Genomic DNA, 72,089 nt, shown 5'->3' on the forward strand with positions numbered 1-72,089 from the left:
ATTGGTTTTAGCATGTCGTGTACTAGAAAACGGGAAAAAAATTCCAAGTGTGGTGAAATTGCAAAAAAAAAAAGTGCAATCCCACACTTGTTTTTTGTTTGGCTTTTTTGCTACGTTCACTAAATGCTGAAATTGACCATATAATATGATTCTCCAGGTCATTACGAGTTCATAGACACCTAACATGTCTAGGTTCTCTTTTATCTAAAAGGTAAAAAAAAAATTCCAAAATTTGCTAAAAAAAAAAACAATTGCGCCATTTTCCGATACCCGTAACATCTTCATTTTTAGTGATCTGGGGTCGGGTGGGGCTTTGTTTTTTGCGTGCCAAGCTGAAATTTTTATTGATATCACTTTTGTGCAGATACATTCTTTTCATCGCCCGTTATTGCATTTTAATGCAATGTCGCTGCGACTGACGTTTCGAAGTTTTTCCTCGCTATGCTGTTTAGCAATCAGGTTAATGCTTTTTTTATTGACAGATCAGGCGATTCTGAATGCAGTGATACCAAATATGTGTAGGTTTTATTTTTTATCGTTTTATTTTGAATGGGGCGAAAGGGGGTGATTTAAACTTTATTTTATTTTATTTTTTTCAAAATTGTTGTACTTTTTTTTACTTTTGCCATGCTTCAATAGCCTGCATAGGAGGCTAGAAGCTGGCACCACTCGATCGGCTCTGCTACATAGCAGCAATCAAAACAGCTGACATGTCCCAGCAGGCTCACTGCCGACGTACTATCCCGTCTGAGGTCAGAAAGGGGGCTAAAGTTAGGGCTAGGGTTAGGGTTGGGGCTAAGGTTATGGTTGGGCTAGGGTTAGCATTAGGGTTGGGCTAGGGTTGGGATTAGGTTTAGGGTTGGGATTAGTTTTGGGATTAGGGTTTGGGTTGGGATTAGGGTTAGGGTTGTGGTTAGGGTTATGGTTAGGGTTGGGATTAGGGTAAGTGCTGGGATTAGGGTTAGGGTTGGGATTAGGGTAAGGTTTGTGGTTAGTGTTATGGTTAGGGTTGAGATTAGGGTTAAGGGTGTGTTGGTGTTAGGGTTGTGGTTATAGTTAGAGTTGGGATTAGGGTTAGGGGTGTGTTGGGGTTAGGGTTGTGGTTTGGGTTATGGTTATGGTTAATGTTGAGATTAGGGTTATGGGTGTGTTAGGGTTAGGTTTGAAGTTAGTGTTATGGTTAGGGTTGAGATTAGGGTGAAGGGTGTGTTGGGGTTAGAGTTGTGGTTATGGTTATGGTTAGGGTTGGGATTAGGGTTAGGGGTATGTTTTGGTTAGGTTTGTGGTTAGGGTTCAGATTAGGGTTTAGGGTTAGCGGTAGGGTTGAGCGACCTTCACTTTTATAGGATCGGGTCGGGTTTCACGAAACCCGACTTTTGGAAAAGTCGGGTCGAGTGAAATCGGCCGATCCTATAAAAAAGTCGGGGTCGGGGTCGGCCGAAACTCGAAACCCAATGCAGTGCATTGGGTTTCCATGGTTCCCAGGGTCTGAAGGAGCGGAAACTCTCCTTCAGGCCCTGGGATCCATATTTAAGTGTAAAATATAGAATTAAAATAAAAAATATCCTTATACTTACCCTCTGACGCGCCCTGGTACTAACCGGGAACCTTCCTTCCTTAGAATCAGCCTTCCAGGACCTTCGGTGACGTCGCGGGTGACGTCGCGGCTTGTAATTGGCCGCATGGCCGCCCATGTGACCGCTCGCGCGGCCAATCACAAGCCGCGACGTCACCCGCGACGTCACCGAAGGTCCTGGAAGGGCTGATTCTTAGGAAGGAAGGCTGTCGGAAGGAAGCAGGGCGCTTCCGAGGGTGAGTATATTCCTATTAGGTATATTAGGTAACCGGGAACCTTCCTTCCTAAGAATCAGCCCTTCCAGGACCTTCGGTCACGTCGCGGGTGACGTCGCGGCTTGTGATTGGCCGCGCGAGCGGTCACATGGGCGGCCGCGCGGCCAATCACAAGCCGCGACGTCACCGCGACGTCACGGCAAGGTCCTAAAAGCACGGATTTGAAGGAGGAAGGCTGCCGGTTAGTACCAGGGCGCGTCAGAGGGTAAGTATTGCAATATTTTTTATTTTAATTCTATATTTTACACTTTAATCTGAATTCCGATACCAATTCCTGATATCTTAAACATATCGGGAATCGGGATCGGAATTCCGATTCCAGATTCAAAAGATCGCCGACTTCATGGCCGACCCCCCACTGGGGTCGGGTCGGGTTTCATGAAACCCGACCTTGCCAAAAGTCGGCGACTTTTGAACAATTTCGACCCGTTTCGCTCAACCCTAGTTAGCGGTATGTTTAGGGTTATGGTTTGGGTGGGGGTTGGGATTAGGGTTAGGGGTGTGTTAGGGTTAGGTTTGTGGCTAGGGTTATGGTTAGGCTTGAGATTAGGGATAGGGATGTGTTTTTGGGTTAGGATTGTGGTTAGTGTTATGGTTAGGGTTGGGATTAGGGTTAGGGGTGTGTTGGGGTCAGGGTTATGGTTAGGGTTGGGATTAGGGATAGGGATGTGTTGGGGTTAGGATTGTGGTTAGTGTTATGGTTAGGGTTGGGATTAGGGTTAGGATTGTTGTTAGGGCTATGGTTAGGGTTGGGATTAGGGTTAGGGGTGTATTAGGGTGAAGTTTGAGGTTAGTGCTACGGTTAGGGTTGGGATTAGGGTTAGGGGTGTGTTGGGGTTAGGTTTGTGGTTATGGTTATTGTTAAGGTTGGGATTAGGGTTAGGGGTGTGTAGGGGTTAGGGTTATGGTAAGGGTTGGGATTAGGGTTAAGGGTGTGTTAGGTTTAGGTTCCTGGTTAGAGTTCAGATTAGGGTTAGGGGTTAGCGTTATGTTTAGGGTTGTGGTTAGGGTGGGGGTTGGAATTAGGGTTAGGTGTGTGTAAGGGTTAGGTTTGTGGTTAGGGTTATAATTAGGGTTGTAATTAGGGTTAGGGGTGTGTTGGGGTTAGGGTTGTGGATAGGGTTATGGTTAAGTTTGGGATTAGGGTTAGGGGTGTGCTGGGGTTATGGTTAGGGTTGGAATTAGGGTTGGGGTTGGGATCAGGGTTAAGGATTTGTTGGGGTTTGGGTTGTGGTTATGGTTAGGGTTGGGATTAGGGTAAGTGTTGGGATTAGGGTTAGGGATGTGTTAGGGTTAGGTTTGTGGTTAGAGTTATGGTTAGGGTTGGGACTGGGGTTAGGGGTGTGTAGAGGTTAGGGTTATGGTTAGTGTTGGGATTAGGGTTAGGGGTTTGTTAGGGTTAGCTTTGTGGTTAGCGTTATGGTTACGATTGAGATTAGGGTTAGGGGTGTGTTGGGGTTAGAGTTGTGGTTAGGATTATGGTTCGGGTTGGGATTAGGGTTAGGGGTGTGTTGGGGTTAGAGTTGGAATTATGGTTCGGGTTGGGATTAGGGTTAGGGGTGTGTTGGGGTTAGGGTTGTGGTTGGGGTTATGGTTAAGGTTAGGATTAGGTGTAATTTTGGGATTAGGGTTAGGGGTGTGTTACGGTTAGGTTTGTGGTTAGGGTTATGGTTAGGGTTGGGATTAGGTTTAGGGGTGTGTAGGGATTAGGGTTATGGTTAGGGTTGGGATTAGTGTTAGTGTTGGGATTAGCATTAGGGGTGTGTTAGGTTTAAGGTTCAGCTTAGGTTAGGGGTTAGCTTTATGATTAGGGTTATGGTTAGGGTTGGGGTTGAAATTAGGGTTAGGGGTGTGTTAGGTTTGTGGTTAGGGTTATGGGTTGAAATTAGGGTTAGGGGTGTGTTGGGGTAAGGGTTAGGGATATGGTTCATGTTGGAATTATGGTTAGGGTTGGGATTAGGGTTGGCGCTTGGATTAAGGTTAGGGGTGTGTTATTTTTAGGTTTGTAGTTAGGGTTATGGTTAGGGTTGGGATTAGGGTTAGGGGTGTGTTGGGGTTAGGGTTGTGGTTAAGGTTATGGTTAGGGTTTGGATTAGGTTTAGGAGTATGTTGGGGTTAGGATTATGATTAGCATTGGGATTAAGGTTTGTGTTGGGATTAGGGTTAGGGGTGTGTTGCGGTTAGGATTAGGGTTATGGTTAAGGTTGGAATTAGGGTTAGGGTTTGAATTAGGGTTAGGGGTGTGTTATTTTTAGGTTTGTAGTTAGGGTTATGGTTAGGGTTGGGATTGGGGTTAGGGGTGTGTTGGGGTTAGGGTTGTGGTTAGGGTTATGGTTAGGGTTGGGACTAGGATTAGAAGTATGTTGGGGTTAGGGTAACGATTAGGGTTGGGATTAGGGTTTGTGTTGGGATTAGGGTTAGGGGTGTGTTAGGGTTAGGTTTGTGGTTAGGGTTATGGTTAGGGTTCAGATTAGGGTTACGGGTAAGCGTTATGATTAGGGTTTTGGTTAGGGTTGGGATTAGGGTAGATGTTTGGAATAGGGTTAGGGGTGTGTTATTTTTAGGTTTGTAATTAGGGTTATGTTTAGGGTTGGGATTAGGGTTAGGGGTATGTTAGGGTTAGGGTTGTGGTTAGGGTTGAGATTAGGTTTAGGGGTATGTTGGGGTTAGTGTTAGGGTTATCGTTAAGGTTGGGATTAGGGTTTGTGTTGGGATTAGGGTTAGGGGTGTGTTAGGATTAGGTTTGTTGTTAGGGTTATGGTTAGGGTTCAGATTGGGGTTAGGCATGTGTTGGGGTTAGCGATTTGATTAGGGTTATGGTTAGGGTTGGGATTAGGGTTAGAGATGGGATTATGGTTGGGGTTGGCATTAGGGTTAGGGGTGTGTTATTTTTAGGTTTATAGTTAGGGTTATGGTTAAAGTTGGGATTAGGGTTAGGGGTGTGTTGGGGTTCGGGTTATGGTTATAGTTAGGGTTGGGATTAGCATTCGGGGTGTGTTGGCATTAGTGTTGGAGTTAGAATTGAGGGGTTTCCACTGTTTAGGCACATCAGGGGCACTCCAAACGCGACATGGCGTCCGATCTCAATTCCAGCCAATTCTGCATTGAAAAAGTCAAACGGCGCTTATTCCCTTCCGAGCTTTGCCGTGCACCCAAACAATGGTTTTTTATCCCCACATATGGGGTATCGACGTATTTAGGAGAAATTGCACAACAAACTTTGTGGTTAGGGTTAAGCGAAACGGGTCGAAAATTTTCAAAAGTCGCCGACTTTTGGCAAGGTCGAGTTTCATAAAACCCGACCCGACCCCTGTGTGGGGTCGGCCATGAAGTCGGCGATCTTTTGAATCTAGAATCGGAATTCCGATACCGATTCCCGATATGTTTATATCGGGAATTGGTATTGGAATTCAGATTTAAGTGTAAAATAAAGAATTAAAATAAAAAATATCGCAATACTTACCCTCTGACGCGCCCTGGTACTAACCGGGAACCTTCCTTCCTTAGAATCAGCCTTCCAGGACCTTGCGGTGACGTCGCGGCTTGTGATTGGCCGCGCGGCCGCCCATGTGACCGCTCGCGCGACCAATCACAAGCCGCGACGTCACCGCGACGTCACCGAAGGTCCTGGAAGGGCTGATTCTTAGGAAGGAAGGCTGCCGGAAAGAAGCAGTGCGCGTCCGAGGGTGAGTATATACCTAATAGGAATATACTCACCCTCGGACGCGCCCTGCTTCTTTCCGGCAGACTTCCTTCCTAAGAATCAGCCCTTCCAGGACCTTCGGTGACGTCGCGGTGACGTCGCGGCTTGTGATTGGTCGCGCGAGCGGTCACATGGGCGGCCGCGCGGCCAATCACAAGCCGCGACGTCACCGCGACGTCACCGCAAGGTCCTGGAAGGCTGATTCTAAGGAAGGAAGGTTCCCGGTTAGTACCAGGGCGCGTCAGAGGGTAAGTATTGCGATATTTTTTATTTTAATTTTTTATTTTACACTAAAATATGGATCGCAGGGCCTGAAGGAGAGTTTCCGCTCCTTCAGACTCTGGGAACCATGGAAACCCAATGCACTGCATTGGGTTTCAGGTTTCGGCCGACCCCGACCCCGACTTTTTTATAGGATCGGCCGATTTCACTCGACCCGACTTTTGAAAAAGTTGGGTTTCGTGAAACCCGACCCGATCCTATAAAAGTAAAGGTCGCTCAACCCTATTTGTGGTTCATATTCTCTTTTAACACTTGTGAAAATAAAAAAAAATTGCTCTGAAGTAAAATGTTTGTGAAAAAAGTTAAAAGTTATCCTTTCTATTTTTTCCTTCCACATTGCTTCAGTTCCTTTGAAGCACATAAAAGGTTAATAATCTTCTTGAATGTGGTTTTGAGCACCTTGAGGGGTGCAGTTTATATAATGGTGTCACTTTTGGGTATTTTCTGTCATGTACACCCCTCAAAGTGACTTGAAATATGTGGTGGTCCCTTAAAAAATTGTTTTGTAAATTTTGTTGCAAAAATTAGAAATCGCTGGTCAACTTTTAACCCTTATAACGTCCTAACAAAAAGTAATTTAGCTTCCAAAATTGGGCTGATGTAAAGTAGACATGTGGGAAATGTTATATGTTAACTATTTTGTGCGACACTACTCTCTGACTTAGGCTGGAGTCACACTAGAGCGAGATACAGCCGAGTCTCGCAGGTTAAAAGCAAGCTCTGGCACCGGCACTCCGGAGCAGAGCATGCGGCTCCATGTATTGCTATGCAGCTGCACGCTTCGCTCTGGAGTGCCGGTGCCAGAGCTTGGTTTTAACCTGCGAGACTCGACCATATCTCACTGTGTGTGATCCCGGCCTCAAGGGCACAAAAATTAAAAGTTTGAAAATTGGAAAATTTTCAAATTTTTGGCCATATTTCCAATTTTTTTCATAAATAAACGCAAGTCATATCAAAGAAATGTTACCACTACCATGAAGTACAATATGTCACAAAAGAAAAAAATCTCAGAATCAGTGGGATTCGTTAAAGCGTTCCAGAGTAGTAACCTCATAAATTGACAGTGGTCAGAATTGTAAAAATTGGCCCAGTCATTAAGTAGCAAATTGGCATTGTCACTAAGGGGGTTAAAGACAGCTGTCTTACATAGTCACCTTTATAAAATACTCCTGTCCATAGACTTAATTAATCGGTCAGACTCTAATTTCTGCAACATAGGTGAAACCAAAGAAATTTATAAGGATGTCAGGGACAAGATCACAGACCTGCACAAAGCTATAATGGGATGCAAAGCTGTAAGTAAGATGCTGGGTGGGGAGGAGACAACTGTTGGAACAATAGTAAGAAAATGGAAGAAATACAAAATGAATGTCAATCGACATAGATTTTGGGCACCATGCAAATCTCACCTCTTAGGGTATCCTTAATCATGAGGAAGGTGAGAGATCAGCGTAAAACTACATGGGGGAATTTGCTAATGATCTCAAGGCAGCTGGGACCACAGTCACCAGAAAACCATTGGTAACACATTAGGCCATAAATCCTGAAGTGCCCGTAAGGTCCCCCGGCTCAAGAAGACACATGTCCAGGCCCATCTGAAGTTTGCCAATGAACACCTGGATGATTCTGTAGATGATTGGGAGAAAGTGTTGTGGTCAGATGAAACCAAAATGGAGGTCTTTGGCATTAACTTAACTAGCCGTGTTTGGATGAAGAGAAATGCTGCCTATGACCCAAAAAACACCATCCCCAATGTCAAGCATGGAGGTGGAAACATTATCTTTTGGGAGTGTTTCTCTGCTAAGGGTGAGAAACACCCCCAAAGAATGGATGGAGCCATGCACTGAAAAATCCAGTGACAACCTGCTTTCCTCTGCAAGGACATTAAAAATGGGTTGTGGCTGAATCTTCCAACAAGACAATGACCCAAAACATACATCCAAGGTAACAAAGGAGAGGCCCAAAATTAAGCACATTAAGATCATGGAGTGGCCTAGCCAGTCTCCAGACCTTAATCCCATAGAAAACTTATGCAGGAAGTTGAAGCTCCGAGTTGCCAAGCGACAGCCTCAAAATCTTAATAATTTAGAAATGATCTGCAAAATGGAGTGGACCAAAATTCCTCCTGACGTGTGCACAAACCTCATCATCCACTGTAATAAATATCTGACTGCTGTGCTTGCCAACAAGGGTTTTTAATCAAGTATTAAGTCGTGTTTGCAAGAGGAATCAAATACTTATTTCTCACTGCAAAATTCAAATACATTTATATAAGTTACTCCACTGTATACGTCTGAAGACGAGGATTGTGACGCCAGTGCAAATTGGGCACAGGCCAACCTCACGTGAGCCTCGGGAATGTGAGTGCTGATGCCACTGGAATGGTGCAGGCCCTGGAGGTGAGTTTAAGTGTTTTAATTTTGGGGGCAAACATTCAGGATGAGAAGGAGTTTCCCTAGTAGTAGACAGACCCTGTACTTAGAAATGTAGACATTGTATGCCAATGTAAACTATAAAAGTAACTAATATTATATTGAATGCAATGAATACATATGCAATCAGAATAGATTGACATCATGAAATTATCCCAGTGATATAAACTATTTTGATACAATACAACATCTGCAGAATTATTTTCCTGAATCCGCCATAAATGTTTTACTGAAGTATTATATTTTATTTGCAGAAAATATTGTATCTATTATGACAGCATTTATTATTATGCATCTTTTATTTCCTCAAATCAATGGAAAGAATGATACTCCCATAATCCAGACAATTCACTTAACTGCATTCATTTCAGATAATATTGAATGTGAAATTGACAGACTGGTAAAAATGTTGCAAAATGAATCAATGCAATTAATCAACACGCAATTTGTTAATTTTCCCTCATCACAAGTTTTACAATCAGTCATAGCTCATTAGGACTACCTCATTTCAATAGTTGAATGAATGAATGAATTTCATTAGCGCAGCCACTCAATAAACATTTATTCAGTAGATCCAATACAGAAACAATGTTGCTATCTGCCATCATAAAGTCTACATCTCAGACTAGGCATGTAAGCATGTGAGATATTGCAATCATTTAGTTGTTAAACATATGTAGTTAAACACATGTCAAAGCAAGAAACACTAGTGGCGACATGACTATGTAAATACCCTAATTGATTGCTGAATCGCTACAGTGTAAGGTCAGTTTCCATTCTCTGAATTATCATTCCGATTATTTTGTGATGTGATATTTATAAACTGTACATTTATATTTAACTAGATGGTGGCCCTGTTCTAATGCATCGGGTATTCTAGAATATATATGTATGTATGTATGTACGTCATGCTTAGCACAGCCATGTAGTATATAGTACAGTCACATAGTATATAACACAGACAGCCACGTAGTATATAGCACAGCCACATAGTATATAGCACTGCCACATAGTATATAGCAGCCACATAGTATATAGCAGCCACATAGTATATAGCAGCCACATAGTATATAGCACAGCCATGTAGTATATAGCAGCCACGTAGTATATAGAAGCCATGTAGTATATAGCAGCCACGTAGTATATAGAAGCCATGTAGTATATAGCAGCCACGTAGTATATAACACAGCCCATGTAATATATAGCACAGCCTACGTAATATATAGCACAGCCCAAGCAGTATATAACACAGGCCACATAGTATATAACACAGCCCTCGCAGTATATAACTAATACCCTAGTCCATGCCCTCATTATCTCTCGCCTCGACTACTGTAACCTCCTGCTCTGTGGCCTCCCCTCTAACACTCTCGCACCCCTCCAATCTATTCTAAACTCAGCTGCCCGAATAATCCCCCTATCCCCCTGCTATTCCCCGGCCTCTCCCCTCTGTCAATCCTTTCACTGGCTCCCCATTACCCAGATACTCTAGTACAAAAGCCTAATCATGACATACAAAGCCATCCACAACCTGTCTCCCCCATACATCTGTGACCTCTTCTCCCAGTACTTTCCTGCACGCAACCTCCGTTCCTCACAAGATCTCCTTCTCTATTCCCCTCTTATCTCCTCTTCCCACAATCGCATACAAGATTTCTCTCGCGCATCACCCCTACTCTGGAACTCTCTACCACAACATATCAGACTCTCACCTACCATCGAAACTTTCAAAAAGAACCTGAAGACCCACCTCTTCCGACAAGCCTACAACCTGCAGTAATCACCAATCGACCAAACCGCTGCATGACCAGCTCTATCCTCACCTACTGTATCCTCACCCATCCCTTGTAGATTGTGATCCCTCGCGGGCAGGGTCCTCTCTCCTCCTGTACCAGTTGTATTGTTCAAGAATATTGTACCTGTTTTTATTATGTATATCCCTCCTCACATGCAAAGCTCCATGGAAAAATGGCGCTATAATAATAAATAATAATAATATATAGCAGCCAGGCAGTATATAACACAGGCCACGCAGTATACTGTATAACACAGCCCACGCCGTATATAACACAGCCCACGCAGTATATAGCAGTGTGGGCACCATATCCCTGTTAAAAAAAAATTTAAATAAAAAATACTTACTGTATATACTCACCCTCCGGCAACCACTGAAGCTGTCCCGATGCGCGCGATGCTGCCGCCAGCTTCCATTCCCAGTGATGCATTGCGAAATTACCCAGATGACTTAGCAGTCTCGCGAGACCGCTAAGTCATCTGGGTAATTTCGCAATGCATCACTGGGAACGGAAGCTGGCGGCAGCATCACGCACATCAGAGGATGGCAGAAGGTGAGAATAGCATCAATAGTAAAAAGTTTGTCCGGGATGAGGCGACACACTGGCCCTGACTGGAGGGGAGTAGGGAGGGGCACTGACTTGAGGAGAGAAAGGAGAGGCCAATTCGCGGCCGGACTAAGCCTGTTGCTGATTGGTTGCAGCCAGCCGCGACCAATCAGCGATGCGGGATTTCTGTTACAGACAACAGACAAACAGACAGACAGACAGCCAAACAGACGGAAGTACCCCTTAGACGATTATATAGATAGATTTTCTTATGGTGACGGACATATTTTCCAATGTCCATGATTTACGAAGAAAAATCTGGTTGGTAATGGAGAGGCATCTATCAAACACCCCCATTGCTAACCAACTAAGTGAAAATTAATAAAGGCACTATCACAGCAAAGTTCTTTAATTGAAATAAACACACAGAGAAAAGTATTTTAGTTGAAATAGACACTCCCTGACCCTGTTTTACCCATTTATTATGATCAAAATAAAAATAAAGTTATTCTCACCTGTCCATCAATAATCCATTAATGCCCATGTCCCATGATGAGCTTCAACACAGCTACATCCGATTGTATTGCAGAATAGAGACAAACGTTACCACTCAGCCTGGAAACCATTTCACATTGAGCTGAGCATCAGAACTCGGCTGCGTGTGACTGGTGGTTACCTTAATGACGTCACCGCCAGACATACACAGCCACATTCTCATGCTCAGCTCAATGTGAATTGGTTGCTGTGCTGAGCGACAATGTTTGTCACTGCTCAGCAATGTAACCAGATGTAGCAGAGTTGGAGTTCATCATGGGACATATGGATTATAAATGTAGAGGTTAGCATAACTTTGATTTTTTTTCATCTTAATAAATGTGTCTTTATTAAATTTGACAACTGGGTTAGTAATGGGGGGTGTCCAATAGACACCTTTTCATTACCAACCCCTGGGCTTGATGTCAGCTGACATTACAAAGCTGACATCAACCACAAAAATATTACTCCACTTGCCACCGCACCAGAGCAAGTGGCAAGGATAAAGGGTAAAGCACCAGAATTGGAACATTTAAAGATTGCGTTTTTTCTGGGGCTGCTGAAGGCTGCTATTTTTAGGCAGGGGAGGGCCAATATCATTAGTTCCTGCCCAGTCTGAGAATACCTTCCCCCAGCTGTCTGCTTTAGCTTGGCTTGTTATCAAAAATTGGGGAGACCCCATGTTGTTTTTTTATAAATTAATAAGATAAAGCTGATAGCTGAGGGTTGCAGCCTGCAACCGTCAGCTTTACCTGTGCTGGATATAAAAAATAGGAGAGACACCACTCCATTTGTTTCTTTTATTTATTAGCTTTTTTAACAGGCGCTGGCTGGTGAATACTCATAGAATCATAAAATCACACAATGTTAGAGTTGGAAGTTAACTCAAGGGTCACCATCTCCAATCCACTGCTCAGCAAAGCTTCCTCTAAACGATTTCAGACAGAAGGATAAAACCATCTATCAACAAAACCAGGCTCAGGATGATGAGTAGTACTCTCATCAGCCGATGCCTATGACCAACGGTAACCTTTTTACTGCCGGTCACAGCGGCTGGCTCATGCACTGTTATCTGTGTGACAGCATGTGAACCGTGGTGCTGTGACAGCCAATCAGAGCAGGTGTTTTTCGTGCTGTAATACAGATGGTAGCATGGAAAATGCCAGACATTCAAGCCTCTCATTCATTTAAATGGGGTCTGGGTTCGAACTTTTTTTAAAGTTTGGCAGAGCCCGACAGTCCCAAGCATCCATGGGTCTGCCCATCACTACACAGAACAGCAGTAATAATAATAATAGCATCATGATACGAGAATAATCACAGATGTCACAGTCTGGAGTTAACAAGACAGTGACACAATTGGATACCAATACTTAATGCAGTGATGTAATTTGACCAATGATATGATGACATTATTCTTACGATTTTAGGACACTGTTTAGTAATAGTTAGATTTCAAAGCACTCAATTCAGTGCACTGAATATGCCTAAATACAAAATAATCTTTAACCCCTTAGCGACCGCCGATACGCCTTTTAACGGCGGCCGCTAAGGGTACTTAAACCACAGCGCCGTTAATTAACGGCGCTGTGGAAAAAGTGAATAGCGCCCCCCCAGAGTCGGATTTTCTCCGGGGTCTCGGCTGCCGAGGGTAGCCGAGACCCCAGAGAACATGATTCGGGGGGGTTTTAACCCACCCCGCATTTGCGATAGCCGGTAATTAACCGTTTACCGGCGATCGCAAAAAAAACAAAAAAACGCGATCTCTTTTTAATTTCTCTGTCCTCCGATGTGATCGCACATCGGAGGACAGAGAAAAGGGGTCCCAGGTGGCCCCCCAATACTTACCTATCTCCCCCGATGCTCCTCGTGTCTCCCGGTGGGCGCCGCCATCTTCAAAATAGCGGGCGCATGCGCAGTGCGCCCGCCGGCCGGCCCCGCGAGAATCTTTGGGGTCTCGGCTGCCGGGGGTAGCCGAGACCCCAAAGAGCATGATCGGGGTCGGTTTTACCGACCCCTGTTTTGCGATCGCCGGTAATTAACTGTTCACCGGCGACCGCAAAAAAAAAAAAAGTAAAGTGTAATTCTCTGTCCTCTGATGTGATACACATCAGAGGACAGAGAAATAGGGGGATTCGGGGACCCTAGCATACTCACCCGTGTCCCTGGATCCTCTTGCTGCTCCTCCTGGCCGCCGGCAGAAGAGAATGGCGGGCGCATGCGCAGTGCGCCCGCCATCTGTCTCCATCTGCCGGCCGGCAGGAGAACAGCAGTTGGGGCTAAAATTAGGGTTAGGGTTAGGGGTAGGGTTAGGGTTAGGGGTAGGGTTAGGGCTAGGGTTAGGGGTAGGGTTAGGGGTAGGGTTAGGGTTAGGGGTAGGGTTAGGGGTAGGGTTAGGGTTAGGGGTAGGGTTAGGGCTAGGGTTAGGGTTAGGGGTAGGGTTAGGGCTAGGGTTAGAGGTAGGGTTAGGGGTAGGGTTAGGGTTAGGGGTAGGGTTAGGGGTAGGGGTAAGGTTAGGGGTAGGGTTAGGGTTAGGGCTAGGGGTAGGGTTAGGGGTAGGGTTAGGGGTAGGGGTAGGGTTAGGGGTAGGGTTAGGGGTAGGGTTAGGGGTAGGGCTAGGGTTAGGGGTAGGGGTAGGGATAGGGGTAGGGTTAGGGCTAGGGCTAGGGTTGGGGCTATTTGCAGGATCCGTTTCTTGTCCAAAACGACGGATTGCGACGGAATGCCAAACGACGCAAGTGTGAAAGTAGCCTTAGGGCTAGGGTTAGGGTTGGGGCTAAAGTTAGGGCTAGGTTTGGGGCTAAAGTTAGGGTTAGAGTTGGGATTAGGGTTAGGGTTTGGATTAGGGTTGGTATTAGGGTTAGGGTTGGCATTAGGGTTATGCTTGGGATTAGGGTTAGGTTTGGGATTAGGGTTAAGGTTAGGGTTGTGATTAGGGGTGTATTGGGATTAGGGTTAGGTTTGAGGTTAGGGTTGAGATTAGGATTAGGGGTGTGTTGGATTTAGGGTTTTGATTAGGGTTAGGGTTGACATTAGGGTTGTTTTGGGGTAAGGGTTGTGATTATGGTTAGGGTTAGTGATTAGGATTATGGATCAGGTTGGGATTAGGGTTAGGGGTGTGTTGGGGTTAGGGTTGGAGCTAGAATTGGGGGGTTTCCACTGTTTAGGTACATCAGGGGGTCTCCAAACACGACAGCCAATTTTGTGCTCAAAAAGTCAAATGGTGCTTTCTCCCTTCTGAGCTCTGCCGTGCGCCCAAACAGTGGGTTACCCCCACATATGGGGCATCAGCATACTCGGGATAAATTGGACAACAACTTCTGGGGTCCAATTTCTCTTGTTACCCTTGTGAAAATAAAAACTTGGGGGCTACAAAATCTTTTTTGTGGAAAAATATATATATATATATTTTTTATGCCTCTGCATTATAAACTTCTGTGAAGCACTTGGGCATTCAAAGTTCTCACCACACATCTATATAAGTTCCTTGGGGGGTCTAGTTTCCAAAACGGGGTCACTTGTGGGGGGTTACTACTGTTTAGGTACATCAGGGGCTCTGCAAACGCAACATAACGCCCACAGACCATTCTATCTAAGTCTGCATTCCAAAATGGCGCTCCTTCCCTTCTGAGCTCTGCCATGCGCCCAAACAGTGGTTTACCCCCACATATGGGGCATCAGCATACTCAGGATAAATTGGACAACAACTTTAGTGGTCCAATTTCTCCTGTTACCCTTGTGAAAATAAAAACTTGGGGGCTACAATATCTTTTCTGTGAAAAAAAAAAATATTTTTTATTTTCACGACTCTGCATTCTAAACTTCTGTGAAGCACTTGGGCATTCAAAGTTCTCACCACACATCTAGATAAGTTCCTTGGGGGTCTAGTTTCCAAAATGGGGTCACTTGTGGGGGGTTACTACAGTTTAGGTACATCAGGGGCTCTGCAATCGCAACATAATGCCCACAGACCATTCTATCAAAGTCTGCATTCCAAAACGGCGCTCCTTCCTCCCGAGCTCTGCCGTGCGCCCAAACAGTGGTTTACCCCCACATATGGGGTACCAGCATACTCAGGACAAATTGGACAACAACTTTTGGGGTCCAATTTCTCTTGTTACCCTTGTGAAAATAAAAACTTGGGGGCTAAAAATCTTTTTTGTGGAAAAAAAAATATTTTTTATTTTCACGACTCTGCATTATAAACTTCTGTGAAGCACTTGGGCATTCAAGGATCTCACCACACATCTAGATAAGTTCCATGGGGGTCTAGTTTCCAAAATGGGCTCTCCAAACGCGACATGGCGTCCGATCTCAATTCCAGCCAATTCTACATTGAAAAAGTAAAACGGCACTCTTTCTCTTCCAAGCTCTGCGGTGCGCCCAAACAGTGGTTTACCCCCACATATTGGGTATCGACGTACTCAGGAGAAATTGCACAACAACTTTAGTGGTCTAATTTCTCCTGTTACCCTTGTGAAAATAAAAATTTGTGGGCAAAAATATCATTTTTGTAGAAAAAATGCGATTTTTTTTTTCACGGCTCTACATTATAAACTTCTGTGAAGCACATGGGGGTTCAAAGTGCTCACCACACATCTAGATATGTTCCTTAAGGGGTCTAGTTTCCAAAATGAGGTCACTTGTGGGGGGTTTCCACTGTTTAGGCACATCAGAGGCTCTCCAAACGCGACATGGCGTCCAATCTCAATTCCAGCCAATTCTACATTGAAAAAGTAAAATGGCGCTCCTTCACTTCCAAGCTCTGCGGTGCGCCCAAACAGTGGTTTACCCCCACATATGGGGTATTGTCGTATTCAGGAGAAATCGCACAACAACTTTTGTGGTCTAATTTCTCCTGTTACCCTTGTGAAAATAAGAATTTGTGGGTGAAAAGATCATTTTTGTGTAAACAAAAGCGATTTTTTATTTTCACGGCTCTACGTTATAAACTTCTGTGAAGCACTTGGGGGTTCAAAGTGCTCACCACACATCTAGATAAGTTCCTTAAGGGGTCTAGTTTCCAAAATGGCATCACTTGTGGGGAGTTTCTACTGTTTAGGCACATCAGGGGCTCTCTAAACGTGACATGGCGTCCGATCTCAATTCCAGCCAATTCTGCATTGAAAAAGTCAAACGGCGCTCCTTCATTTCTAAGTTCTGCGGTGTGCCCAAAAAGTAGTTTACCCCCACATATGGGGTATTGGCGTATTCAGGAGAAATTGCATAACAAAATTTATGGTTACATTTCTGTTTTTACACTTGTGAAAATAAAAAAAATGGTTCTGAATTAAGATGTTTGCAAAAAAAAGTTAAATGTTCATTTTTTCCTTCCACATTGTTTCAGTTCCTGTGAAGCACGTAAAGGGTTAATAAACTTCTTGAATGTGGTTTTGAGAATCTTGAGGGGTGTCGTTTTTAGAATGGTGTCACACTTCATTATTTTCTATCATATAGACCCCTCAAAATGACTTCAAATGTGATGTGGTCCCTAAAAAAAAATGGTGTTGTAAAAATGAGAAATTGCTGGTCAACTTTTAACCCTTATAACTCCCTAACAAAAAAAAAATTTGTTTCCAAAATTGTGCTGATGTAAAGTAGACATGTGGGAAATGTTATTTATTAACTATTTTTCATGACATATCTCTCTGATTTAAGGGCATAAAAATACAAAGTTTGAAAATTGCAAAATTTTAAAATTTTTTGCCATATTTCTGTTTTTTTCATAAATAATCGCAAGTAATATCGAAGAAACGTTACCACTAACATGAAGTACAATATGTCACGAAAAAACCAGTCTCAGAATCAGCGTGATCCGTTGAAGCGTTCCAGAGTTATAACCTCATAAAGTGACAGTGGTCAGAATTGCAAAAATTGGCCTGGTCATTAAGTACCAAATTGGCTCTGTCACTAAGGGGTTAATAGTACTAGTTTTGCATCTGCATGTGATCAGTGAACAATAATATCTCACTTTCATTTGTCATTAAAGAAGTAATGTAAAGAATGTCTGATTGAAAATGTACTAATTGACTCAAGTACTATGGGAAAACTATGAGATGCAAATAAAAGATTACAGCTGAAGAAAATCATCCTACTTGAGGAGGGCTCACAGAGTCTTTTCTTATGTTCTGTGTGAAGTTTTTTTGAACTGAAACCCTTGCTCCTGAAGGATTAAGAGATTGAAAAGAAAAGGAAGAACCTGCTGTAATTTAAACCTGGTGATTCCTCAGCACAAAGGTGCAAAGAAAAAACACTGGTCTACGTAAATCTGCTTCTTTACCAGTTCAGTTAAGAAATAATTTTACCTTTTGAAAGTTTTATGTTATTAACATTCCAAAGGTGTCATTATCTTTACGGCAATTTCTCTCTCTCTGTTGGCTTTTAGCATGAGATCAGAGCATAGAGAGCAGCAAGACATTGAATAGGTGGACATGGTATTAAATTGCAGTTTACCACATCTCAGAAATATTTCAGCAATGCGATGAGCAGATAAATCAAAGATACTTTTTTTATGGCCGGTGTCACAAGGGCGAATGTTCTTGTTTACCAACAGATCATTTTCATAGGTTCACTTGTGGCTTTGATTTAGTTTTTTATTCTTCTTAAAGACATGTAGTTAAGTTAAGGTTTTTTTGTTGGGCCATTTCCATACTTTGGAAAAACAATATGTGCTTACTAAAATGCAAGCTTTACATAAATTTAGATTTTTTTTAATTAAGAAAATGTAGCATTTAAATAAATGAAGTGAAAAAGATGAATGGTATAAGTAGAACCCAAAATCAAAACTCTATCATTTCTCTTGTTCTTCGCCCTTTTTGTTAGGCCTTAATCTGGCCATATGTCTATGATGAAAAATGTTCAAGTACTCTTCCATGGGAGATCAACCATTTCAAGTCAATATATTTAGAATTTCACGTAATTAGGAATTTTCAACAGCTGATTGCTGCAAAAAATGATCTGTCAACTGAAACTATCCACGTGTGGCATGATCAGCCAATTCCAAGTACTCATTTTCCATTTTCCATCTGCATGAAAACAATCTGTTTACTATGTTTGGGCTACATCAGTTTAGTTTGGGAAGTTTATGATCAGATCATTTGTACACAATTAGGGAAAATTGGGGAGGCAGAGCGAACAAAATGTTACAGAGGTTTCCATATTAAAGTTTTGAAATCTGAATACCTGGCATTCAGTCTTGAGTTAATCACAACAATAGTACTATGGGCTGTAATGGAAGCTCAACAAGGACAGGGGTTATCTTTATTAGACAACTCACTGAAGTTTTGTTTTCATTAAATGTGTGTATATTTGCATGTAATAGAATGAGTGTACTAATAAACTCACCTACCGCTGTTCTCTCAGGTATCCATTGTTCTTCTCCTCTTCTACATGACATCACAACAATTCTGACTAGCAGCACCCTATGCTCCATGTGCGAACCCGAATTCTCTTTTACAATGCAAGTCTATGAAACCTTGTTCTGCTGTTTCATAGGCTTACATCGTTAAAGCCACTTCCGGGTCACAGCTTGACCCTGACAATCTGCACAGCAGTGACTTCACTGAGTAGAGGAGAACGAGGAGACTGGACACCGGAGAAAGTGGTAGTAGGTGAGTATATTAATACAGTACACTCACACTACATTACATACATGTATACACATTTAAAGGGAACCTGTCACCCCGAAAATCGCGGGTGAAGTAATCCCACCGGCATCAGGGGCTTATCTGCAGCATTCTGTAATGCTGTAGATAAGCCCCCGATGTTACCTGAAAAAGGAGAAAAAGACGTTATATTATACTCACCCAGGGGCGGTCCCGCTGCTGGTCAGGTCGGATGGGCGTCTCCGGTCCGCTGCGGCGCCTCCCATCTTCTTTCCATGACGTCCTCTTCTGATCTTCAGCCACGGCTCCGGCGCAGGCGTACTTTGCTCTGCCCTGTTGAGGGCAGACAAAGTACTGCAGTGCGCAGGCGCCGGGCCTCTGACCTTTCCGGCGCCTGCGCACTGCAGTACTATCCTCTGCCCTTAAGAGGGCAGAGCAAAGTACGCCTTGCGCCGGAGCCGTGGCTGAAGATCAGAAGAGGACGTCATGGAAAGAAGATAGGAGGCGCCGGAGCGGACCGGAGACGCCCATCCGACCTGACCAGCAGCGGGACCGCCCCTGGGTGAGTATAATATAACGTCTTTTTCTCCTTTTTCAGGTAACATCGGGGGCTTATCTACAGCATTACAGAATGCTGCAGATAAGCCCCTGATGCCGGTGGGATTACCTCACCCGCGATTTTTTTTACTTCAGAGCACTGGTCATGAGAGATTGCAGTAAATGTTCAAATAGTGCAGCCACAGGTGTTCTTCAGGTCACGAACAGATGTCCATCAGAATTCCAGTCAATGATAACCCCAATAAAAGCCTAGGCCATACTTAGAAAATAATGGCATGATTAAGTTTTGTATCTGTGCTTCTAAAATCTTGTAGGATGACCAAGATTATTATTTCATTGGTTATTTTATAATTATTCACTGGGATGACAGTCCAGTATAATATTTATTATAGTGTTTATAGCCTCAAACAAGAACATTAAAAATCTGAAAAAATGCCTTCGTATTTTCAACTATTTTTAACCCATTTGATATAAGCACTCTAATGTAGTTCAACAGTATTAAAGAAGCACTCCCGTCCAAATGTTTATCTTCTTAATATATTCAATCATCATATTATATACAACCCCTGGCAAAAATTATGGAATCACCGACCTTGGAGGATGTTCATTCAGTTGTTTAATTTTGTAGAAAAAAAGTAGATCACGGACATTGCACACAACTTTCAAATGGCAACTTTCTGTCTTTAAGAAACATTAAAAGAAATCAAGAACAAAAAATGTGGTAGTCAGTAATGGTTACTTTTTTAACTAAGCATAGGGAAAAATTATGGAATCAGTCAATTCTGAGGAAAAAATTATGGAATCACCCTGTAAATTTTCATACTCAAAAATAACACCTGCATCAATTTAGATCTGCTCGTTAGTCTGCATCTAAAAGTGAGTGATCACACCTTCGAGAGCTGTTGCACCAAGTGGACTGACATGAATCATGGCTCCAAAACGAGAGATGTCAATTGACACAAAGGAGAAGATTATCAAACTCTTGAAAGAGGGTAAATCATCACGCAATGTTACAAAAGATGTTGGTTGTTCACAGTCAGCTGTGTCTAAAATCTGGACCAAATACAAACAACATGGGAAGGTTGTTTAAGGCAAACATACTGGTAGACCAAGGCAGACATCAAAGCGTCAACACTGGAAACTTAAAGCAACATGTCACCAAAACAGGAAATGCACAACAAAACAAATGAGGAATGAATGGGTGGAAACTGGAGTCAACGTCTGTGACCAAACTGAAAGACACCGCCTAAAGGAAATGGGATTTACATACAGAAAAGCTAAATGAAAGCCATCATTAACACCTAAACAGAAAAAAACAAGGTTACAATGGGCTAAGGAAAAGTGGACTGTGGATGACTGGATGAAAGTCATATTCAGCGATGAATCACAAATCTGCATTGGGCAAGGTGATGATGCTGGAACTTTTGTTTGATGCCATTCCAATGAGATTTATAAATATGACTGCCTGAAGAGAACATGCAAGTTTCCACAGTCATTGATGATATGGGGCTGCATGTCAGGTAAAGGCATTGGGGAGATGGCTGCCATTACATCTTCAATACATGCACAAGTTTATGTTGTTATTTTGGGCATTTTTCTTATCCTATGAATTGAAAGGACGTTTGGGGATGATGAAATAATTTTTCAAGATGATAATGCATCCTGCCATAGAGCAAAAACTGTGAAAACATTCCTTGAAATAAGACACATGAGGTCAATGTCATGGCCTGCAAATAGTCCGGATCTCAATCCAATTGAAAATCTTTGGTGGAAGTTGAAGAAAATGGTCCATGACAAGGCTCCAACCTGCAAAGCTGATCTGGCAACAGCAATCACAGAAAGTTGGAGCCAGATTGATGAAGAGTCCTGTGTGACACTCATTAAGTCCATGCCTCAGAGACTGCAAGCTGTTAAAAAAGCCCGAGGTGGTGCAACAAAATACTAGTGATGTTTTGGAGTGTTTTTTGTTTGTTTGTTTTTCATGATTCCATTTTTTTCTTACTCAGAATTGAGTGATTCCATATTTTTCCCCCTATGCTGGGTTAAAAAAAGTTACCATTACTGACTACCACATTTTTTGTTCTTGATTTCTTTTAGTCATTTGAAATGACTTTAGTTTTGTACCATGTCTGTGATCTGTTTTTTTTTCTACAAAACTAAACAACTAAATGAACATCCTCCAAGGCCGGTGATTCCATAATTTTTTGCCAGGGCTTGTAGCACTGTGTACTTACAGTTGCTCATTTTACCCTTCTATCCAGCTAATTCTTCTGTTCTCCATTAGGTATAATACATCACTTGATTGAAAACTAACTAGCTGAATCCTTCTAAACAAGAGGTCAATTTTCCCTACATGAGTCATAAGTCACTGCAAAAGTCAATGGCAGAGAGGAGGAGCAGAGCACCTGGGTTTGGAGGTGAAGAGAGATATGATTTCTGCAGGGACAAGAAACCTCTAGTTTCTACATACTGTAGATCAGAGAAAACAGAAGAATTAACTTGTTAAAAGGGAAAATGAGTAATTGTAAGTACACTGTGTTGTATAATATGATGACTGCACTATACTAAGAGGATATAAACTTTTTCTTCTGTTTTATTTATTTCTCAAAGTAAATGAATCCACTAAAGTGAAGCTTCGTCATATGATTGAGATTGTAGATAAAAGCACAGCTTGACACTTGTATTGGTCACATTTCTGCATTTGTATTCCTGCCATTTTATTCTCTTGCAATAATATTACCAGGCATCGATGTACTTAGCATTAAAGCCCATTTTGAGGGACACATTCGATTTTCTCTTTTTAACTAGCTTATTCATTCCTCAATATCATTGGGTCTTCCAATACTTTTATATGTTAATAACCTTTCTGCACTGGTGAGCAGTGATTTTATTATTGTGCAAATGTTATCAATTGTGTTTCATTTTTTTTTTTTTGATGACCGACTTAATATGCTCTACCCGAGGTGAAGTAAGAGGTTTTGCTAAATCTGTCTGTTATTCTGTTTCAGGTTAGTAATCTTTGCAAGTAATCACCTAGCGGAACAGTATGTTCTGTGTGTGTGCTGTTTACCGTACTTTTTTCTTCTTTTTTTTCCCTTTTATGTTTTACAGGCGCATCAGCGGGTTTATATTTTATGTTATTACTGTTTATAAAAAAGAACATTGGTATGTCTTGGGCTCTTAAAGCATAGAACTAAAATAGTGCAATCTTTAATTTCATTCCCGAAAAAAAAAAAAATTAAGTGCCATAGATATAAAAAAAAAGTGGTTCTAGAAGCATGGAAAGATGTTTTATTTCAATGTTATAAACAACACAATCTTGTAAACAGTATAGTGCAGAATAACAGGGCTGCTCAAGGTAATACTATAAGGTGTCGCACTCCCTTCACACAGGTGCAAAACATCTCTATGTTTTTACAGAAGCTTATTTCCTTGCTATCAGGATCGCCCCAAAATGTGATTTGACAGCTGTAAGGTATGATGGTTGAAGCCCGTCCAGCCATGCCTCAGGTTATGTGAGCCTTTTTAGGATGATTGTGCAAACTAAAAGGGGGCGATTTGGCAATTTCGCAAATCGAATTGCAAATTGTTAAAATTTTGTAGGATCCAGCAAATTTCCACTGTACATACTATATTATATATACGCATTTATGCTGAACATATCATTTAGCATAATCACAAATATTTGTGAGGGATTCTATTCACTCACTTCATGTCACCGAATATCATCAGCCCACCGCAGATAGCACAATACTATCATTGGGAGCCGTCATGGAATTACTTAAGTGACCAACATCGTTTTGTTTTGCAGTGTGCCTACCAATGAGTTAAAACATTCTGAGATATAACTATGCTGACAAAACCTAGGATAAAAAATGAAATGAGAAAATACTCTGTAGTAAGCAGATAAAGAAATTGCAATAGTACATATAAATAAAATAAGGAACCTATTTGACACAATTTTGATTAAAAAAAGGTGTAAAAGGCATCCCACAACAACGTGGTGTACCAAGTCAGGATGGATCCTAACTAGGGTTGATCGAATAGCTTCAGATAGTTACTTATCCGAATAGCTATAGTGCTTACCGAATAGTTGCATCAGGAACCCGGATAACTGGAACGTTCCCGATAATCAGCTGTTCGGCGCCGCAACCTCATGTGTTGCGGCTGTTTCACAGCACAACACATGTATGGAGAGCCTATTTGTGGGGTTCTACATGCACGTGTTGTGACTGTCACACAGCTCTGACACATGCAGCTTCGGCACCGAGCAGCTGATGATCGAGAGCGCTCCAGTTATCTTGGTAACAGATGCAAATTTCGGTAAATGCTGTAGCTATTCAGATAAACTCTTATCAGAAGGTATTTGATCAACCCTAATCCTAACGCTTGTAGTTCACCACAGTATGTACCAGCAGAGCTCAGAATAGAGGGGGCAAAGCAGGACTCAGACCTGAATGTTATGCACCTGCTTTTTGAAAGCTAAATAATAGACATGATGCAAAACTCAAAAAGTGGAAGCCAAACCCCTGTATTTTCAAAGTACAAAAAACTAAAGCAAAGCAAAAAAAGTGAACTGAAACCCTTGTTGGTATAAGTGCAATATGTAGGCTCACCCTCACACTGCAGCCATTAACAGACATTACCCAGGATAGAAACAAAATAAGCAATTACCCTGTATTAAGTATATAAACAGTAATAGTACATGTAAATAACATATGTTGCTCAACTGATATTATTTGGATCAAAAAAGCATAAAAACTATCTAAAGGTGTACCCAATTAGGATGGACCATAAGGGTATGTTCACACGGTCCGGAAACGCTGATGGTTGGACGATGCATATCTGATATCCTACAAAGTGGCCATTTCTATGGGATACCTGATGTATAGTGTGTTTTCATATAAATCTTGTGAATTTTTATGTGGACTGTGCATTTTAAATACATTGTTAGACCTGCTGACAGGCAGCACAAAAAGGGTTAATTCTCTCCTCACAGACTTGATCAGGTGATTCAGCTCTGTTTTAATGTGCAGAAGGTTCTGGAAAAATGCCTCAGGGCAGTCAGCCAGTGACTGTAGCTCTACAGTCACATAAAAGGGGAGGAGCCAAGTCCTGTAAGATAGTTTTAATTTGAAGTGGGAGTTGGTGGTCGGACATCTTTAGAAGAGGAAGCCATTTTGTAGGTGAAGGAATTACCTACCTTCTCCCTGCCTAATTTGCTTAAAAAGGGGGCTAACACGATAAGAGGAGTTAATAGTTTTCATATGAGGAAGACTACCATTGCACCTCTGGGAGGAAGAATTACCTCAGGGCAGACACAGAGCACAGTGCTGAAGAAGAAACATTCAGACATAATAAAGCCAGAGGTTACTAAGATCTGCCTGTCTGCAGGTACGCAGCAATCATCAACCGTGTGTGTAATCCTGTACCTCAATTTCCTGGTGTTTGTAAATAATAAGTTGCCCCATTACCTTCAGTAAAAAGACTTCTGTTTTAAATTCTTACAGCTGCTTTATGACTGAGGCTCAAATGCACCAAGTACTTCCACCATCATCATCTTCTGCCTAGAGGCAGTTACTGTGCAAGCATTGTACATATTGTGGAGTTTCCTGTGTGTGTGTAATTTGAGAAGGAAAGACTCTTCTCCTGACAGAAATCTCGGCCTCCGTAAGATACATCATACCCTGTCAGGAGTACAACACTCAGCCATACAACACATGAGAATGCCACACGTACAGTATATCTGCAGCGTCCAACCCACAGCTGCCAGATATTACAGCATAGTGGATGGGATTTGAAATCCCATCTCCACTATGTGTGCACAGACTCCTCCGGTTTCCCTGCGGAGAAGGACATGTGGCGCATCTTTCGAGAACACAGCGTATCAATTTATCTTGTGGAGATGCTCAGTCTCAGCAAGATAAATTCCCGTCCAATGTTTTGGGCTTGATGAGTCCGCACGGTTCAATGAATACATGTGGAATCACCTGTGTTCAAAAGCCGGCAGCACTTTGGACGGAGCGGACATGTGCTGCGTCCAAACCATTGCTGCTTCCTGACCATAGGAACATACCCTAACTCGTGCAGTTCACTCACTATATGTCAGTAGACAACAGAAATAGACTGGGGTAGAGCAGGACCCAGACCTTACTGTTTTGCTCCTGTCCATGGAAATATGACTGTACTGAGCAGATGAAAATATACTAGTTTATACAATATATATAGTAACATATTAGGTGACATTTTATTTTTAGATCTCACAGATGGCTGCTTTATAGAGAGTTACTTCAAAACTAACTAATAATAAAGTTATCGGGATTCTATCAGTATGATCAATCCTGCTAATTAATCTAATCCATCTATTTGGGCATGTAAGTCATAGGACACTGAACAACATGATACCTTGATATTTGTGAGAGCAAATACCAGGACTAGCTATTAAACCTGTTCTATGCCTGGGTGGTGAATATTTTTATTAGTACATTTTTGTGCTATGTTAAAGGGAACCTGTCACCAGAAATAACGCTTTTAACCTGCAGATATGCAGTTAATGAACAGGTTATCAGCATTATAATGCTGTCCAACACCTGCATGCAGTTGAATGCAGCCGAGAGAAAATGAACTTTATTCTCCCCAAGAGCATTTGGTTTCAGTCATGGGGGGGGGTGGCGCCGCTTCAGTCACTGCTCTGAGAATATATAGCGGCCACTGTTAATGTGCACCCGACCCCAACTGACAGCAAGCCTCAATGTAGAGCCAGTGTCAGTCAGTGCAAGGGTTGTGGTTACATCGGCCGCTCTGTATACTCAGAGCAATGCCCGAACTGGCACTGCCTCTCCTCTATGACTGAAACCGAATGATGGCGGAAAGAATAAAGTTAATTTTCTCCCCGCTGTATTCGGTGGCGAGCAGGCACCTGGTGATAGGTCCCTTTAATTTTGTAGTACAATACTTCAATAAAATTGCGTGCCCATACCATGCTATCCGGCAACATTTTCTTTAAGACAATGTGTCTGCGAGCTTGCATATACAGTGCACACGCTGACTCAGGCGCTAATTTATTGATGTAATGTACTATAATCTTAACATAGCAGTGCACATGCACCACTTATCACCATTATCCCTATGGCTGGTGGCTCCAAAGCCAGCACGTGTGCATACCACAATGTCTGGCACCATTTTATTGAAGACACTGATAAATAAAAAATAGCGATGGAAATGTATCAATAAAAATGTTCTCCTCCTGGCTGTAGAACTGGTTCAATAGCTAATATATATGTATAACTATATATATATATATATGTATATATATATATATATAAAGAAAAAAATAGGAACAGCATCCAATACTACCTCAATGGCGTGCAAAGCTTTCCCAACCAGCAGTCCAAAAAGCCTCAAGTTATAGTATCAAAAAAAGAAAAGCAGCACAAAAAATGATGAAAAAGTAGACTTTATTGCCTGAACGGCGTGGCAACGTTTCGGATACAAAATCCTTTTTCAAGATTTTTTGTGCTGCTTTTCTTTTTATATATATATATATATATATATATATATACTAGATGGTGGCCCAATTCTAATGCATCGGGTATTCTAGAATATGCATGTCCAAGTAGTATATTGCCCAGTCACGTAGTATTTTGCCCCGTCACGTAGTATAATGCTCCATGCAGTTATGGCCCCATAGATGCTCCATATAATGCTCCATGCAGTTCATTATGGCCCCATAGATGCCCCATATAATGCTCCATGCAATTATGGCCCCATAGATGTCCCATATAATGCTCCATGCAGTTATGGCACCATAGATGCCCCATATAATGCTCCATGCAGTTATGGCCCCATAGACGCCCCATATAATGCTCCATGCAGTTATGGCCCCATATAATGCTCCATGCAGTTATGGCCCCATAGATGCTCCATATAATGCTCCATGCAGTTATGGCCCCATAGATGCCCCATTGTTATGACCTGGTGGTTAGGACAATAATGGACCTGGTGGTTAAGAGCACACGGAATGACCTGATAGTTACTAATAATAAAGGACGAGCTCTGAGACGTGGGAACTCTGCTGACCTCAATCCCTAATCCTATCACACACACTAGAAATAGCCTTGGATTGCTCCTAACGCTCCCTATGCAACTCGTCACAGCCTAAGGAACTAGCTAGCCCTGAAGATAGAAAAATAAAGCCTACTTTGCCTCAGAGAAATTTCCCAAAGGAAAAGGCAGCCCCCCACATATAATGACTGTGAGTAAAGATGAAAATTACAAACACAGAGATGAAATAGATTTAGCAAAGTGAGGCCCGACTTACTGAACAGACTGAGGATAGGAAAGGTAACTTTGTGGTCAGCACACTTTGACCCCTTCACAAACAAAGAATTCGCACGAAGGACCTGGAACACCATTCTGACCTGCTTCACGTGAGACTCCCAATCATCCGAGAAGACCAAAATATCATCCAAATATACAATCAGGAATTTATCCAGGTACTCTCGGAAGATGTCATGCATAAAGGACTGAAATACTGATGGAGCATTGGAAAGCCCGAATGGCATAACCAGGTACTCAAAATGGCCCTCGGGCGTATTAAATGCTGTTTTCCATTCATCGCCCTGTTTAATACGCACAAGATTATACGCACCACGAAGATCTATCTTGGTGAATCAACTAGCCCCCTTAATCCGAGCAAATAAATCAGACAGCAGCGGCAAAGGGTACTGAAATTTGACTGTGATCTTATTAAGAAGGCGGTAATCAATACAAGGTCTCAAAGAACCATCCTTCTTGACCACAAAAAAGAACCCTGCTCCCAATGGTGACGACGACGGGCGAATATGACCCTTCTCCAAGGATTCCTTTACATAACTCCTTTACATAACTCTGGCACAGATAAATTGAACAGTCGGCCCTTAGGAAACTTACTACCAGGAATCAAATTGATAGCACAATCGCAATCCCTATAAGGAGGTAGGGCACTGGATTTGGGCTCATCAAATACATCCCGGTAATCCGACAAAAACTCCGGGACTTCAGAAGGGGTGGATGACGAAATAGACAAAAATGGAACATCACCATATACCCCCTGACAACCCCAGCTGGACACAGACATAGATTTCCAATCCAATACTGGATTATGGACCTGTAGCCATGGCAACCCCAAAACGACCACATCATGCAGATTATGCAACACCAAAAAACGAATATCCTCCTGACGTGCAGGAGCCATGCACATGGTCAATTGGGTCCAGTACTGAGGCTTATTCTTGGCCAAAGGCGTAGCATCAATTCCTCTCAATGGAATAGGATACTGCAAGGGCTCCAAGAAAAAACCACAGCGCCTAGCAAACGCCAAGTCCATCAAATTCAGGGCAGCGCCTGAATCCACAAATGCCATAACAGAATAGGATGACAAAGAGCAAATCAGAGTAACGGACAAAAGAAATTTCGACTGTACCGTACCAATGGTGGCAGACCTAGCGAAACGCTTAGTGCGCTTAGGACAATCGGAGATAGCATGAGTGGAATCACCACAGTAAAAACACAGCCCATTCCGATGTCTGTGTTCTTGCCGTTCAGCTCTGGTCAAAGTCCTATCACATTGCATAGGCTCAGGTCTATGCACAGATAATACCGCCAAATGGTGCACAGCTTTACGCTCACGCAAGCGTCGATCGATCTGAATGGCCAAAGACATAGACTCATTCAGACCAGCAGGCATGGGAAATCCCACCATGACATCCTTAAGGGCTTCAGAGAGACCCTTTCTGAAAATTGCTGCCAGGGCACATTCATTCCACTGAGTGAGTACAGACCACTTCCTAAACTTCTGACAATATATCTCTACCTCATCCTGACCCTGACACAGAGCCAGCAAGATTTTCTCTGCCTGATCCACTGAATTTGGTTCATCATAAAGCAATCCGAGCGCCAGAAAAAACGCATCAACATCACGCAATGCCGGATCTCCTGGCGCAAGGGAAAATGCCCAGTCTTGAGGGTCGCCACGAAGCAAAGAAATAATGATTTTCACTTGTTGAACAGGGTCACCTGAGGAGCGAGGTTTCAAAGCAAGAAACAATTTACAATTATTTTTGAAATTCAGAAACTTAGATCTATCCCCAAAAAACAAATCAGGAATTGGAATCCTAGGCTCTAATATCGGATTCTGAACCACAAAATCTTGAATGTTTTGTACTCTTGCAGTGAGATTATCCATACAAGAGGACAGACCTTGAATGTCCATATCTACACCTGTATCCTGAACCACCCAGAGGTAAAGGGGAAAAGAGAGACAAAACACACTGCAAAGAAAAAAAAATGGTCTCAGAACTTCTCTTATCCCTCTATTGAGATGCATTAATACTTTGGGCCACCTGTACTGTTATGACCTGGTGGTTAGGACAATAATGGACCTGGTGGTTAAGAGCACACGGAATGACCTGATAGTTACTAATAATATAGGATGAGCTCTGAGACGTGGGAACTCTGCTGACCTCAATCCCTAATCCTATCACACACACTAGAAATAGCCGTGGATTGCTCCTAACGCTCCCTATGCAATTCGTCACAGCCTAAGGAACTAGCTAGCCCTGAAGATAGAAAAATAAAGCCTACTTTGCCTCAGAGAAATTCCCCAAAGGAAAAGGAAGCCCCCCACATACAATGACTGTGAGTAAAGATGAAAATTACAAGCACAGAGATGAAATAGATTTAGCAAAGTGAGGCCCGACTTACTGAACAGACTGAGGATAGGAAAGGTAACTTTGCGGTCAGCACAAAAAACTACAAAAAGACCACGCAGAGGGCGCAAAAAGACCCTCCGCACCGACTCACGGTGCGGAGGCGCTCCCTCTGCGTCCCAGAGCTTCCAGCAAGCAAGACAAAAATCAAAATAGCAAGCTGGACAGAAAAATAGCAAACAATAGAAAAACAAGCAGGAACTTAGCTTCTGCTGGGAAGACAGGTCACAAGAACGATCCAGGAGTGAACTAGACCAATACTGGAACATTGACAGGTGGCATGGAGCAATGATCTAAGTGGAGTTAAATAGAGCAGCCAGCTAACGAATTAACCTCGTCACCTGTGGAAGGAAACTCAGAAGCCGCAGCCCCACTCACAACCACCAGAGGAAGCCCATGGACAGAACCAGCCGAAGTACCATTCATGACCACAGGAGGGAGCTTGACAACAGAATTCACAACACCCCATATAATGCTCCATGCAGTTATGGCCCCATAGATGTCCCATATAATGCTCCATGCAATTATGGCCCCATAGATGCCCCATATAATGCTCCATGCAGTTCTTTATGGCCCCATAGACGCTCCATACAGCATTGTGCCACATGTAATGCTGCTGCTGCAATAAAAAAAAAATCACGTACTCACCTCTCGTCGTCGCTGCTCCTCAGTGTCCTGTCTCTCCGCACTGACTGTTCAGGCAGAGGGCGGCGCGCACACTAACACGTCATCGCGCCCTCTGACCTGCACAGTCAGTGCAAGAGGACGGGAAGATGGAGCGGCGCCCGGCAGCTGGAACGCGGACAGGTGAATATGAAATATTCACCTGCTCCTGGCGCTCCTGACGCTGTCCCTGCCTGTCCCATGGTACTGCAGCTTCTTCGCGCCTGCGTAAGAAGGACCTGCCATGACGTAACGGTCACATGATCATGATGTCACGGCAGGTCCTTCTCGTGCAGGCGCGCAGGGCCTGTGATGATGTCGCGGTCACATGACCGTGACGTCATCACAGGTCCTTCTCGTGCAGGGCCTGTGATGACGTCATGGTCACATGACCGTGACGTCATGGCAGGTCCTTCGCGCATACCATCCTTGCCACTGGAACCTGCCGGCTGAAGGTGAGTATATACTGATTTTTATTTTTTTTTATTATTTTTAACATTAGATTTTTTTACTATTGACGCTGCATAGGCAGCATCAATAGTAAAAACTTGGTCACACAGGGTTAATAGCGGCGGTAACGGAGTGAGTGGCATAACGTGGTCCATTACCGCTTGCATTAAACCTGTGTGAGCGCTGACTGTGGGGAGTATGGAGTGGGCGCCGACTGCAGGGGAGTAGAGAGGGACTAATTGGACTGTGGCCGTCGCTGACTGGTCTCAGCAGCCATGACAGGCAGCTGGCAAGACCAATCAGCGACTTGTATTCCAAGACAGACAGAGGCCACGACCAATATATATCCGTGACAGACGAAGGACAGACAGACGGAAGTGACCCTTAGACAATTATATAGTATATATATATATATATATATATATATAGATATATATATATCTATATATATATATATATATATAATGTGTGTGTACACACAGTGGAGGTAATAAGTATTTGATCCCTTGCTGATTTTGTAAATTTACCCACTAACAAAGGGGTAGGTTAATTTTAACTTTGAGAGATGGAGTATCAAAAAGAAAATCCAGAAAATCACACTACCTAAATTTTATAAATTTATTTGCATTTTGCAGTGAGAAATAAGTATTTAATCCCCTATCAACCATTAAGAGTTCCTACCGACCAGTTACACACTTTTAATCAACTCATTACCTGCATTAAAGACAGCTGTCTTACATAGTCATCTTTATAAAAGACTCCTGTCCACACAATCAATTAATCAGTCAGACTCTAACCTCTACAACATGGGCAAGACCAAAGAGCTTTATAAGGATGTCAGGACAAGATCATAGACCTGCACAAAGCTGGAATGGGCTGCAAAACCATAAGTAAGACACTGGCTAAAAAGCAGACAACTGTTGGAGCAATAGTAAGAAAATGGAAGAAATAGAAAATGCCCGTCAATCCACATCGATCTGGGTCACCATGCAAAATCTCACCTCGTGGGGTATCCTTGATAATGAGGAAGGTGAGACATCAGCCTAAAACTACATGGGGGGAACTTGTTAACCCCTTCCCGACCCATGACGCCACGTCGGCGTCATGAAAGTCGGTGCCAATCCGACCCATGACGCCTATGTGGTGTCATGGAAAGATCGCGTCCCTGCAGATCGGGTGAAAGGGTTAACTCCCATTTCACCCTATCTGCAGGGACAGGGGGAGTGGTAGTTTAGCCCAGGGGGGGTGGCTTCACCCCCCCGTGGCTACGATCGCTCTGATTGGCTGTTGAAAGTGAAACTGCCAATCAGAGCGATTTGTAATATTTCACCTATTATAACGGGTGAAATATTACAATCCAGCCATGGCCGATGCTGCAATATCATCGGCCATGGCTGGAAATACTAATGTGCCCCCACCCCACCCCACCGATCGCCCCCCCAGCCCTCCGATCTGCCCGGTACACTGCCCCGCTCCCCTCCGTCCTGTGCTCCGCTCCCCCCCGTGCTCTTGTCCGCTCACCCCCGTGCTCCAATCACCCCCCCGTGCTCCAATCACCCCCCCTGCACTCCGATCCACCCCCCCGTGCTCCGTTCCACCCCCCGTGCTCCGTTCCACCCACCCCGTGCTCCGATCCACCCCTACCGTGCTCCGATCCCCCCCTGTGCTCCCCCCCACCCCATCATACTTACCGATCCTGCTGGGGTCCATCCGTCTTCTCCCTGGGCGCCGCCATCTTCCAAAATGGCGGGCGCATGCGCAGTGCGCCCGCCGAATCTGCCGGCCGGCAGATTCGTTCAAAGTGCATTTTTATCACTGGGATATTATCTATCACAGTGATCAAAATAAGAAAATAATAAATGACCCCCCCTTTGTCACCCCCATAGGTAGGGACAATAAAAAAATAAAGAATTTTTTTTTTCCACTAATGTTAGAATAGGGTTAGGGTTAGGGGTAGGGTTAGGGGTAGGGTTAGGGTTAGGGCTAGGGTTAAGGTTAGGGCTAGGGTTAGGGGTAGGGTTAGGGGTAGGGTTAGGGGTTGGGCTAGGGGTAGGGTTAGGGGTAGGGTTAGGGCTAGGGTTAGGGCTAGGGTTAGGGTTAGGGTTTCGGTATGTGCACACGTATTCTGGTCCTCTGCGGATTTTTCCGCTGCGGATTTGATAAATGCGCAGTGCTAAACCGTGTTTTTTCTGCACCTTTCACTGCGGTTTTACAACTGCAATTTTCTATTGGAGCAGTTGTAAAACCGCTGCGGAATCCGCAGAAAGAAGCGACATGCTGCGGAATGTAAACCGCTGCGTTTCCGTGCAGTTTTTCTGCAGCATGTGTACAGCGATTTTTGTTTCCCATAGGTTTACATTGAACTGTAAACTCATGGGAAACTGCTGCGGATCCGCAGCATTTTCCGCAGCGTGTGCACATACCTTTAGAATTAGGCTATGTGCACACGGTGCGGATTTGGCTGCGGATCCGCAGCGGATTGGCCGCTGCGGATTCGCAGCAGTGTTCCATCAGGTTTACAGTACCATGTAAACCTATGGAAAACCAAATCCGCTGTGCCCATGGTGCGGAAAATACAGTGCGGAAACGCTGCGTTGTATTTTCCGCAGCATGTCAATTCTTTGTGCGGATTCCGCAGCGTTTTACACCTGTTCCTCAATAGGAATCCGCAGGTGAAATCCGCAAAAAAACCACTGGAAATCTGCGGTAAATCCGCAGGTAAAACGCAGTGCCTTTTACCCGCGGATTTTTGAAAAATGATGCTGAAAAATCTCACACGAATCCACAACGTGGGCACATAGCCTTAGGGTTAGGGTTGGAATTAGGGTTGTGGTTAGGGTTGTGATTAGGGTTACGGCTACAGTTGGGTTTAGGGTTAGGGGTGTGTTGGGGTTAGTGTTGGAGGTAGAATTGAGGGGTTTCCACTGTTTAGGCACATCAGGAGTCTCCAAACGCAACATGGCGCCACCATTGATTCCAGCCAATCTTGTATTCAAAAAGTCAAATGGTGCTCCCTCACTTCCGAGCCCCGACGTGTGCCCAAACAGTGGTTTACCCCCACATATGGGGTACCAGCATACTCAGGATAAACTGCGCAACAATTACTGGGGTCCAATTTCTCCTGTTACCCTTGGGAAAATAAAAAAATGCTTGCTAAAACATCATTTTTGAGGAAAGAAAAATGATTTTTTATTTTCACGGCTCTGCGTTGTAAACGTCTGTGAAGCACTTGGGGGTTCAAAGTGCTCCCCACATATCTAGATAAATTCCTTGGGGGGTCTAGTTTCTAAAATGGGGTCACTTGTCGGGGGTTTCTACTGTTTAGGCACACCAGGGGCTCTGCAAACGCAACGTGACGCCCGCAGACCATTCCATCAAAGTCTGCATTTCAAAAGTCACTACTTCCCTTCTGAGCCCCGACGTGTGCCCAAACAGTGGTTTACCCCCACACATGGGGTATAAGCGTACTCAGGAGAAACTGGACAATAACTTTTGGGGTCCAATTTCTCCTGTAACCCTTGGGAAAATAAAAAATTCTGGGCTAAATAATTATTTTTGAGGAAAGAAAACGTATTTATTATTTTCACGGCTCTGCATTATAAACTTCTGTGAAGCACTTGGGGGTTCAAAGTGCTCACCACACATCTAGATAAGTTCCTTTCGGGGTCTAGTTTCCAAAATGGGGTCATTTGTGGGGGATCTCCAATGTTTAGGCATACAGGGGCTCTCCAAACGTGACATGGTGTCCGCTAATGATTGGAGCTAATTTTCCATTTAAAAAGCCAAATGGCGTGCCTTCCCTTCCGAGCCCTGCCGTGCGCCCAAACAGTGGTTTACCCCCACATATTGGGTATCAGCGTACTCAGGACAAACTGGACAAGAACATTTGGGGTCCAGTTTCTCCTATTACCCTTGGCAAAATAGGAAATTCCAGGTAAAAATTCAATTTTGAGGAAAGAAAAATTATTTTTTATTTTCATGGCTCTGCGTTATAAACTTCTGTGAAGCACCTGGGGGTTTAAAGTGCTCAATATGCATCTAGATAAGTTCCTTGGGGGGTCTAGTTTCCAAAATGGGGTCACTTGAGGGGGAGCTCCAATGTTTAGGCACACAGGGGCTCTCCAAACGCGACATGGTGTCCGCTAACAATTGGAGCTAATTTTCCATTCAAAAAGTCAAATGGTGCGCCTTCCCTTCCGAGCCCTGCTGTGTGCCCAAACAGTGGTTTACCCCCACATGTGAGGTATCAGCACACTCGGGAGAAATTGCCCAACAAATTTTATGATCCATTTTATCCTACTGCCCATGTGAAAATGAAAAAATTGAGGTGAAAAGAATTTTTTTGTGAAAAAAAAGTACTTTTTCATATTTACAGATCAATTTGTGAAGCACCTGAGGGTTTAAAGTGCTCACTAGGCATCTAGATAAGTTCCTTGGGGGGTCTAGTTTCCAAAATGGGGTCACTTGTGGGGGAGCTCCAATGTTTAGGCACACAGGGGCTCTACAAACGCGACATGGTGTCCGCTAACGATGGAGATAATTTTTCATTCAAAAAGTCAAATGGCGCGCCTTCCCTTCCGAGCCCTGCCGTGTGCCCAAACAGTGGTTTACCCCCACATATGAGGTATCAGCGTACTCGGGAGAAATTGCCCAACAAATTTTATGATCCATTTTATCCTACTGCCCATGTGAAAATGAAAAAATTGAGGTGAAAAGAATTTTTTTGTGAAAAAAAAGTACTTTTTCATTTTTACAGATCAATTTGTGAAGCACCTGAGGGTTTAAAGTGCTCACTAGGCATCTAGATAAGTTCCTTGGGGGGTCTAGTTTCTAAAATGGGGTCACTTGTGGGGGGTTTCTACTGTTTAGGCACACCAGGGGCTCTGCAAACGCAACGTGACGCCCGCAGACCATTCCATCAAAGTCTGCATTTCAAAAGTCACTACTTCCCTTCTGAGCCCCGACGTGTGCCCAAACAGTGGTTTACCCCCACACATGGGGTATAAGCGTACTCAGGAGAAACTGGACAATAACTTTTGGGGTCCAATTTCTCCTGTAACCCTTGGGAAAATAAAAAATTCTGGGCTAAATAATTATTTTTGAGGAAAGAAAACGTATTTATTATTTTCACGGCTCTGCATTATAAACTTCTGTGAAGCACTTGGGGGTTCAAAGTGCTCACCACACATCTAGATAAGTTCCTTTCGGGGTCTAGTTTCCAAAATGGGGTCACTTGTGGGGGGTTTCTACTGTTTAGCCACATCAGGGGCTGGCTCTGCAAACGCAACGTGACGCCCGCAGAGCATTCCATCAAAGTCTGCATTTCAAAACGTCACTACTTAACTTCCGAGCCCCGGCGTGTGCCCAAACAGTGGTATACCCCCACATATGGGGTATCAGCGTACTCAGGAGAAACTGGACAACAACTTTTGGGGTGAAATTTCTCCTGTTACCCTTGGGAAAATAAAAAATTGCAGGCTAAAAGATCATTTTTGAGAAAATATTTTTTTTTTTCATGGCTCTGCGTTATAAACTTCTGTGAAGCACTTGGGGGTTCAAAGTCCTCACCACACATCTAGATTAGTTACTTTGGGGGTCTAGTTTCCAAAATGGGGTCACTTGGGGGGGTTTCTACTGTTTAGCCACATCAGGGGCTCTGCAAACGCAACGTGACGCCCACAGAGCATTCCATCATATCTGCATTTCAAAACATCACTACTTCACTTCTGAGCCCCGGCATGTGCCCAAACAGTGGTTTACCCCCACATATGGGGTATCAGCGTACTCAGGAGAAACTGGACAAAACTTTTTGGGTCAAATTTCTCCTGTTACCCTTGGGAAAATAAAAAATTGCAGGCTAAAAAATCATTTTTGAGAAAAGAAAATTTTTTTTTATTTTCATGGCTCTGCGTTATAAACTTCTGTGAAGCACTTGGGGGTTCAAAGTCCTCACCACACATCTAGATTAGTTCCTTTGGAGGTCTAGTTTCCAAAATGGGGTCATTTGTGGGGGATCTCCAATGTTTAGGCATACAGGGGCTCTCCAAACGTGACTTGGTGTCCGCTAATGATTGGAGCTAATTTTCCATTTAAAAAGCCAAATGGCGTGCCTTCCCTTCCGAGCCCTGCCGTGCGACCAAACAGTGGTTTACCCCCACATATTGGGTATCAGCGTACTCAGGACAAACTGGACAAGAACATTTGGGGTCCAGTTTCTCCTATTACCCTTGGCAAAATAGGAAATTCCAGGTAAAAATTCAATTTTGAGGAAAGAAAAATTATTTTTTATTTTCATGGCTCTGCGTTATAAACTTCTGTGAAGCACCTGGGGGTTTAAAGTGCTCAATATGCATCTAGATAAGTTCCTTGGGGGGTCTAGTTTCCAAAATGGGGTCACATGAGGGGGAGCTCCAATGTTTAGGCACACAGGGGCTCTCCAAACGCGACATGGTGTCCGCTAACAATTGGAGCTAATTTTCCATTCAAAAAGTCAAATGGCGCGCCTTCCCTTCCGAGCCCTGCCGTGTGCCCAAACAGTGGTTTACCCCCACATATGAGGTATCAGCGTACTCGGGAGAAATTGCCCAACAAATTTTATGATCCATTTTATCCTACTGCCCATGTGAAAATGAAAAAATTGAGGTGAAAAGAATTTTTTTGTGAAAAAAAAGTACTTTTTCATTTTTACAGATCAATTTGTGAAGCACCTGAGGGTTTAAAGTGCTCACTAGGCATCTAGATAAGTTCCTTGGGGGGTCTAGTTTCCAAAATGGGGTCACTTGTGGGGGAGCTCCAATGTTTAGGCACACAGGGGCTCTACAAACGCGACATGGTGTCCGCTAACGATGGAGATAATTTTTCATTCAAAAAGTCAAATGGCGCTCCTTCCCTTCCAAGCCTTACCATGTGCCCAAACAGTAATTTACCCCCACATGTGAGGTATTGGTGTACTCAGGAGAAATTGCCCAACAAATTTTAGGATCCATTTTATCCTGTTGCCCATGTGAAAATGAAAAAATTGAGGCTAAAAGAATCTTTTTGTGAAAAAAAAAGTACTTTTTCATTTTTATGGATCAATTTGTGAAGCACCTGGGGGTTCAAAGTGCTCACTATGCATCTAGATAAGTTCCTTGGGGCGTCTAGTTTCCAAAATGGGGTCACTTGTGGGGGAGCTCCAATTTTTAGGCACACGGGGGCTCTCCAAACGTGACATGGTGTCCGCTAAAGAGTGGAGCCAATTTTTCATTCAAAAAGTCAAATGGCGCTCCTTCCCTTCCAAGCCCTGCCGTGCGCCCAAACAGTGGTTTACCCCAACATATGAGGTATCAGTGTACTCAGGACAAATTGGACAACAATGTTCGTGGTTCAGTTTCTCCTTTTACCATTGGGAAAATAAAAAAATTGTTGCTAAAAGATAATTTTTGTGACTAAAAAGTTAAATGTTCATTTTTTCCTTCCATGTTGCTTCTGCTGCTGTGAAGTACCTGAAGGGTTAATAAACTTCTTGAATGTGGTTTTGAGTACCTTAAGGGGTGCATTTTTTAGAATGGTGTCACTTTTGGGTATTTTCAGCCATATAGACCCCTCAAACTGACTTCAAATGTGAGGTGATCCCTAAAAAAAAATGGTTTTGTAAATTTCGTTGTAAAAATGAGAAATCGCTGGTCAAATTTTAACCCTTATAACTTCCTAGCAAAAAAAAATTTTGTTTCTAAAATTGTGCTGATGTAAAGTATACATGTGGGAAATGTTATTTATTAACTATTTTGTGTCACATAACTCTCTGGTTTAACAGAATAAAAATTAAAAATGTGAAAATTGTGAAATTTTCAAAATTTTCGCCAAATTTCCGTTTTTATCACAAATAAACGCAGAATTTATTGACCTAAATTTACCACTAACATGAAGCCCAATATGTCACGAAAAAACAATCTCAGAACGGCTAGGATCCGTTGAAGCGTTCCTGAGTTATTACCTCATAAAGGGACACTGGTCAGAATTGCAAAAAACGGCAAGGTCTTTAAGGTCAAAATAGGCTGGGTCATGAAGGGGTTAATGATGTCAAGACAGATGGGACCACAGTCACCTAGAAAACCTTTGGTAACACATTACGCCGTAAATGGTCGAAACCTCTGTGACGGCGGTCATTACGCCCCTAGCCACATGGCTAACAGGAGCTATAAAAGAATGCAGTGGAATTCCCCAACCAGCCTTTGTCAGCTATGATTGAACAGTCTATATGAGTACATATGTACAGCTATCTTTATAGATTCAGTGGATTAATAATTATGAGTTTTGTAAACTCTATGATAATTCCACTTAGCTAAACAGCACAATGTTTTCTTAACTTTCACATGCTTTCACATGCCTTTTTTGACTGGTCCTTTCAGATAACCTGATCTCATTTTAAAAATTGAAAAACAGACAATCAAGTGACTTTAATATATATATATATATATATATATATACTAGTTGAAGAGCCCAGCGTTGCCTGGGCATAGTAAATATCTGTGGTTAGTTATAGCACCTCACTTCTCTTATTTTCCCATCACGCCTCTCATTTTCCCAAACACATCTTTCATTTTCCCCCTCACACCTCTCATTTTCTCCCTTCAACCTCTCATTTTCTCCCTCACTCCTCTCATTCCCCCCTAACACTTGTCATTTCGACCTCACATCTGTCATTTTCCGATCACTCCACTATTTTCCCTCACTCCTCTCATTTTGCACTCACACCTTTTCATTTTCACCTCCCACCTCTCATTTTCACCTCCGTATATACATGTTTGTCATCTCCCTTTTATATACTGTAGTATACACTTGTTTGTCATCTCCTGTACATAGCATATACCTGTATGTCATCTCCCCTGTATATAGTATATACCTGCTGTGTGTCATCTCCCCTGTATATAGTATATACCTGTATGTCATCTCCTTCTATATATAGTATATACCTGTGTGTCATCTCCCCTGTGTATAGTATATATCTGTGTGTAATCTCCTCCTGTATATAGTATATACCTGTATGTCATCTTCCATATATAGCATATACCTGTATGTCATCTCCTCCTGTATATAGTATATACCTGTAGGTCATCTGCTCCTGTATATAGTATATACCTGTGTGTCATCTCCTCCTGTATATAGTATATACCTGTATGTCATCTCCTCCTGTATATAGTATGTACCTGTATGTCATCTCCTCCTCTACATAGTATATACCTGTGTGTCATCTCCCCTGTATATAGTATATACCTGTGTGTCATCTCCTCCTGTATTAGACCTCGTTCACACGTTATTTGCTCAGTATTTTTACCTCAGTATTTGTAAGCTAAATTGGCAGCCTGATAAATCCCCAGCCAACAGGAATCCCTCCCCCTGGCAGTATATATTAGCTCACACATACACATAATAGACAGGTCATGTAACTGACAGCTGCCGTATTTCCTATATGGTACATTTGTTGCTCTTGTAGTTTGTCTGCTAATTAATCAGATTTTTATTTTTGAAGGATAATACCAGACTTGTGTGTGTTCTAGGGCGAGTTTCGTTTGTCAAGTTGTGTGTGTTGAGTTGCGTGTGCCGACATGCATGTAGCGACTTTTGTGAGATGAGTTTTGTGTGTCAACATGCGTGTAGCAACTTTTTGTGTGTCAAGTTGCATGTGACAGGTTAGTGTAGCAAGTTGTGTGCAGCAAGTTTTGCGCATGTCGAGTTTTGCACGTGGCGAGTTTTATGTGTGGTGCCTTTTGAGTATGTGCAAGTTTTGTGTGAGGCAAATTTGCATGTGTTGCAACTTTTGTGCATGTGGCAATTTTTGTGCGTGTGCAAGTTTTGCGTGTGGCGAGTTTTCCATGAGGTGAGTTTTGCATTTGTGGCGAGTTTTGCGTGAGCCTAGTTTTTGCATGTGGTGAGTTTTGCGCATGGCGAGTTTTGAGCGGCGACTTTTGTGTTTCGACTTTTATGTGGCGAGGTTGGTGTATGTGTGGTGAAATGCATGCTGAGGGTAATATGTGTTCAGGCATGTGGTAGTGTGTGGCGCATTTTTGTGTGCCATCGCTCTCATTCTTTAAGTCCCCCTTGTTCACATCTGGCAGCTGTCAATTTGCCTCCAACACTTTTCCTTTCACTTTTCCCCATGTAGATAGGGGCAAAATTGTTTGGTGAATTGGAAAGCGCAGGGTTAAAATTTAACCTCACAACATTGCCTATGACGCTCTCGGGGTCCAGATGTGTGACTGTGCAAAATTTTGTGGCTGTAGCTGCGACGCCTCCAACACTTTTCCTTTCACTTTTTTCCCCATTATGTAGATAGGGGCAAAATTGTTTGGTGAATTGGAAAGCGCGGGGTTAAAATTTCACCTCACAACATAGCCTATGACTCTCTCAGGGTCCAGACGTGTGACTGTGCAAAATTTTGTGGCTGTAGCTGCGACACCTCCAACAGTTTTCCTTTCACTTTTTTCCCCATTATGTAGATAGGGGCAAAATTGTTTGGTGAATTGGAACGCGCGGGGTTAAAATTTTGCTTCACAACATAGCCTATGACGCTCTCGGGGTCCAGACGTGTGACTGTGCAAAATTTTGTGGCTGTAGCTGCGACGGTGCAGATGCCAATCCCGGACATACACACACACACACATACACACATACACACATTCAGCTTTATATATTATATATATATATATACTAGCTGAAGAGCCCGGCGTTGCCTGGGCATAGTAAATATCTGTGGTTAGTTATAGCACGTCACTTCTCTTATTTTCCCATCAAGCCTCTCATTTTCCCAATCACATCTTTAATTTTCCCCCTCACATCTCTCATTTTCTCCCTCACACCTCTCATTTTCTCCCTCACTCCTCTCATTCCCGCCTAACACTTGTCAGTTCGACCTCACATCTGTCATTTTCCGATCACTACACTATTTTCCCTCACTCCTCTCATTTTGCACTCACACCTTTTCATTTTCACCTCACACCTCTCATTTTCACCTCAGTATATACATGTTTGTCATCTCCCTTATGTATAGTATACACCTGTATGTCATCTCCTGTATATAGTATATACCTGTATGTCATCTCCCCTGTATATAGTATATACCTGCTGTGTGTCATCTCCCCTGTATAAAGTATATACCTGTATGTCATCTCCTCCTATATATAGTATATACCTGTATGTCATCTCCTCCTATATATAGTATATACCTGTATGTCATCTCCTCCTATATATAGTATATACCTGTATGTCATCTCCTTCTATATATAGTATATACCTGTATGCCATCTCCTCCTGTATATAGTATATACCTGTGTGTCATCTCCCCTGTATATAGTATATATCTGTGTGTCATCTCCTCCTGTATATAGTATATACCTGTATGTCTTCTTCTATATATAGCATATACCTGTATGTCATCTCCTCCTGTATATAGTATATACCTGTAGGTAATCTGCTCCTGTATATAGTATATACCTGTGTGTCATCTCCTCCTGTATATAGTATATACCTGTATGTCATCTCCTCCTGTATATAGTATGTACCTGTATGTCATCTCCTCCTTTATATAGTATATACCTGTGTATCATCTCTCCTGTATATAGTATATATCTGTGTGTCATCTCCCCTGTATATAGTAAATACCTGTGTGATCTCCTGTATTAGACCTCGTTAACACGTTATTTGCTCAGTATTTTTACCTCAGTATTTGTAAGATAAATTGGCAGCCTGATAAATCCCCAGCCAACAGGAAGCCCTCCCCCTGGCAGTATATATTAGCTCACACATACACATAATAGACAGGTCATGTGACTGACAGCTGCCGTATTTCCTATATGGTACATTTGTTGCTCTTGTAGTTTGTCTGCTTATTAATCAGATTTTTATTTTTGAAGGCTAATACCAGACTTGTGTGTGTTTTAGGGCGAGTTTCGTTTGTCAAGTTGTGTGTGTTGAGTTGTGTGTGGCGACATGCATGTAGCGACTTTTGTGAGATGAGTTTTGTGTGGCAACATGTGTGTAGCAACTTTTTGTGTGTCAAGTTGCATGTGACAGGTTAGTGTAGCAAGTTGTGTGCAGCAAGTTTTGCGCATGGCGAGTTTTGCGCGTGGTGAGTTTTACGTCTGGTGCCTTTTGAGTATGTGCAAGTTTTGTGTGAGGCAACTTTTGCATGTGTTGCAAATTTTTTGCATGTGCCAATTTTTCCGCATGTGCAAGTTTTGCGTGTGGCGAGTTTTCCATGAGGTGAGTTTTGCACTTGTGGCGAGTTTTGCGTGAGCCTATTTTTTGCATGTGGCGAGTTTTGCATGTGGTGAGTTTTAAGCGGCGACTTTTGTGTTTCGACTTTTATGTGGCGAGGTTGGTGTATGTGTGGTGAAATGTGTGCTGAGGGTGGTATATGTGTTCAAGCACGTGGTAGTGTGTGGCGCATTTTGTGTGTGTGTTCATATCCCCGTGTGTGGTGAGTATCCCATGTCGGGGTCCCACCTTAGCAACTGTACGGTATATACTCTTTGGCGCCATCGCTCTCACTCTTTAAGTCCCCCTTGTTCACATCTGGCAGCTGTCAATTTGCCTCCAACACTTTTCCTTTCACTTTTCCCCATTATGTAGATAGGGGAAAAATAGTTTGGTGAATTGGAAAGCGCGGAGTTAAAATTTCACCTCACAACATAGCCTATGACGCGCTCAGGGTCCAGACGTGTGACTGTGCAAAATTTTGTAGCTGTAGCTGCGACGCCTCCAACACTTTTCATTTCACTTTTTCCCCATTATGTAGATAGGGGCAAAATTGTTTGGTGAATTGGAAAGCGCGGGGTTAAAATTTCACCTCACAACGTAGCCTATGACGCTCTCAGGGTCCAGATGTGTGACTGTGCAAAATTTTGTGGCTGTAGCTGCGACCCCTCCAACACTTTTCCTTTCACTTTTTTCCCCATTATGTAGATAGGGGCAAAATTGTTTGGTGAATTGGAAAGCGCGGGGTTAAAATTTCACCTCACAACATAGCCTATGACTCTCTCAGGGTCCAGACGTGTGACTGTGCAAAATTTTGTGGCTGTAGCTGCGACACCTCCAACAGTTTTCCTTTCACTTTTTTCCCCATTATGTAGATAGGGGCAAAATTGTTTGGTGAATTGGAACGCGCGGGGTTAAAATTTTGCTTCACAACATAGCCTATGACGCTCTCGGGGTCCAGACGTGTGACTGTGCAAAATTTTGTGGCTGTAGCTGCGACGGTGCAGATGCCAATCCCGGACATACACACACACACACATACACACATACACACATTCAGCTTTATATATTATATATATATATACTAGCTGAAGAGCCCGGCGTTGCCTGGGCATAGTAAATATCTGTGGTTAGTTATAGCACGTCACTTCTCTTATTTTCCCATCACACCTCTCATTTTCCCAATCACATCTTTAATTTTCCCCCTCACATCTCTCATTTTCTCCCTCACACCTCTCATTTTCTCCCTCACTCCTCTCATTCCCGCCTAACACTTGTCAGTTCGACCTCACATCTGTCATTTTCCGATCACTACACTATTTTCCCTCACTCCTCTCATTTTGCACTCACACCTTTTCATTTTCACCTCACACCTCTCATTTTCACCTCAGTATATACATGTTTGTCATCTCCCTTATGTATAGTATACACCTGTATGTCATCTCCTGTATATAGTATATACCTGTATGTCATCTCCCCTGTATATAGTATATACCTGCTGTGTGTCATCTCCCCTGTATAAAGTATATACCTGTATGTCATCTCCTCCTATATATAGTATATACCTGTATGTCATCTCCTCCTATATATAGTATATACCTGTATGTCATCTCCTCCTATATATAGTATATACCTGTATGTCATCTCCTTCTATATATAGTATATACCTGTATGCCATCTCCTCCTGTATATAGTATATACCTGTGTGTCATCTCCCCTGTATATAGTATATATCTGTGTGTCATCTCCTCCTGTATATAGTATATACCTGTATGTCTTCTTCTATATATAGCATATACCTGTATGTCATCTCCTCCTGTATATAGTATATACCTGTAGGTAATCTGCTCCTGTATATAGTATATACCTGTGTGTCATCTCCTCCTGTATATAGTATATACCTGTATGTCATCTCCTCCTGTATATAGTATGTACCTGTATGTCATCTCCTCCTTTATATAGTATATACCTGTGTATCATCTCTCCTGTATATAGTATATATCTGTGTGTCATCTCCCCTGTATATAGTAAATACCTGTGTGATCTCCTGTATTAGACCTCGTTAACACGTTATTTGCTCAGTATTTTTACCTCAGTATTTGTAAGATAAATTGGCAGCCTGATAAATCCCCAGCCAACAGGAAGCCCTCCCCCTGGCAGTATATATTAGCTCACACATACACATAATAGACAGGTCATGTGACTGACAGCTGCCGTATTTCCTATATGGTACATTTGTTGCTCTTGTAGTTTGTCTGCTTATTAATCAGATTTTTATTTTTGAAGGCTAATACCAGACTTGTGTGTGTTTTAGGGCGAGTTTCGTTTGTCAAGTTGTGTGTGTTGAGTTGTGTGTGGCGACATGCATGTAGCGACTTTTGTGAGATGAGTTTTGTGTGGCAACATGTGTGTAGCAACTTTTTGTGTGTCGAGTTGCATGTGACAGATTAGTGTAGCAAGTTGTGTGCAGCAAGTTTTGCGCATGGCGAGTTTTGCGCGTGGTGAGTTTTACGTCTGGTGCCTTTTGAGTATGTGCAAGTTTTGTGTGAGGCAACTTTTGCATGTGTTGCAAATTTTTTGCATGTGCCAATTTTTCCGCATGTGCAAGTTTTGCGTGTGGCGAGTTTTCCATGAGGTGAGTTTTGCACTTGTGGCGAGTTTTGCGTGAGCCTATTTTTTGCATGTGGCGAGTTTTGCGTGTGGTGAGTTTTAAGCGGCGACTTTTGTGTTTCGACTTTTATGTGGCGAGGTTGGTGTATGTGTGGTGAAATGTGTGCTGAGGGTGGTATATGTGTTCAAGCACGTGGTAGTGTGTGGCGCATTTTGTGTGTGTGTTCATATCCCCGTGTGTGGTGAGTATCCCATGTCGGGGTCCCACCTTAGCAACTGTACGGTATATACTCTTTGGCGCCATCGCTCTCACTCTTTAAGTCCCCCTTGTTCACATCTGGCAGCTGTCAATTTGCCTCCAACACTTTTCCTTTCACTTTTCCCCATTATGTAGATAGGGGAAAAATAGTTTGGTGAATTGGAAAGCGCGGAGTTAAAATTTCACCTCACAACATAGCCTATGACGCGCTCAGGGTCCAGACGTGTGACTGTGCAAAATTTTGTAGCTGTAGCTGCGACGCCTCCAACACTTTTCATTTCACTTTTTCCCCATTATGTAGATAGGGGCAAAATTGTTTGGTGAATTGGAAAGCGCGGGGTTAAAATTTCACCTCACAACGTAGCCTATGACGCTCTCAGGGTCCAGACGTGTGATTGTGCAAAATTTTGTTTCTGTAGCTGCGACGCCTCCAACACTTTTCCTTTCACTTTTTTCCCCATTATGTAGATAGGGGCAAAATTGTTTGGTGAATTGGAACGCGCGGGGTTAAAATTTCGCCTCACAACATAGCCTATGACGCTCTCGGGGTCCAGACGTGTGACTGTGCAAAATTTTGTGGCTGTAGCTGCGACGGTGCAGATGCCAATCCCGGACATACACACACACACACATACACACACACACACACACATACACACATTCAGCTTTATATAGTAGATGTATATATATATATATATATATATATATATATATATATATATATTGTTGTGGCCAAAAGTATTGACACCCCTGCAATTATGTCAGATAATATTCAGTTTCTTCCTGAAAATGATTGCAATCACAAATTCTTTGGTATTATTATCTTCATTTAATTTGTCTTAAATGAAAAAACACAAAAGAGAATGAAGCAAAAAGCAAAACATTGATCATTACACACAAAATTCCAAAAATGGGCCAGACAAAAGTATTGGCACCCTCAGCCTACTACTTGGTTGCAAAAGCTTTAGCCAAAATAACTGTGACCATCCGCTTCCGTTAACCATAAATGAGTTTCTTACAATGCTCTGCTGGAATTTTAGACCATTCTTCTTTGGCAAACTGCTCCACGTCCCTGATATTTGAAGGGTGCCTTCTCCAAACTGCCATTTTTAGATCTCTCCACAGGTGTTCTATGGGATTCAGGTCTGGACTCATTACTGGCCACCTTAGAAGTCTCCAGTGCTTTCTCTCAAACCATTTTCTAGTGCTTTTTGAAGTGTGTTTTGGGTCATTGTCCTGCTGGAAGACCCATGACCTCTGAGGGAGACAAAGCTTTCTCACACTGGGCCCTACATTATTCTGCAAAATTTGATTGTAGTCTTCAGACTTCATAATGCCATGCACACGGTCAAGCAGTCCAGTGCCAGAGGCAGCAAGGCAACCCCAAAACATCAGGGAACCTCCGCCATGTTTGACTGTAGGGACCGTGTTCTTTTCTTTGAATGCCTCTTTTTTTCTCCTGTAAACTCTATGTTGATGCCTTTGCCCAAAAGCTCTACTTTTGTCTCATCTGACCAGAGAACATTCTTCCAAAACATTTTAGGCTTTTTCAGGTAAGTGTTGGCAAACTCCAGCCTGGCTTTTTTATGTTTTGGGGTAAGAAGTGGGGTCTTCCTGGGTCTCCTACCATACAGTCCCTTTTCATTCAGACGCCGACGGATAGTATGGGTTGACACTGTTGTACCCTCGGACTGCAGGGCAGCTTGAACTTGTTTGGATGTTAGTTGAGGTTCTTTATCCAACATCCGCACAATCTTGCGTTGAAATCTCCTGTCAATTTTTCTTTTCCATCCACATCTAGGGAGGTTAGCCACAGTGCCATGGGCTTTAAACTTCTTGATGACACTGCGCACGGTAGACATAGGAACATTCAGGTTTATGGAGATGGACTTTTAGCCTTGAGATTGCTCATGCTTCCTCACAATTTGGTTTCTCAAGTCCTCAGACAGTTATTTGGTCTTCTTTCTTTTCTCCATGCTCAATGTGGTACACACAAGGACACAGGACAGAGGTTGAGTCAACTTTAATCCATATCAACTGGCTGCAAGTGTGATTTAGTTATTCCCAACAACACCTGTTAGGTGCCACAGGTAAGTTACAGGTGCTGTTAAATACACAAATTAGAGAAGCATCACATGGTTTTTTGAACAGTGCCAATACTTTTGTCCACCCCCTTTTTATGTTTGGTGTGGAATTATATCCAATTTGGCTTTAGGACAATTCTTTTTGTGTTTTTTTTCATTTAAGACAAATTATATGAAAATAATAATAACAAAGAATTTGTGTTTGCAATCATTTTCAGGAAGAAGCTGAGTTTTATCTGACAGAATTGCAGGGGTGTCAATACTTTTGGCCACAACTGTATATATACAGTCATGGCTAAAAGTATTGACACCCCTGCAATTCTGTCAGATGATACACATTTTCTTCCTGAAAATGATTGCAAACACAAATGATTTGATATTATTATCTATTTTAATATTTAATATATTAAATATATTTAATGTATTTAATATAATATTTATATATAAATCCGCCGTATACTCCCTGGTCTGATGCAGATCAATTAATAACGAGTGTCCTATGGCAATCTCCCTTATAGAACAGTGACATCAGGTGATGTCACTGCTCTATAGGCCTCCTGTGATGCACTGACAGGAGATAATGGCTCCTGCAGTGCATCGCTGAAGAGGTTAACTGAGTTAAGGCTCGCTTTATGGCAATGCTGCGTGGGAATTTTCTCACACAGTGTTGCAGGCGAGAGAATGAACTTAAGTGGACTCTCTCCCAGCAACGGTGGAGGGATATACGTCACGGAGGATTACCCCCGCTGTCAGTTAATCGCGTGGCCCCTGTAGAGCACAGACATCGCCCGATGTCACTTGTTCTATTATGATTCCTGGATTGGACCCACTGGATTGCGGTGATGACGGTTCCTAGACAAGCTGACTAGGTGGAACTGACCCCTATACAGAGACTGTTAGGGGCAAGCCTAGGAGGGAGGTACACCACGATAGCTTGTGCCAGAGGGTCAGCTCAAGGACAACGACGAGAATCAGGGTACTCACAGAGGACCAGACGGATGGAGCAGCCACAGAGAAAACCCTGAATTCAGGACATGGCAGGGTTCACACAGAGGGTACGGGATCCTGGACGGAGCAGAGCTCGCACTGGAGGAGTATAGGGACTGAGCGGAGCACGCATGCACTGGAAGCGTACAGGGACAGAGCAGAACACGCACACACTGGAAGCATACAGGGACCTAATGTACAGAAACCTAAGTGGACCTGGAGGGAGCATGGAAAGGCACAATAACAATCAGGTGCTTGCTCTAGCAGAAAGCAACCTGATATACCCGGAGACTGCTGCACAGGCAGGACAGCACTTCCGGGTCAGTACAACCCGGCATCATAAGGTAGAGGGAATGTGCACGACCGCGACCTAAGTGGCCTAGCACACATGTGTAGGGAACAGGATCCCCAGTGCAGCTGAAGACCCAGAAAAGAAGGTGGGACGCAGCGAGGGACCCAGGAAGCAAGGTGAGTATCACCGAGCTCTGTAATTTGTTCTACACCGGTGATCATTGTGGGACTCCCATTATTAACTGGACTACGGTGGAAAGGTAAGTATAGGTTGGTTTATTATGTTATTTTTATTACTGGAGAATCGAGGGCTTCGGGGACTAGGTGTATGGTAAATATGTACTCTATGTTATGTGTTGTATGTTATATGTATGTTATATGTTGTATGTTCTGCATGATTTTTTTTTTACTACTGAACACAGCCATTGTCTGATGGGACTACTTTCCAATCATCGGCAATGCTGTCATTGTGAGCACTTATTGCCAGATGAGAGCAGTAATTCCATCAAACTATGGCTGCTTACACAGACATGCACACACACAGGGACACACATGGAGACACACACACGCACACACCGGCACACACACATACATGCACATAGCTCCAACCCCACTCCACCCACACACTTCCTCTTCCCAATCTGCATTGTTTCATCCACAGCAAAACTGCAGATTTTTTTACATCTGTGGTTTTGCTGTGGATGTGCCTGACTCAATGGAAGCCAATGGGTGCAGAAGCACTGCAGATCCACTAAAAGAATTGACATGCTGCGGAAAATAAAACGCTGTTATTCTGCACGTTTTTTTCCGCAGCATGTGCACAACAAATTTCAATTGCCCATTGACTAACATTGGCTGTGCACTACACTGCAGATTTGATGTGAATCCGTGCGGCCAAAAAAGCCGTGGAAACGCATCAAAATCCACAACGTGTGCACATAGCCTAAGGGTACAAATAACAAGTTTCCCAGCACTCATCTGCCAGCTTTAAATTTCAGGTGTATTATGAGTTTCAATTTCAGGATATAAATTTAAATTAATGATTTTCAGTGGCAATAACCATCCTGGGAAAACCACAAACCATAGGAGTCAAGATTGTACTCAACTGCCAAAAATGATAGCACCATGTAAAGAATATACCGCAATACCAAAGGCTCTTCTCTGTTTTAAGGCATCAGTCAAGCAGAAAACAGCACAAACGGTTCTTGTATCTATCATTTAATGTCTTTCTCATACAATTCAATTATCAATTAAGTTTGTATCAAAAGTTACAGAAAGTCAAGATTGGAACCCTTTATAATTAAATAGCAACTGCAGGGTAAGGAGCAGACAAACAGGTCTGTACAGAAGTGAGGGACAAACACAGAAAAGTCATTTAACTTGATTACAATTACTTCTTCCATAATGGACTATTAACAAGTACAATTGCAGAATATTGAAAATATGTCATGACCAATTACTCAGCACAAAGAACATGTTTGGCAGCATGAGATAAATAAGTGAGTCTGCCTAAGTTAAAAGAGAGATGGATGTGTTGTGTCAACATTAAAGTATGAAAGGAACATGGAAAAAATGGGATGGGAATATATTTTCCTTCTTCTAACCTCTTTATATACATAGATAAATAGGTTTTTGAGACATTTATTATTTTGTTATGCTTTAGATTATAATTTATTAAAAATTAATGAATACATTTGATTGGGAATTAATTCTTTTTGAATTTTACAAAAAAAAAATTTTTGTGACAATTCTTGTAATTCACTTCCTTGCAGATCCAGCAAAGTAGCAGTCACTAGTCACCATTATCTGAACCATTAAAGGCCATCAAAACATTGAAAAAAAATTCTTATACCCAACCTTTACAGCCCTTCTGCGTCACCCATCCGGTCTTCACTTCATCTTCAGATTGTCTCTGTTCATGCTGAAATCCCCATCCGACTGTGATCATTATCAGGAGGATTTTGCCCAACCACGCTAAAGGTCACGGTGTTGTGACATCACAGTGTGCGCAGTGACCATGCACATGCATGACCAGAACCCTCCCAGATCTCCTCAAAGCCCAAATTCATGGCCCAGCATAGTGAGGTGACAGGGATGAGTACAGGGGCCAGAAAGGTGAGTATGTGTTTTTTATTTTTTACATGTTGCATTTATTATGCTCTGGGGTATTAAGGCCCCAGAGCATAGCATTGACATTAAAATTGCAGACAAATTCTTAGCAAATTAAATTTCCTTGGAAAATATGTGCGAACAGGCAAATTCGAATTTCTATAATTTATGCATTTTTTAATACTACTTATTAATTGTATGCTCAGAGATTTGCTGTTTTTTTGTGACAGGTCATGCTACTGTATACTTATCCCTCTCTTGTCGAGGTGAACATTGACATGTTTTACATTACCTGACCATACTTTCCACCATTGTATATGTCATACTAAGTGATGTAATACTCAAATTGTGCGAAGCCTACAGCTGTACATGATGTGACTTTTTCATGCAAATGAGAATTTTGATGGATAGCACTCGTCCCCTTGTTATTCTATGGGGTGTGCACATGTCTACATTTTTTCCTCCCAGCATGCCTGAGTTTGATCCAATATATGAATTGCAGTTGGCCATGAAATTCATTGAGTTGGTAGAAACAGTCGGACTGCATTGGGATGACATCTGAGTGTGGTCCAATTTCCAGGAACAGCACAATGGAGAAGATGGAGAAATATTTTTCTCCATCGTCTTCTCATCTGAGAGAATCCGATCACACTGTGATCACGCTATGATCAAACTATGATCAAAATTTGATTAAAGTGTGATTTGCATAATCAACTCTATTATCTTAGGTGAGATAACATACACTTGTGTGACCCTAGCCTAAATATCAAAAACAAATGGGAAATATTGGCTAAAGGGTAAAAGGACAAAAGCATCTATAATATAACGCTGGGAGCGTCACTCTGTCCGAAGCCTTTATAGACTGCGCAGGCGCAAGCGCCGGCGCAGTCTGGCCCCCACAGAGGGATGCTCCCAGGAGATCGCGGTATGCGTAAGCACTGAACGCACACCACGATCTCCACCGGAGAGTCAGGGACCGCCAGGAGGGTGAGTATATTCACCTTTCCCCGTTCCAGCGCTGCGTGCGGCTCCGTCTCCCGGCTCCTCTGCTGTGACAGTTCAGAGGGCGCGATGATGCGCTTAATCCGCGCCGGCGCCACCCTCTGACTTACCAGTCACAGGCAGAGGAGCCGGAGTATGTCTTCAAGAAAATGGCGCCGGAAAGCGCGGACTGCGCAGGCGCCGATTCCTGCTGCCGGAATCAGCGCCAGCGCAGTCCGCGCTTTCCGGCGCCATTTTCTTGAAGACACACTCCAGCTCCACTGCAGGTGTGTCTTCAAGAAAATGGCGCCGGAAAGCGCGGACTGCGCAGGCGCCGATTCCTGCTGCCGGAATCGGCGCCTGCGCAGTCCGCGCTTTCCGGCGCTATTTTCTTGAAGACACACCTGCAGTGGAGCCGGACAATAGGTGAGTATGGTATATTTTTTTTTATATGGCAGCAGCATACGGGGGCATACACACTGGAGCGTCCTATGGGGGGCATATAATACAATGGTGGCACAGGATGGGAGCAGCACATGACAGAACGGGGGCAGGATGGCAGCAGCACATGACAGAACGGGCGCAGGATGGCAGCAGCACATGACAGAACGGGCGCAGGATGGCAGCAGCACATGACAGAACGGGCGCAGGATGGCAGCAGCACATGACAGAACGGGTGCAGGATGGCAGCAGCACATGACAGAACGGGCGCAGGATGGCAGCAGCCCATGACAGAACGGGCGCAGAATGGCAGCAGCACATGACAGAACGGGCGCAGGATGGGAGCAGCACATGACAGAACGGGCACAGGATGGGAGCAGCACATGACAGAACGGGCGCAGGATGTCAGCAGCACATGACAGAACGGGCGCAGGATGGGAGCAGCACATGACAGAACAGGGGAGCAGGATGGGAGCAGCACATGACAGAACGGACGCAGGATGGCAGCAGCACATGTCAGAACGGGCACAGGATGGCAGCAGCACATGACAGAACGGGCGCAGGATGGGAGCAGCACATGACAGAACGGGCGCAGGATGGCAGCAGCACATGACAGAACGGACGCAGGATTGGAGCAGCACATGACAGAACGGGCGCAGGATGGCAGCAGCACATGACAGAACGGGCGCAGGATGGGAGCAGCACATGACAGAACAGGGGAGCAGGATGGGAGCAGCACATGACAGAACAGGGGCGCAGAATGGGAGCAGCACATGACAGAACGGGCGCAGGATGGGAGCAACACATGACAGAACGGGCACAGGATGGCAGCAGCACATGACTGAACGGGCGCAGGATGGGAGCAGCACATGACAGAACAGGGGAGCAGGATGGGAGCAGCACATGACAGAACGGGCGCAGGATGGCAGCAGCACATGACAGAACGGGCGCAGAATGGCAGCAGCACATGACAGAACGGGCGCAGGATGTCAGCAGCACATGACAGAACGGGCGCAGGATGGGAGCAGCACATGACAGAACAGGGGAGCAGGATGGGAGCAGCACATGACAGAACGGGCGCAGGATGGCAGCAGCACATGTCAGAACGGGCGCAGGATGGCAGCAGCACATGACAGAACGGGCGCAGGATGGCAGCAGCACATGACAGAACGGGAGCAGCACATGACAGAACGGGCGCAGGATGGCAGCAGCACATGACAGATAGATTAGCGAAATTAGGATTATTTAGTCTAGAAAAAAGACGACTGAGGGGCGATCTAATAACCATGTATAAGTATATAAGGGGACAATACAAATATCTCGCTGAGGATCTGTTTATACCAAGGAAGGTGACGGGCACAAGGGGGCATTCTTTGCGTCTGGAGGAGAGAAGGTTTTTCCACCAACATAGAAGAGGATTCTTTACTGTTAGGGCAGTGAGAATCTGGAATTGCTTGCCTGAGGAGGTGGTGATGGCGAACTCAGTCGAGGGGTTCAAGAGAGGCCTGGATGTCTTCCTGGAGCAGAACAATATTGTATCATACAATTAGGTTCTGCAGAAGGACGTAGATCTGGGGATTTATTATGATGGAATATAGGCTGAACTGGATGGACAAATGTCTTTTTTCGGCCTTACTAACTATGTTACTATGTTACTATGACAGAACGGGCGCAGGATGGGAGCAGCACATGACAGAACAGGGAAGCAGGATGGGAGCAGCACATGACAGAACGGGGGCGCAGGATGGGAGCAGCACATGACAGAAAGGGGGCGCAGGATGGCAGCAGCACATGACAGAACGGGCGCAGGATGGCAGCAGCACATGACAGGATGGGGACGCAGGATGGAGCAGCACATACCAGGATGGAGACCATATACCAATATAAATGCTCGCCACCCGGGCGTAGAACGGGTTCAATAGCTAGTACTATTATAATATGGAATGCCAGCTTGCTGGATAAAATATTTTTACATGCTACAGTAACACACAACTGGGGACATAGTTTAACTAAGCTTAAATTCCAGAAAAAAAATAGTAAAATTGTTTGATTCATGGAATTTTAAAAACTGATGCCTTCTCTGGCACATTGTGATGACTGAGAGGATTAGTCTCAGCCATTCATTCACTCTGGCTAACTTATTCCTGTAAGAGGTAGCACTACCTGAGAGCAATTCACATTGTTGACTAGTTCATCCATCATAGAGTTATCTTTGTTTCTATTACAGTAGACGGGACACCACAGGTATATATGCAACAGTTTTCTGTTTTTTTATTCTAAAAATTTGATAAATTCTGCAAAACTGATGAATGATGTTTCTTGAAGTGTACTCACCAGGCCAAATTCAACACAAAAGGTTTTTTCATATGGTATCGTCTGATAGACTTGTACCAAGTTCAACTATGAAAGGGCAGATCTGTATCAGGTAAGATGCATTTAGACAATCCAGAATACATGCATATATATATTTATTTTTTTTCAACCAGTGATATACAGTTGCTTCTCACAAAATTAGAATATCATCAAAACGTTAATTTATTTCAGTTCTTTAATCCAAAAAAAATTAAACTCTTATATTATATAGTTATTATAAACAGAGTGATCTATTTCAAGTGTTTATTTTTGTTAATGTTGATGATTATGTCTTACAGCCAATGAAAACCCAAAAGTAATTATATCAGTAAATTAGACTACTTTATAACATCAGCTTGAAAAATGATTTCAAAATCCAAAATGTTAGCCTACTGAAATGTCTGTCAGTAAATGCACCCAATACTTGGTGGGGGCTCCTTTTGCATCAATTACTGCATCGATGCGGCGTAGTATGGAGTTTATCAGCCTGTGGCACTTCTGAGGTGTTATGGAAGCCCAGGTTGCTTTGATAGCAGTCTTCAGCTCATCTGCATTGTTGGGTCTAGTGGCTCTCATCTTCCTCTTGACAATGCCCCATAGATTCTCTATGGGGTTAAGGTCAAGCAAGTTTGCTGGCCAATCAAGCACAGTGATGCTGTTGTTTTTAAACCGGGTATTGGTACTTTTGGCAGTGTGGACAGGTGCCAAGTCCTGCTGGAGAATGAAATTTCCATCTCCAAAAAGCTTGTCGGCAGATAGAAGCATGACATTTCCTGGTAAAAGGCTGAATTTGGTCTTGATAAAACACAGTGGACCTACACCAGCAGATGACATGGCTCCCCAAACCATCATTGATTGTGGAAACTTCACAGTACACCTCAAGCAGCTTGGATTGTGTGGCCCCTCCACTCTTCTTCCAGACTCTGGGATCTTGATTTCAAAATGAAATGCAAAATTTATTTTCATCTGAAAACAACATCTTGGATCAGTGAGCAACAGTTCAGTTCTTTTTCTCCTTGACCCAGGAAAGATGCTTCTGGTGTTGTCTATTGGTCGTGAGTGGCTTTGCACAAGGAATGCAACACTTGTAGCCCCTGTCCTGGATACGTCTGTGTGTGGTGGCTCTTGAAGCCATGACTCCAGCAGCAGTCCACTCCTTGTGAATCTCCCCAAATTTTTGATTGGCCTTTTCTTAGCAATCATTTCAAGGCTGCGGTTATCCCAGTGCTTGTGCACCTTGTTATACCTCACTTTTTCCTTCCACTCAACTTATAATAATAATCTTTAATAATAATCTTTATTTATTTAATATGCTTGGATACAGCACTCTGTGAACAGCCAGCTTCTTTAGTAATGACCTTTTGTGGCTTACCCTCCTTGTGGACTGTGTCAATGACTGCCTTCTGGACGTCTGTCAAGTCAGATGTCTTACCCATGATTGTGTAACCTACAGTAACAGACTTTAAAAGCTTAGAAAGCCGTTACAGGTGTTGTTCGTTAATTATTCTAATTTACTGAGATAATGACTTTGGGGTCTTCATTGGCTGTAAGCCATTATCATCGACATTAACTGAAATAAACATTTGAAATAGATTACTCTGTAACGACTCTATGTAATATATGAGTTTCACTTTTGGTATTGAAGAACTGCAATAAATTAACTTTTTTGATGATCGTTTAATTTTATGAGAAGCACCTGTAGTTACCATGAATAAAAATCTGTACATCTGCAAAATTGTTATATTTTGCACCTAGAGAACCACAAACACCATTACCTTATTACAGTTGATAAAATATAAATTATTAATTAAATAAAAAATATATTTTTTAAATAGATTTTATCCAGGAATATAGCTTTCTAACATATAAGATGCAAAATTATAATCATATTTTTCAGTCAGATTATTGTTCTACTTGGCCACATCTTGAAGGTTGGGACATGTGGATAAATATCTTATGTTGCGCTATAGTTATCAAAAAGCAGCATTATTCACTCAGATACAGAAAATTCTTTGGTAGGGTTTTAGCAATGTAGAGTTCTTTAGTCTACATCTGTGACATGAAGGGGAACACTGTTGTCACCATGATAGCATCTTTCATTTACTTGTGAAATTCTGGTCTGAAGAATTTAATTTTCAAACGTTGACCTGGCTCATTTACAGTTTTGTCTAAAGAATGAAAATTACTAGTTTCTACCAAATTCCTTCTTTTTCCAAAGTGAATACTAGCAAGGTGTGTAGTGGCTGATAAGGGAGCAGGTGAATCCCCCAGTGGGCCCCTGGGCATGAGTGGGTTCACTATCTTCCTACAGGAGCAATAGATGGCACAATTCACTTGACTCACTATGTAGAGACAAGGCCAAGATCTTGTCATTCATTTAGAAAACTACCAAGTTTATTATTCCATAAATTGGTGACTGATAGTAATATTATACTGTATTTGCATGTAGCTGAACAGTGGGCCCAAGGTGTCTATGTTACTGGTGGGTCCTCGGCAATGCAGTTTGACACTAATAGTACCTCTCTTTAGAAGAGAAAAAGTACCTCCTAGGTCTCCTGATAATTTGCAAAAGCAAAAGCTAGCTGCAAATCAGTGTCTTTTACTTTTGTTGAAGATTCTTCTACTGCTAAGTAGTCTAAGTCAACTTTCATCCTTGTTAAGGTCAGATGGTGACTTATAAGGTGGCACTAGGGAAACTGTTTTCTATCTTTTGGAAAATACCTAATTTGCATACCCATTTATTGGACAGATATCATTGGAACGTTTCTCCTTATGGAGAGTGCCAAAGTGATGCAAGGAGACTTATAGGCCATGCAGTGCTCTTTTGGGAATTTAAATATGCAAAAAGCAATTCAGATCTTCTGCTTTGTACTGACAAGGAACAATGCTATAAATATACTTTAAAAGACAAATGAGAGAGATTTACAAAGCAGATATGGTACAGAAACTGTTAACATAAAAGGCAGACAAGCTTTCGGTAGCATCGTAGCACAGTGACAGCACTATCGTTAGCTAGGTTCAAATCCCATCAAGGACAACATCTGCATGAAATTTATAAATTCTCAGTGTGGGTCTACTTCTGAATATATTGGCAGTACATGCACAAGCATATAAGCTATTTTCAGGAAGGCTGGACTTGCCAAAAAAGAAGAAGGAATCTTTAATGTACAGATGATACAATATTGATAACAGCAAGAGTAAATGGAATGAAGGACTTATTATGGAGGATCAAGATGTGAAGCTTGAAATGGGGACTGCTACTTAACACAAAGAAGACAAAGATTGATTACAGGTATGACCGGGACAAATTTGAGATTGAGGAGGACAAACTGGAAGTTGTAAACATTTTCAACTTACTCAAATTGATGATAACTCAAGATGCAGAGACGAAAGCAAAAGTCAATAGGAGATTCGCTATGGGCAAATCAACAATGAAATTACTAAACAAGGTCTTCAAATCGCGGAACATTTCACTGGTGACAAAGACATGACTCATACTGTACATAATTTGGTCTTTTCTATACGGATAACAAACCTGGATGATAAAGAAACAAGACAGAAGAAGAAGCAACACCTTTGAAATGTGGTGCTGGAGAAGGATGTTATCAATGCCTTGGATGGTAAGAAGAATAAACCCAAATTAATTTTGGAACAAGTCAAGCCAAACATGTACTTTGAAGCAAGGATTAACAAGCTACGACTTGTTTACTTTGGACACGAAAATAGCAATCACTAGAAAAGGACATTATGATAGGAAGAATAGAGGGAACAAGGCTAAGAGTAAGACCAGTAACCTGATGGCTTGATATTATCAAAATAATGTCAGATAAGACACTAATGGACCTAATTAGTCTTGTAAAAGCTCAGTATTATTATAAACTGTTCATCCATCAAGTCTCCATGGCTTGAGATTGAGTTAAAGGCAGCTAAATAATAATAATAACAATAATAATACAAGCATATTAAGATGAGTATATTATTTTTTTTTTTAAGAACTACTTTATTTTTGGTGCAAAATATTTTTGTAAATAAAGACATACTTGATGTGGGGTTAGATTTGTCTAGAGTTGTACCAAATGTATTATGTACAACTGTTGATAATTTTTACAGTCTTGCTAATTCATCCTCTCTTTAGTAATAATAATAATAATAATAATAATAATCATCTATATGGCGCCAACATATTCAGCAGTGCTATACAGACATTATCATCGCTGTCCCCGATGGGGCTCACAATCTAAATTCCCTATCAGAATGTCTTTGGAATGTGGGAGGAAACCAGAGTACCTGGAGATAACCCACACAAAACACAGGGAGTACGTACAAATTCCTTGCAGATGTTGTCCTTGGTGCAGTGCTAAACACTGAGCCACTGTGCAGCCTGTTGTGAATTCTGTTGTCGAACTCCCTCCTGTGGTCGTGAATGGTACTTCGGCGAGTTCTGTCTGTGGGCTCCCTCTGGTGGCTATGAGTGAAGCTGCTGCTTCTGAGGTTCCTTACACAGGTGATGTGGTTTATCCTTTGGTTGGCTGCTCTATTTAACTCCTTTCAGATTGTTACTCCATGCCAGCTGTCAATGTTTTTGCATTGGTTCAGTTCGCTCCTGGATCTCTCTGGTGACCTGCCTTCTCCTGCAGAAGCTAAGTTCCTGATAGTAATTATTTGTTCACTGTTTTCTTGTCCAGCTGGTTATCATGATTTTGTCTTGCTAGCTGGTCCTTTTTGCACACTCTGCGTGGTCTTTTGTAGGTTTTTGTGCTGATCGCAAAGTTACCTTTCCTATCCTCTGTCTATTTAGTAAGTCTGGCCTCCCTTTGCTGAAACCTGTTTCATTTCTGCATTTGTGACTTTCATCTTTACTCACAGTCAATATATGTGGGGGGCTTCCTTTACCTTTGGAGAATTTCTCTGAGGCAAGGTAGGCTTTATTTTCTATCTCTAGGGCTAGATAGTTCTTAGGCTGTGACGAGGCGCCTAGGTCTAGTCAGGAGCGCTCCACGGCTATTTCTAGTGTGTGTGATAGGATTAGGGCTTGCAGTCAGCAGAGCTCCCACATCCCAGAGCTCGTCCTGTATGAGGTTTAACTATCAGGTCATTCCGGGTGCTCCTAACCACCAGGTCATAACAGTACAGCTGGCCAAAAGTATTAATGCATATCAATAGAGGGATAAGAGAACTTCTGAGACCATTTTTTTTTCTTTGCACTGTGTTTTGTCTTTCTTTTCCCCTAGACCTTTGGGTGGTTCAGGACACAGGTGTAGATATGGACATTCAAGGTCTGTCCTCTTTTGTGGATCATCTCACTGCAAGGGTACAAAACATTCAAGATTTTGTGGTTCAGAATCCTATGTTAGAGCCTAAAATTCCTATTCCTGACTTATTTTCTGGGGATAGATCTATGTTCTTGAATTTCAAAAATAATTGTAAACTGTTTCTAGCTTTGAAACCCCGCTCCTCTGGTGACCCCGTTCAACAGGTAAAAATCATTATTTCTTTGTTGCGTGGTGACCCTTAAGACTGGGCATATTCCCTTGCGCCAGGAGATCCTGCATTGCGTGATGTTGATGCGTTTTTTCTGGCGCTTGGATTGCTTTATGATGAACCAAATTCAGTGGATCAGGCAGAGAAAATCTTGCTGGCTTTGTGTCAGGGTCAGGATGAAGCGGAGGTGTACTGTCAGAAGTTTAGAAAGTGGTCTGTGCTTACTCAGTGGAATGAATGTGCCCTGGCGGCAATTTTCAGAAAGGGTCTTTCTGAAGCCCTTAAGGATGTCATGGTGGGATTCCCCACGCCTGCTGGTCTGAATGAGTCTATGTCTTTGGCCATTCAGATCGATTGGCGCATGCGTGAGCGCAAAGCTGTGCACCATCTGGCGGTATTCTCTGAGCATAGGCCTGAGCCTATGCAGTGTGATAGGACTTTGACCAGAGCTGAACGGCAAGAACACAGACGTCGGAATGGGCTGTGTTTTTACTGTGGTGAATCCACTCATGCTATCTCCGATTGTCCTAAGCGCACTAAGCGGTTCGCTAGGTCTGCCATCATTGGTACGGTACAGTCTAAATTTCTTTTGTCCGTTACTCTGATTTGCTCTCTGTCGTCCTATTCTGTAATGGCATTTGTGGATTCAGGCGCTGCCCTGAATTTGATGGACTTGGAGTTTGCCAGGCGCTGTAGTTTTTTCTTGGAGATCTTGCAGTATCCTATTACATTGAGAGGAATTGATGCTACGCTTTTGGCCAAGAATAAGCCTCAGTACTGGACTCAATTGACCATGTGCATGGCTCCTGCACATCAGGAGGATATTCGCTTTTTGGTGTTGCATAATCGGCATGATGTGGTCGTTTTGGGGTTGCCATGGCTACAGGTCCATAATCCAGTGTTGGATTGGAAATCTATGTCTGTGTCCAGCTGGGGTTGTCAGGGGGTACTTGGTGATGTTCCATTGCTGTCAATTTTGCCTTCCACTCCTTCTGAAGTCCCTGAGTTTTTATCAGATTACCGGGATGTATTTGAAGAGCCCAAATCTGGTGCCCTACCTCCTCATAGAGATTGCGACTGTGCTATTAATTTTATTCCTGGTAGTAAGTTTCCTAAGGGCCGCCTGTTTAATTTATCTGTGCCAGAGCACGCCGCTATGCGGAGCTATATAAAGGAATCCTTGGAGAAGGGTCATATTCGTCCGTCGTCATCACCATTGGGAGCAGGGTTCTTTTTTGTGGCCAAGAAGGATGGTTCTTTGAGACCTTGTATTGATTACCGCCTTCTTAATAAGATCACAGTCAAATTTCAGTATCCTTTGCCACTGCTGTCTGATTTATTTGCTCGGATTAAGGGGGCTAGTTGGTTCACCAAGATAGATCTTCGTGGTGCGTATAATCTTGTGCGAATTAAACAGGGTGATGAATGGAAAACGGCATTTAATACGCCCGAGGGCCATTTTGAGTACCTGGTTATGCCATTCGGGCTTTCTAATGCTCCATCTGTGTTTCAGTCCTTTATGCATGACATCTTCCGAGAGTACCTGGATAGATTCATGATTGTATATTTGGATGACATTTTGGTCTTTTCGGATGATTGGGAGTCTCATGTGAAGCAGGTCAGAATGGTGTTCAAGGTCCTTCGTGCGAATTCCTTGTTTGTGAAGGGGTCAAAGTGTCAGTTCAGAAGGTTTCATTTTTGGGTTTAATTTTTTCCCCTTCTACTATCGAGATGGACCCTGTTAAAGTTCAGGCCATTTACGATTGGACTCAGCCGACATCTGCGAAGAGCTTGCAGAAGTTCCTGGGCTTTGCTAATTTTTATCGTCGCTTCATCGCTAATTTTTCCAGTATTGCTAAACCGTTGACTGATTTGACCAAGAAAGGTGCTGATGTGGTCAATTGGTCCTCTGCGGCTGTAGAGGCTTTTCAGGAGTTGAAGCGTCATTTTGCTTCTGCCCCTGTGTTGTGCCAGCCAGATGTTTCGCTCCCTTTTCAGGTTGAGGTTGATGCTTCTGAAATTGGAGCAGGGGCTGTTTTGTCACAAAGAAGTGCTGATGGCTCGGTGATGAAACCCTGTGCCTTCTTTTCTAGAAAATTCTCGCCTGCTGAGCGCAATTATGATGTGGGCAATCGGGAGTTGTTGGCCATGAAGTGGGCATTCGAGGAGTGGCGACATTGGCTTTAAGGCTATAAAGGCACAGATGATTGGCCTCGGGGAGACCAAAACATCCAACACCTCGGAGACACCATCACGTGTTTCTCAACGCAGTGATTCCAGAACACTGCCCCCATCCCTTATGGGAAATATGCAGATGCATGTAAAGAAGCTGCGGAGACACCATCACGTGTTTCTCGACGCAAGCAGTGAATAGCCAGGCCTTTCCCCGGGAAGGAACAACCACGGGAAGGGCAGCATCCTATGAAGGAAAGCCACCTATGCCAAGCATGGTATCCATCCACAGACAGCTGTTTCGGGGTGTTTGCCCCTCATCAGTGTGGAGTAGGAATCTGGCTATTAGGAGCAGTGCCTAGTAAAAAGGCTATAAAGGCACAGATGATTGGCCTCGGGGAGACCAAAACATCCAACACCGCGGAGACACCATCACGTGTTTCTCAACGCAGTGATTCCAGAACACTGCCCCCATCCGTTACGGGAAATATGCAGATGCATGTAAAGAAGCTTAGGAGACACCATCACGTGTTTCTCGACGCAAGCAGTGAATAGCCAGGCCTTTCCCCAGGAAGGAACAACCACGGGAAGGGCAGCATCCTATGAAGGAAAGCCACCTATGCCAAGCATGATATCCATCCACAGACAGCTGTTTTGGGGTGTTTGCCCCTCATCAGTGTGGAGTAGGAATCTGGCAATTAGGAGCAGTGCCTAGTAAAAAGGCTATAAAGGCACAGATGATTGGCCTCGGGGAGACCAAAACACTGCACTGCACGGCACTGCTCCTAATAGCCAGATTCCTACTCCACACTGATGGGGGCAAACACCCCGAAACAGCTGTCTGTGGATGGATACCATGCTTGGCATAGGTGGCTTTCCTTCATAGGATGCTGCCCTTCCCGTGGTTGTTCCATCCTGGGGAAAGGCCTGGCTATTCACTGCTTGCATCGAGAAACAAGTGATGGTGTCTCCGCAGCTTCTTTACGTGCATTGGCTTGAAGGCTGACGCCCTGTCAAGGAGTTTTGTGCCTGACTCTCCGGGTGTTCCGGAGCTGGTGGGTATTCTTAAAGAAGGGGTAATTTTGTCTGCCATTTCCCCTGATTTGCGGCGTGTGCTGCAAAAGTTTCAGGCTGATAGACCTGACCGTTGTCCTACGGAGAATCTGTTTGTCCCTGATAGATGGACTAGTAGAGTTATCTCTGAGATTCATTGTTCAGTGTTGGCTGGTCATCCTGGAATCTTTGGTACCAGAGATTTGGTGGCTAGATCCTTTTGGTGGCCTTCTTTGTCACGGGATGTGCGTTCTTTTGTGCAGTCCAGTGGGACTTGTGCTCGGGCTAAGCCCTGCTGTTCTCGTGCCAGTGGGTTGCTTTTGCACTTGCCGATCCCGAAGAGGCCCTGGACGCATATTTCCATGGATTTTATTTCAGATCTCCCTGTTTGTCAAAAGATGTTGGTCATTTGGGTGGTTTGTGATCGCTTCTCTAAGATGGTCCATTTGGTACCCTTATCTAAATTGCCTTCCTCCTCTGATTTGGTGCCATTGTTTTTCCAGCATGTGGTTCGTTTGCATGGCATTCCAGAGAACATCGTCTCGGACAGAGGTTCCCAGTTTGTTTTGAGGTTTTGGCGGTCCTTTTGCGCTAAGATGGGCATTGATTTGTCTTTTTCTTCGGCTTTCCATCCTCAGACTAATGGCCAAACCGAACGAACTAATCAGACTTTGGAGACATATCTGAGATGCTTTGTTTCTGCTGATCAGGATAATTGGGTGTCTTTCTTGCCATTGGCTGAGTTCGCCCTTAATAATCGGGCCAGCTCGGCTACTTTAGTTTCTCCTTTTTTCTGTAATTCTGGTTTCCATCCTCGTTTCTCTTCAGGGCAGGTTGAGCCTTCGCACTGTCCTGGTGTGGATGCGGTGGTGGACAGGTTGCAGCAGATTTGGACTCATGTGGTGGACAATTTGACATTGTCCCAGGAGAAGGCTCAATGTTTCGCTAACCGCCGGCGTTGTGTTGGTCCCCGACTTCGTGTTGGGGATTTGGTTTGGTTGTCATCTCGTCACGTTCCTATGAAGGTTTCCTCTCCCAAGTTTAAGCCTCGTTTCATTGGGCCATATAAGATTTCTGAAGTTCTTAATCCTGTGTCATTTCGTTTGGACCTTCCAGCTTCTTTTGCCATCCATAATGTGTTCCATAGGTCGTTGTTGCGGAGATACGTGGCGCCTATGGTTCCCTCTGTTGATCCTCCTGCCCTGGTGTTGGTCGAGGGGGAGTTGGAGTATGTAGTGGAGAAGATTTTGGATTCTCGTGTTTTGAGACGGAAACTCCAGTACCTGGTCAAGTGGAAGGGTTATGGTCAGGAAGATAATTCCTGGGTTTTTGCCTCTGATGTTCATGCTGCCGATCTTGTTCGTGCCTTTCATTTGGCTCATCCTGATCGGCCTGGGGGCTCTGGTGAGGGTTCGGTGACCCCTCCTCAAGGGGGGGTACTGTTGTGAATTCTGTTGTCGAACTCCCTCCTGTGGTCGTGAATGGTACTTCGGCGAGTTCTGTCTATGGGCTCCCTCTGGTGGCTATGAGTGAAGCTGCTGCTTCTGAGGTTCCTAACACAGGTGACGTGGTTTATCCTTTGGTTGGCTGCTCTATTTAACTCCTCTCAGATCGTTACTCCATGCCAGCTGTCAATGTTTTTGCATTGGTTCAGTTTGCTCCTGGATCTCTCTGGTGACCTGCCTTCTCCTGCAGAAGCTAAGTTCCTGATAGTCATTATTTGTTCACTGTTTTCTTGTCCAGCTGGTTATCATGATTTTGTCTTGCTAGCTGGAAGCTCTGGGATGCAGAGTGGCCCCTCCGCACCGTGAGTCGGTGCGGAGGTCCTTTTTGCACACTCTGTGTGGTCTTTTGTAGGTTTTTGTGCTGATCGCAAAGTTACCTTTCCTATCCTCTGTCTATTTAGTAAGTCTGGCCTCCCTTTGCTGAAACCTGTTTCATTTCTGCGTTTGTGACTTTCATCTTTACTCACAGTCAATATATGTGGGGGGCTTCCTTTACCTTTGGGGAATTTCTCTGAGGCAAGGTAGGATTTATTTTCTATCTCTAGGGCTAGATAGTTCTTAGGCTGTGATGAGGCGCCTAGGTCTGGTCAGGAGCGCTCCACGGCTATTTCTAGTGTGTGTGATAGGATTAGGGCTTGCAGTCAGCAGAGCTCCCACATCCCAGAGCTCGTCCTGTATGATGTTTAAAGGGAACCTGTCACCTGAATTTGGCGGGACTGGTTTTGGGTCATATGGGCGGAGTTTTTGGGTGTTTGATTCACCCTTTCCTTACCCGCTGGCTGCATGCTGGCTGCAATATTGGATTGAAGTTCATTCTCTGTCCTCCATAGTACACGACTGCACAAGGCCATCCTACAATTCTGTTAATATATCTCTTTCATGGTCAACAAGGGGCCTTAAAGAGTCATTCCTTCTTTTAACAAGTCACTCTCAAGAATGGCTATAAGTCATGAAAATTTAGTCAACCATCCACTAATTAATGAGGACCATTAGCCACTACAAACTGATTTAGTAAATAGATAATATTCTACATAAAATAGTGTTTCAGGAAATATTTTCTTAAAACTCTGCATTATGCCATTCTTCTTTAATTCCTCTTAAATATTTATGAAATACATTAACAACTGGGTGTTACCAGTTAGAGGTATGCCAATACACACTCACAGAATCCAATCAGTGCTGACTATTTAGAGACACACTTGCCTTTGGAAAGGGCAATAGCAACACTCAGTATTATTCACAAAGGAACCATACAATGTAGAGTTTTAATAAGAATTCACATTATATGAGAATTACAAGGCTTTTTTTTACCAATACAGCTATATAAGGGGAGCTGACAGATTATCTTAACATGTAATTAATTATATAGTACAGAATTGTCATAAGATATATGTGATGTATTTTTCAAAACTAGAACCATATCAACCCAAATTTATGATCAGAAATAAATGTACTTGCTTGATATCCACTAAAATATATTTTTACATTTACTGTAATAGAAAACATTAACTTTTTAAACTGAGAGCGAAGACTTAAAAAAAAAATCTATGCTTATGAAGCTTCTACTCATTTCTCTCTCCTCTGTACATTTTCTTAGTAATCTCACTGCTCTACTTTTCTGAGCCGAGTTATAACTTCTAAAACATCTCAGAAAAGTTGTGTTATTGTTATTACCACCAGCCATGATGTCTGTCGGCTTGTTGTCTGCTGTGTTCAAAGATCCAAGTGTAGCCTATAGCCTGGAACTATCTAAATCCAACAGTCATAGCATGTTTTCATTAAATCAGTGGCATCACATAGAAGTTCTGGAAATTAAAAAGCTTTGATACGTTTAGAATGATGTGAGCCTGGTAAAACTAAATCTACCCATGCGGATATATGAACAATTTAAACTATTCCCTTTTTCAAACAGACAAATTGTTTATTCTGAACAATAAGTAAAGTAATCGTGGTTCAGGTAATAAAAGTTATTTTTTTTATAGTCTTTTTGGACTCAGGAAAAATAGTTCTTCATTTGGGGACGAAGCTGCGGAGGCAGCGATACGCGTGGGGTGCGCTCCCACCTTATCCTTCTCCTACCTCAGGGCCATTTTGGGGCTGTTATGTTCCCTGGCTCTATGTGGATTTAACCCTTGTGGTGCTCTGTGCCCTTTGACATTGCTGCATCTCCATATACCAGAATTGACGCAGGACAGGTTGTATCCACAGCTGTTATATAGCATGCTATCACATTCCAATCTCAGGACCATGTATTGCATGGATGTTTCATTTTTTGGTTATTAGCAGTGGATACTGACATATTGTGGTCGAGTCCTTTGCGGCCTGTATAGGCACATTTTTGCAGGAGAGCATATGTGACTAGGTGCATCTAGGGTAGGATATTACTGTTTTCCTATTGTATTATGGGATTGTCATTTATTATGGGATATGATGGGTATAGGGATTTGTACATTTTTTTTTAAATGTTTTTAACATGTTTTTTGAGGTGTTTAATAAAGGTGTTTTGCTTTATAGTACTACCGATTGTCTCTATATTTTGGGTTGTGCATACTATTTTTAGTCTACCCTTTCTCTTTTCGTTTGTCCTGTTCTATTTATAGACTAAGTATTGCACCCCTTGATGGTGACTGTGACATTACATATTGGTGCGCCCCTTTCTATCTTTACTCTTCATTTGGGGAACAATGTCAATTCCAATCAAAACCTGCTAAGTACACTTCTATTGTCTTGGCAAAGTTACCAGACTCATAATTGTGGTAAGTAGGGTTGAGCGACCTTGACCTTTTCAGAGTCGAGCCGTGTTTCGTGAAACCCGACTATCTTAAAAGTCGAGTCGAGTGGAATCGGCCGATTATCGCGAAAAGTCGGGGATCGACCGAAACACGAAACCCAATGCAAGTCAATGGGGGAGCATAGTCGGCAGTGAGTGGAGGCCAGGAAAACACCTACACTGCCCATTTTAATGGCAAAAACATCCATTCTTGTTACAGAAGCTTGTCAATCGTAATTTAGCTTATAATAATTGGAAGGCATTTGAAATTGGGGGTCATTTGGCTAAAATTGTGGGGGGTAGGGCTGGTTCAAGTAATTAGTGGGCCCAGTAAATCTGGACTACGTCACGGCAGTGGAGCAGGGAGAGGTAAGTATTTCAACTTTGCAAGTGCTGTGATCCTGAGCAAGCAGGGGGGGGCCCACTCGTTGGCAATGGCACTGGCACAGGGCCCCTCAAAGTACAGCGGTGTGTTTGCACGGCGGGGGCGCCTCCCAACGGCAGCAACACTTTTGCGTACTATGAGAGGCCCTGTGCCAGTGACGTCGCCAACTAGTATTCCTCCCCCCACCTGATGAAGGAACCTGCACTTTCATCTGCACCTTCCTCTTTCTCCCCGTGTAAGGTGGTATGGTATGCGGGAAGAGGAACCTGACTTTCAGCAGGGTCACAATCTTGCTGTGTAGCGTGCACGGGGAATGTTGCGTTATGGGTCAATGTACCAGCAGACTCATCTATCACTGGCTGGGCAATGGGCAGGATGAGGAGGAAACACAGATATAGGCCCAAAGAATAAAGTGGGCTAAATGCAGTTCAAAATTGGTAACACAGGACTAACCAGGGGGCATTGCAGTGGAGGACAACTGGAATGAGAGGCTGACACAGAGAGTAGGCCCAAATCAGTAAGTAGTCGAAATGCAGTTCAAAATTGGCAACAGTAGTAAACAGGCGGCACAGCTTTGTTCAGTGGAAGAGAACAGCAAGGAGTGGCAGACACCGATAGTAGGCCCCAACCCAACTAGTAGGCCAAATGCAGTCTAACATTAACAACTACTTAACGAGAGCCTGAAAATGGAATTTCAGGACAGGAAACCAGGAGAACAGCAAGGAGCGGCAGACACTGTTAGTAGGCCCCAAACCAACTAGTACGCCAAATGCAGTTGTTCCATTTAACAACTATTTAACAAGAGACTGAAGATAGAAGTTCAGGAAAGGCAACCTGGAGAACACCTTGGAGCGGAGGACACCGTCTCTACAAACCAGACCCAACTTGTAGGCCTAATGCAGTGTAGTTTTCAACAACTACTAAACGAGAGTAGGAAGATCGAAGCAATGTGGACGAAACCTGGGAAACACCTTGGAGTGGGACACACCGTCTCTACACCCCATACCCAATTTGTAGGCCTAATGCAGTGTAGTTTGCAACAACTACTAAACGAGAGTAGGAAGATCGAAGCAATGTGGACGAAACCTGGGGAACACCTTGGAGTGGGACACACCATCTCTACACCCCATACCCAATTTGTAGGCCTAATGCAGTGTAGTTTGCAACGACTACTAAACGAGAGTAGGAAGATCGAAGCAATGTGGACGAAACCTGGGGAACACCTTGGAGTGTAAGACACCGTCTCTCTACACCCCATACCCAATTTGTAGGCCTAATGCAGTGTAGTTTGCAACAACTACTAAACGAGAGTCGGAAGACCGAAGCAATGGCGAGGAAACCTGGGGAACACCTTGGAGTGGGACACACCGTCTCTACACCTAAACCAGGGATTCAAGCTTCAGGAGGCTAATTTGCATATTCCAGGTGCCTTCTGGGAGAAGCGAAGTCTCCCTAAGCTAGAAGATCGTTGGGTACAGCCGGGACCAGCTGCTTCGAAAGCATCACCAAACCGCGCGCCTTACGGCGCGCGAATTTTTGCCTGTAGGACATTATTGCAAGAGAGCTTGGCTGAGTAGATTACACAAGAAGGAAAACACACAGCAAGTCAGCAGGATCTAGGAGCAACATGGCAGATGTGACAACCTACATGGTGAGCTGCAGCATGTGCTACATGTTCACAGATCGACCAGAAGAAGAATCCAATTTCACCTGTCAGAAGTGTAGACTAGTGGCCCTTTTAGAAGAAAAGGTGCGGGGTCTGGAAGAAAGAATAGCAACTTTGAAACTCATCAAAGAGAATGAAGACTTTCTAGACAGAACAGAAGCATCTCTACTGGTCACAGAAGGTGCAAAAAGTGTCAGAGAACCTCCAAAAGCAGATGAGTGGAAGCATGTGACCAAAAGAAGCAAGAAGACCATGGAGAAATCACCAACCACACAACTGAAGAACCGATATCAAATCTTTGTAGAGGATGAAGATGGCACACCTAAGAATGAAGCAATACCAGCAAGCAAAAAAGAAAAGGGCACACAGCAACAAGTGACAGCAAAAAGTACAGCCAAGAAGCAACGAAGAGTGGTGGTGGTGGGAGACTCACTACTGAGAGGCACAGAAGCAGCCATCTGCAGACCGGACATAACTGCAACAGAAGTATGCTGCCTTCCAGGTGCGATGATCAAGGATGTGACCGATAGGATACCAAAGCTCTTCAGCTCCAAGGACGTCCACCCATTTCTTCTGATACATGTTGGCACCAATGACACGGCAAGGAAGGACCTACCGACAATCTGCAAGGACTTTGAAGAGTTGGGGAAGAAAGTAAAGGAACTGGATGCACAGGTAGTTTTTTCTTCTATCCTTCCAGTAGATGGGCATGGCACCAGGAGATGGAACAGGATCCTTGATGCAAACAACTGGCTAAGACGATGGTGCAGACAACAAGGATTCGGATTCCTGGACCACGGTGTGAATTACTTGTACGATGGACTCCTCGCCAGAGACGGACTACACCTCAACAAACCTGGGAAACACACATTCGCCAGAAGACTCGCTACACTCATCAGGAGGGCGTTAAACTAGAAGAAGAGGGGACGGGAAGAAAAACATTAGACTCGAACAAAGACGACCCAGGAAAACATACTCAGAAGGGAGGTAAGAACATTTCTAAAACAATCCACAGTGAGGAGATTGGAACAAAACAAAATCCTCTAAACTGCATGCTCGCAAACGCCAGAAGCCTGACAAACAAGATGGAAGAACTAGAAGCAGAAATATCTACAGGTAACTTTGACATAGTGGGAATAACCGAGACATGGTTAGATGAAAGCTATGACTGGGCAGTTAACTTACAGGGTTACAGTCTGTTTAGAAAGGATCGTAAAAATCGGAGAGGAGGAGGGGTTTGTCTCTATGTAAAGTCTTGTCTAAAGTCCACTTTAAGGGAGGATATTAGCGAAGGGAATGAGGATGTCGAGTCCATATGGGTTGAAATTCATGGAGGGAAAAATGGTAACAAAATTCTCATTGGGGTCTGTTACAAACCCCCAAATATAACAGAAACCATGGAAAGTCTACTTCTAAAGCAGATAGATGAAGCTGCAACCCATAATGAGGTCCTGGTTATGGGGGACTTTAACTACCCGGATATTAACTGGGAAACAGAAACCTGTGAAACCCATAAAGGCAACAGGTTTCTGCTAATAACCA

The sequence above is a fragment of the Ranitomeya imitator genome, chromosome 6, assembly GCF_032444005.1.
Source record: "Ranitomeya imitator isolate aRanImi1 chromosome 6, aRanImi1.pri, whole genome shotgun sequence".
NCBI classification, from domain to species: domain Eukaryota; kingdom Metazoa; phylum Chordata; class Amphibia; order Anura; family Dendrobatidae; genus Ranitomeya; species Ranitomeya imitator.